The sequence below is a fragment of the Salvelinus namaycush genome, chromosome 41, assembly GCF_016432855.1.
Source record: "Salvelinus namaycush isolate Seneca chromosome 41, SaNama_1.0, whole genome shotgun sequence".
Classification (NCBI taxonomy): Eukaryota; Metazoa; Chordata; class Actinopteri; order Salmoniformes; family Salmonidae; genus Salvelinus; species Salvelinus namaycush.
This window is the reverse complement of record NC_052347.1, coordinates 19,237,825-19,307,470: the sequence shown is the minus strand read 5'-3', so window position 1 is coordinate 19,307,470 and position 69,646 is coordinate 19,237,825. Positions and strand designations below refer to the sequence as shown.

The following is a 69,646-nucleotide window of genomic DNA, read 5'->3' as shown; positions in this document are numbered from 1 at the left end:
ATTGATTTTCTTTATTGTGTACAATATACACTACTGCTAAAAAGTTTGCGGTCACTTAGAAATGTCCTTGTTGTTGAAAGAAAAGCAATTGTTTTGTCCATTAAAACAACATCAAATTGATCAGAAATACAGTGTAGACATTGTTAATGTTGTAAATGACTATTGTAGCTGGAAACGGATGATTTTTAATGGAATAACTACATAGGCGTACAGAGGCACATTATCAGCAACCATCACTCCTGTGTTCCAATGGCACGTTGTGTTAGCTAATCCAAGTTTATCATTTTAAAAGACTAATTGATCATCAGAAAAACCTTTTGCAATTATGTTAGCACAGCTGAAAACTGTTGTTTTTATTAAAGAAGCAATAAAACTGGCCTTCTTTAGACTAGTTGAGTATCTGGAGCATCAGAGGGTTCAATTACAGGTTCAAAATGGCCAGAAACAAAGATCTTTCTTCTGAAACTCATCAGTCTATTCATCGACTCTGTATTGGTACCTCCCTGTATATAGTCTCGCTATTGTTATTTTACTGCTGCTCTTTAATTACTTGTTACTTTTATCTCTTATTATTTTCCGTATTATTTTTTTAAACTGCATTTTTGGTTAGGGGCTCGTAAGTAAGCATTTCACTGTAAGGTCTACCTACACTTGTTGTATAGGCGCATGTGACTAATAAGATTTGATTTGATTTTGATTTGCACATTCTTGGCAGTCTCTCAACCAGCGTCATGAGGTAGTCACCTGGAATGCATTTCAATTGACAGGTGTGCCTTGTTAAAAGTTATTTTGTCGAATAATTTTGTCGAATTCGTTTGAGCCAATCAGTTGTGTTGTCACAACATAGAGGTGGTATACAGAAGATAGCCCTATTTGGTAAAAGACCAAGTCCATATTGTGGCAAGAACAGCTCAAATAAGCATAGAGAAACGAAAGTCCATCATTACTTTAAGGCAAGAAGAGTCACGTTGTGTGAAGGATCGGGCGACAGGCGCAGGAATGTGTAATAGTTTTTTTTAGTTCTTTACCCAAATTACAGCGTGCCATGTAAAGGCACGAGGACAAAGACCAAACAAACACGTATACAAAATCAGGCTTTCATGGTCGAATTGCTGCAACAACAAAAAACACTACTAGAGGACTCGAATAAGAAGAAGAGACTTGCTTGGACCAAGAAAAAAATCTGTCATATGGTCTGTTGAGTCCAAATTTGAGATTTTTGGTTCTGTGTCTTTGTGAGATGCAGAATAGGTGAACGGATGATCTCTGCATGTGTGGTTCCCACCATGAAGCATGGAGGAGGAGGTGTGATGGTGGTTTGCTGGTGACACTGTCAGTGATTGATTTATTTTGAATTCAAGGCACACTTAACCAGCATGGCTACCACAACATTCTGCAGTGATACGCCATCCCATCTGGCATGCGCTTAGTGGGACTATCATTTGTTTTTCAACAGGACATTGACCCAACACACCTCCAGGCTGTGTAAGGGCTATTTGACCAAGAAGGAGAGTGATGGAGTGCTGCATCAGATGACCTGGCCTCCACAATCATCCAACCTTAACCCAATTGAGATGGTTTGGGATGACTTGGACCTCAGAGTGAAGGAAAAGCAGCCAACAAGTGCTCAACATGTCATACTGGAGTTGCCTGGAGGCCATGCAGTTATACTGGAGCTGCCTGGAGGCCATACAGTAATACTGGAGGTGCCTGGAGGCCATGCAGTCATACTGGAGCTGCCTGGAGGCCATACATACTGGAGTTGCCTGGAGGCCATGCAGTTATACTGGAGCTGCCTGGAGGCCATACAGTCATACTGGAGCTGCCTGGAGGCTATACAGTCATACTGGAGCTGCCTGGAGGCTATACAGTCATCCTGGAGCTGCCTGGAGGCCATACAGTCATACTGGAGCTGCTCGGAGGCTATATAGTCCTCTTGGAGCTGTCTGGAGGCCATACAGTCATCCTGGAGCTGCCTGGAGGCCATACAGTCATACTGGAGCTGTCTGGAGGCCATACAGTCATACCGGAGCTGCTTGGAGGCCATACAGTCATCCTGGAGCTGCTTGGAGGCCATACAGTCCTCCTGGAGCTGCTTGGAGGCCATACAGTCATCCTGGAGCTGCTTGGAGGCCATACAGTCATCCTGGAGCTGCTTGGAGGCCATACAGTCATACTGGAGCTGCCTGGAGGCCATACAGTCATCCTGGAGCTGCTTGGAGGCCATACAGTCATCCTGGAGCTGCTTGAAGGCTATACAGTCATCCTGGAGCTGCCTGGAGGCCATACAGACATACTGGAGCTGCCTGGAGGCCATACAGTCCTCCTGGAGCTGCTTGGAGGTCATACAGTCATCCTGGAGCTGCTTGGAGGCCATACAGTCATACTGGAGCTGCCTGGAGACTATACAGTCATACTGGAGCTGCCTGGAGGCTATACAGTCATCCTGGAGCTGCCTGGAGGCCATACAGTCATACTGGAGCTGCCTGGAGGCCATACAGTCATACTGGAGCTGTCTGCAGGCCATACAGTCATACCGGAGCTGCTTGGAGGCCATACAGTCATACTGGAGTTGTCTGGAGGCCATACAGTCATACCGGAGCTGCTTGGAGGCCATACAGTCATCCTGGAGCTGCTTGGAGGCTATACAGTCATACTGGAGCTGCCTGGAGGCCATACAGTCATACTGGAGCTGCCTGGAGGCCATACAGTCATACTGGAGCTGTCTGCAGGCCATACAGTCATACCGGAGCTGCTTGGAGGCCATACAGTCATACTGAAGCTGTCTGGAGGCTATACAGTCATACTGGAGCTGCCTGGAGGCCATGCAGTCATACTGGAGCTGTCTGGAGGCCATGCAGTCATACTGGAGCTGTCTGGAGGCCATACAGTCATACTGGAGCTGTCTGGAGGCCAAATAGACAATCAATCAATCCAATTATATAAAAATAGCAGCACAAGAGGAATAAAATACAAAGAATTAAGCTATATTCAAGGAGTACCAGCACCATATCACTGTGTAGAGGAACGAGGTATTTGAGGTAGATATGTACATGAAGGCAGGGTAAAGTGACTAGGTATCAGGATAGATAATAATAAGAATAAGAAAAAGAACAGAGTAGCAGCAGCATGTGAGTGTGGAAGTGTGTGTGTGTGTGTGTGTGTGTGTGTGTGTGTGTGTGTGTGTGTGTGTGTGTGTGTGTGTGTGTGTGTGTGTGTGTGTGTGTGTGTGTGTGTGTGTGTGTGTGTGTGTGTGTGTGTACTGTATGTTTGTGTGGCATCGGTATGCTTATGTTTGTTATGTGTTTGTGTGCGTATGAAGTGTATGTGAATGTGTGGGGGGGGGGGTTTGTAAGAGTGACAGTGTTGTGTGTTTGAGTGAGTGTGTATATAGTGTATATATACTGGAGCTGCCTGGAGGAAAAAACATGTCTCCTCCTCTTTCTGTCATCTCTAATCGCCCTCTTTCTCCTCTCTCCTTCTTATCTCATTTGAGGGAGACTCTCCCTTTCTTTATCTACCCTTTTTATGTCAACTTCTAATCTCAATTTCACTTTATCTCTATCTGTTTTATAGGGCTGTACTGTAAAAATGACTCTTCACTTAAACTCCATGGATGAATTATGAGTAACCATCACACAAAAAAGTAATCACATGAAAAAACAGGTGTTGCATTGATGTCCTTACCCAGCCTTTTTTTGTGTGAAAATACTGTGAAATCATGACATTTCATAAAATACAACATGAGAATTCTCAGGTTATACATTTTAGGGTGTTTATTGAAAAGTAAATCTCACCTCTTTGACAAAATCAAAATTTTTATACAGGTAATAACTAATCCCTTCAGACAGGCAGACAGACTGATAGATCCAGACAGCAGACATGAAGGATGTTTCATCAGGGGGAAATTAGGTCAGGCTTGGCCACAGTTGTCATTCATCATCGGGCGAGTCAAAGCATTGAAACCCACCGACAGCGATGAATGTGAACCGGGACCCTGCTCTGTGAGAGTTGGTGAAGAGATAGCGTCTTTTCCTTATGACATCATAGTGGGTGAAGAGATAGGGCCTTTTCCTTATGACATCATAGTGGGTGAAGAGATAAGGCCTTTTCATAGCAACATCACTGCTCACTGAAGGACCTCGTTGGCAGCCATCTTGGTAAGGGCTACAGTATGTACTCTAATCCAGATGAGGTGAGTGTTTTAGTGCGAATGTGTGTGCAAAGATGTGAACTCAAGAGGCAGTGTACACTCAACACTCGATGGTTTCTCTAAGTCACAAACTCACCGACAGCGTTGAATGTTCACTGGGACTTGAATGCTAGAGACAGATTGACTTCCAGACCTGCCTACAGCCTACTGTGGCATTACCTGTTTTACTATGTTTTACTGTGTTTAATAGGTGCAAACTAGTAACCTGGTGCTTCTTAGTAAAAAATGGAAAAAATAAATGGGTTAAAAAAGACTCCAATATAGAATGTAACATAACACACATCATAACACACAATCCGGATTACATACACCTGTACACATAAAACCCCAATATAGAATGTAACATAACACACAATCCGGATTACATACACCTGTACACATAAGCAGTGATCAAAAACATTGCTTGCTCTTTGGGGATTTAGGATGGGTATCTGTATTGCACTTTGTGACAACTGCGGATGTAAAAATGGCTTTATAAAATACATTTGACTGAACAAAGTACAGTGGGAAATCCCACATCTAACTTGCATATAGAATGACATGTATAGATGACAACTCATAAATTGCCATCTATTTCACACACACGCTCCCGAGTGGCGCAGCAGTCTAAGGCACTGTATCTCAGTGCTTGAGGCGTCACTACAGACACCCTGGTTCGAATCCAGGCTGTATCACAACCGGCCCGTTATTGGGAGTCCCATAGGGCGGTGCACAATTGTCCGGGTTTGGCCGGTGTAGGCCGTCATTGTAAATAAGAATTTGTTCTTAACTGACTTGCCTGGTTAGATAAAGGTAAAAATAAATAAACACTAGACTTGCCTCCTCTTATGTTTTGGGTATATAGCAGGGTCCTGTGCAGTGTTTGGTCAGAGGTTCAGACCCAGCAAGAGGAGGAGAGGGAGCGGTAGGTCTTGTTCAGTGTTTGGTCAGAGGTTCAGACCCAGCAAGAGGAGGAGAGGGAGCGGTAGGTCTTGTTCAGTGTTTGGTCAGAGTCAGTGTTTGGAGGTTGCTGTGCTGCTGAGTGAGGTATAGCATAGCCACTGTTGGGTTGATCATCTGATTGTGGGGGAGGGGAGAGCGAGTTAAGGGTGAGGGGGGTCACCGGGTAGAGAGAAAGTGGGGGGGAAGGAGAGGAGGAATGGTTGGAAGGAGTAGAGGTGGAGGAAGGGAGGGAGGGAAAAAGCGGGAGGGAGGCTGTCTGGGCAGGGGGGTGTTGATCGATTCCAGGCTTGGCGTTTCCAGACAGGCTGAATGGTCAGAGGTCACCTGGTCTCATTTCCTATGAAAGAGAGGTTGTGTGTGTCTGTCTGGTTCGGCCATGCGTGTGTTTGTCTGTCTGCTCCCGCACTCCTCCTGCATGGGGCTGGGCTGGCTGCTCACATAACAAGATCACATGGATATACTGCCAGCAACTAACATCTAAATAGATACTAACACCCATGCACACCCCCCCTTACACACACAGCTGTATCCTATACACTTATTAAAACCCACGTCATACATGTATAATTACCCACGGACATAAACATATACATATATCCAAAACATGTAGGCTATTTATATATTTGCACACATAAACAAACACACATGCATATATTAGTAGGCTACAGGGCTTGACGTAAAATGTTTTAGCCACTTGTCTAACACACACATGTATTTTACTATCCTTGTGGGGACCAAACAATTGATTCCCATTCAAAATCCTATTTTCCCTAATCCCTAACTCTAAACCTAACCCCTAACCCTATTGCTAGCCCTAATCTTAACCTTAACCCTAAACCTAACCCCTAACCCTATTTCTAGCCCTAATCTTAACCTTAACCCTAAACTTAACCCCTAAGCCTAAAAAATACTTTTTCTTGTGGGGACTGGCCAAATGTCTGAATTGTACTTGTTTAACTATCCTTGAGAGGGCTTCTGGTCCCAGACTTCTGGTCCCCACAAGGATAGGAAAAACAAACCACACAAATTGCAGACAGGGAGAGCATGCTAATTGCACCCACACAGACAGTGATGGAGTGGGGACACTTAACACTCCACTGTTAGCACAACTCTATGCTAACAACAACCAAAATAAACATTTAGCATTGACCCGCACACACCCTCACACGCAAACACACATGCAAACACACATGCACTTACGTACGCACAAGTCCACACACACACAGAGCGAAGGGGTAGCGAGGGTTTTACTCTGTCTCTGTCTAACATTGCTGAACTGCTATGTCAGGGTCAGTGAATTAGTGTGTGTGTGTGTGTGTGTGTGTGTGTATGTGTGTGTGTGTGTGTGTGTGTGTGTGTGTGTGTGTGTGTGTGTGTGTGTGTGTGTGTGTGTGTGTGTGTGTGATGTGTGTGATGTGTGTGTGTGTGTGTGTGTGTGTGTGTGTGTGTGATGTGTGTGTGTGTGTGTGTGTGTATATGTGAATGAGAAGACAGATTACAGCCCTTGATGATGGTCTAGGTCTCAGCATTGTGGTGGCTGGAGTGTGAAGTGAGGAAGAGTGGGGGAGGGTCTGAGAGGAAGGATAGGGTCATGACCAACCCCCGTCCCCACTTCTCCTCCCACCTGGGACTTGAACCCATGACCCTATGGTGAATGAGTTCAAGGGAGCCACCGCCATTACTGTGAACTGTGTGTGGGTGTGTGTCTGTGTTTCACATGAAGGTTCTGTGTGTTACATACTTGCATAGTCATTTTCAACACAGTCACTAAGACTGTGTTTACTTTTGTTAGTGTGTGTGTGTGTGTGTGTGTGTGTGTGTGTGTGTGTGTGTGTGTGTGTGTGTGTGTGTGTGTGTGTGTGTGTGTGTGTGTGTGTGTGTGTGTGTGTGTGTGTGTGTGTGTGTGTGTGTGTGTGTGTGTGTGTGTGTGCGCACCAGTCCCAATTGAAGTGAATGGCAATTGCATTAAAGTATTGATCCAGTCTGGGGCAGGTAGACACAGACTCAGTCACCCAGACGAGGGGGAAGGTCCATCACCATTCCCATTACCTCTGACATCTTCATCAATAACCCTCACAAAGACACACACGTTAATGTATTATGCCTAACGCTCTAAAACAGACACACATTCAGTGGCATGGATTCAATTAGTACTATCAAACCGACATGGGTAAGACGACAACATGCACTGTCACTACTATCATACTATCATATAACACTCTGAGGTGTGAATGGAAATCACTCACCACAAATAAATTCACTCGCTGGAACTCATACTATTGTGTAAATGTTCTCCATGCATGCATGACAACATAGATGCAAATTAAAACACTAGCCATGCAAGCCTCCATTAAATAGCCCCCAGTAGCTGCATCATGCATTAATGTCCAAGCACACAAACAGCCCTTGACACATTTGTCACATCATATTTATGTCTGGTTGTAAGAAACTCTTCCATAGGATGACAATGCACTCAGATGTTATACCCAGATCTATGAAAGTGCTATGTCCTTCCTTACAACATGGAGATATACTTTATATACAACATTACAAGCAGGATATAAAAATAGTAAATGACTGTAATGATTTGAGATAGATTGCAGGTAGAATGCACTTACCCTCTGTCCTCCTGTCCAGCCCCGACACATGCAGCCAGACACTCTGTCTCTCTCTCCTCCTCTCTGCCCCCTCCATACACCAAGCCCCGTTTCTCTCTCTCCCTCGCCCCGCATTCCTCTATCTCTGTCTATCCCTTCCTTTACCCCCTCTCCTTTACATCCTCTATTCTCCCCGTTTGCAAACTCTGCCCTCCGTCTCCTTCACCCCCCCCCCCCCCCCCCCCAGTGCCTCTCCCTGTTTTGTATTTTCTTCATTCCCCTCCCCGGTCTATCACTCTCTTTCTCTCTCTCCTTCTTCACCTCTCTAATGTCTTCTTCCTGCTGCTGTGAACTTAACTGCAGACTGTCTGGTGTTTCTGTGCCTGTGTGTGTGTGTGTCTGTGAGAGAGAGAGAGAGAGAGAGAGAGAGAGAGAGAGAGAGAGAGAGAGAGAGAGAGGAGAGAGAGAGAGAGAGAGAGAGAGAGAGAGAGAGAGAGAGAAGTGCAAACCAGGACATGCAGCCTGTGTCACTTTGAATGAATATTGTGCACGCTCTGCTTCTCCCTATTCCCCCTCTCCCCCTCTCTGCCCCTCCTCCACCCTGTCTCTCTCTCCCTCTCGTGTGTGCTTGCATACTCTCTCTCCCACCTTCAAAAATGTTCACACTCCATTTATATTTATACACATGCTACCCTTAATCCCTGTCATTCCACTATCTTTATTCTTTCTTTCTTTCTCTTGCACGCACGCACACACACACACACACACACACACACACTGTATTTATTAACCCCCGTTGTATAATACTATCATGTAAACGCTGCTCTATTCGAAGTCTTTTGTAACTATTTGGAGATATTTGGAGCTATGATGTTTCCTTTTGTAGTCGTACTACTTTGATAAAGAAACTAAAACAAATCTAAATTTAGCCATGTGCCAAAAAAATGGCAAGTGAAACAAAAATACTGTTACTTGTGTTTTGTATCTTCCATAGAGTTTGGATGAATGCATTGGTTCAAATTTTATGAATGTAATTTGCATGAAATAAAACTAACCAAAGCCGAACACAAATAAAAAGTAAGCGTGCTATTGTGGGATAAACCTAAAAACAGAACAATTCCCCCGCGTTATTGATAAACCTCTCCTCCAATATCATTGTTCCTCTACTCCTCCTCCTGCTCTCTACCACTCTCTCCATCATCCGCACTCCTTCCTTAGTTACATATTGATTAGTTAGTGTGTATGGGGCTGGTGCTGCTGTGGTCATTGAGGTCAACATGGTGGCCAGACAACCCCCTCCCTCTCTCTTCATGCAGAAGACAGGCATGCAAATTGCAATCAGCTATAGAATTATGTGAAAAAGATATGGGACAACAATGCCAACATTCCACAGACTATTCCTGTACTGGTGAGTGGAACTGGATAAGAGCTTTTCCTTGTTTCAGTGTCTCTCAACCTTGGGCCATGCGGGACCGGACATGATATTGCTATTCCTTCTTTGTGGATCACTTACATTGAAACAAACACTTGAGAGTTCACTAAATCTGTATAAGATAACAATTTGGCAAACCAAAAGACCAGCAGAGGAACATCGCTTTAGTCTATGACATCATGGTCGTCCTCTCCCGATCCATGTATAGAATATGAGGCTGAATATCCTGTATGTCTGGTCCTGTCCTAATCCTATTGACCTGCAACTTGGACTGAGGGGTAGACATAACATAGTAAATGAAAATCCGGGACACTGAAATTAGTATGATATGTTATGTTTGGTATTGTCACGGATCCCTCCGGAACTTTCATTACGCACACCTGTCCCCTATTCCCACTGATTAGTACTTGTATAAGTGTGTCCTTTGGTTCCCATTGGGCTGTTGATTATTGTTACAATGTCCATTGGTGCGTGTGAGTACCTGTGCTGTGTGTTTTGGCTTTCGTGCCCTTGTGGATTGAGCAGATGATAACGGGTCTCGTCCCGTGTGTTAATCATTGTGCGCGTGTGTTATTTATTCAAGGTACTCCTCGCTCTTTTGTTTGGGTTTCTACCCTGTGTTTTTGTTACGTGTTTGTTTTGTCTTCGTCACCGTGCCTTTACACGGCACGCCATAATTTGGGCTTAATAAAAAATAACTATTACGCATTCCTGCGCCTGTCTCCCGAATCATTTATGCCAACGTGACAGGTATGGTATGTATTTATTTGTGAATGTCCATCATCCATTTTGTATGATATGTTACAAATTACAATTCGTATGATATGTTATGAATTTAAATTAGTATGACAAACCCAAAATGGTTTTCCAGTAGATTATTAAGAAAGGCTCATCCTTTGTTCAAAAATTGCCTTTTTGCCTTTATACAGATTACAACTTCTCATTTCCGACTAATTGAAAATGAAATTTTGTTTAAAGTATCGCCCTTTCTTAAACAAGCCATACAATTTCAGTTTTCTCCTCCAGAAAAGATAGAACAAATATTACAACAAATGTTATGGTTAAATTCAAATATACTGATTAATAAAAAAACATTCTTTATGGATTTTTTTTTAAATATGGCATTATATTTGTTAATATTATGAATAGAAACGGAGGAGTTGTCACATATCCCCATATATTTTCGATAACTGCATATCTGCTCAATCCAAACTTACAACCAATTGATTGCAGCACTACCACAAAACTGGAGGAGGCAAGTGGAAAAGGGAGAAGGTAGGGAACTTGTTTGCCTGCCATATATTAAAAATACAAATTGGCTGAAAGGAACTGGCATAAATAGAATAATATACCAGTTTCATCTGAGGACAGAAATGTTGACAGCTGCGCCATACAGGGTGCAACATAAATAGGAGGAACTTTTGTACCAATTCCATGGCATAGGGTTTATGAACTGGTACAAAAAACTACACTTGATTCAACACTTAGAGTTTTTCAATTTAAATTATTATATAAAATTCTTGCCACCAATAGATTGCTATATATATATGGGGCATACAACAATCTCAGCTCTGTAGATTTTGTTGCGAAGAGACAGAATCAATAGATCATTTATTCTGGTATTGACCCGATGTAGCTTGTTTCTGGTCACAGGTTCGGGAATGGTTAAAAAAATCACAACATGCAATTAAAATTAACCTCACAAATAGAAACATTGGGCGATTTGGAGAGCCATAGTCAGTCAATTAATAATATAATAATACTCATAGGAAAGGTTTTCATCTTTAGCTCACAACCTGTGGATAAAATATGATTAGAATGGTTCAAACATTTTGTAAAACATCACAGCACAATTGAAAAATATATGGCATATGGAAACCAAATGAGGGTGGTCTATGGTGATAGGTGGGATGGGCTGAGAGTGGCTGAGGGTTGGGATTAAAAAGCTGAGGTCTATGGTGATAGGAGGGATGGGCTGAGAGTGGCTGAGGGTTGGGATTAAAAAGCTTATGTTTGGTAATGTATTATTGTTATGTGATTGCTTTATATAAAAGTACCATGTATGTAAAATGTGTATGTAACATGTATGTATATATAGCAAAAAACCTGTAAAAAAAACAAAGATATTTGTCCTCAGAAGAAGGGGGGGGTGGTAGAGGAGTTAAAACAATTATAAACTCAGCAACTTCTATGCTAGCTTCGAGGCAAGCAACATTGAGGCATGCATGAGAGCATCAGCTGTTCCAGGCGACTGTGTGATCACGCTCTCCGTAGCCGATGTGAGTAACACCTTTAAACAGGTCAACATACACAAGACTGCGGGGCCAGATGGATTACCAGGACGTGTGCTCCGGGCATGTGCTGACCAACTGGCAGGTGTCTTCACTGACATTTTCAACATGTCCCTGATTAAGTCTGTAATACCAACATGTTTCAAGCAGACCACCATAGTCCCTGTGCCCAAGAACACAAAGGCAACCTGCCTAAATGACTACAGACCCGCAGCACTCACATCCGTAGCGTTGAAGTGCTTTGAAAGGTTGGTAATGTCTCACATCAACATATTATCCCAGAAACCCTAGACCCACTCCAATTTGCATACCGCCCAAACAGATCCACAGATGATGCAATCTCTATTGCACTCCACACTGCCCTTTCCCACCTGGACAAAACGAACACTTACGTGAGAATGCTATTCATTGACTACAGCTCAGCGTTCAACACCATAGTACCCTCAAAGCTCACAACTAAGCTAAGGATCCTGTTACTAAACACCTCCCTCAGCAACTGGATCCTGGACTTCCTGACAGGCCACCCCCAGGTGGCGAGGGTAGGTAGCAACACATCTGCCACGCTGATCCTCAACACTGGAGCTCCCCAGGGGTGCGTGCTCAGTCCCCCCCTGTACTCCCTGTTCACCCATGACTGCATGGCCAGGCACGATTCCAACACCATCATTAAGTTTGCAGACGACACAACAGTGGTAGGCCTGATCACCGACAACGATGAGACAGCCTATAGGGAGGAAGTCAGAGACCTGGCCGGGTGGTGCCAGAATAACAACCTATCCCTTAACGTAACCAAGACTAAGGAGATTATTGTGGACAACAGGAAAAGGAGGATTGAGCATGCCCCCATTCTCATCGACGGGGCTGTAGTGGAGCAGGTTGAGAGCTTCAAGTTCCTTGGTGTCTACATCAACAACAAACTAGAATGGTCCAAACACACCAAGACAGACAAAGCCTATTCACCCTCAGGAAACTAAAAAGATTTGGCATGGGTCCTGAGATCCTCAAAAGGTTCTACAGCTGGAACATCGAGATCATCCTGACTGGTTGCATCACTGCCTGGTATGGCAACTGCTCGGCCTCTGACCGCAAGGCACTACAGAGGGTAGTGCGTACGGCCCAGTACATCACTGGGGCTAAGCTGCCTGCCATCCAGGACTTCTACACCAGGCGGTGTCAGAGGAAGGCCCTACAAATTGTCAAAGACCCCAGCCACCCCAGTCATAGACTGTTCTCTCTACTACAGCATGGCAAGCGGTACCGGAGTGCCAAGTCTAGGACAAAAAGGCTTCTCAACAGTTTTTACCCCCAAGCCATAAGACTCCTGATCAGGTAATCAAATGGCTACCCGGACTATTTTTATTGTGTGCCCCCCCCACCCCCTCTTTTTACGCTGCTGCTACTCTCTGTTTATCATATATGCATAGTCACTTTAACTATACATTCATGTACATACTACCTCAATTGGTCCAACCAACCAGTGCTCCGAGACAGTGGATAACCGGGCTATCTGCATTGTGTCCCGCCACCCACCGCCCGTCAAACCCCTCTTTTACGCTACTGCTACTCTCTGTTCATCATATATGCATAGTCACTTTAACCATATCTACATGTACATACTACCTCAATCAGCCTGACTAACCCGGTGTCTATGTAGCCTCGCTACTGTATATAGCCTCGCTACTGTATATAGCCTGTATTTTTACTGTTGTTTTATTTATTTACCTACCTATTGTTCACCTAATACCTTTTTTTCACTATTGGTTAGAGCCTGTAAGTAAGACAAATAAACTTTGATTTGATTTGAAGAAATGTCCTCTAACTGTCAACTGCCTTTATTTTCAGCAAACTTAACATGTGTAAATATTTGTATGAACATAACAAGATTCAACAACTGAGACATAAACTGAACAAGTTCCACAGACATGTGACTAACAAAAATAAACCAAACGTAACATATCATACTAATTTGAGTGTCCCAGATGTTCCTTTGCTATGTTATGTCCAGTCTATGAGACCAGCCTGATTGACCAGCAGTGGTCATCTGCTGATAGACCACACAAACTGACAATGACCACACTGACCCCTCTGGTAGAGAGAATGAGCATCAGCAGTCAATGGAGGAGAGGGGGATGGGGTTGGGAGTCATGGTCGAAAGGGGGCATAGGGGAAGGATGAGAGGAGGGGAAAGGGGATTGAGAGGCGGCTGGGTGGAAGGATGTAAGATAAGAGTGGTGATGGATGACAGGAATTCCATGCTGATTAAAACAGTTTTAATACATTTCATGTTCTTACCCGTTTATGTCTTAGAGATTGTAGACTGGTATTATCACTGCCTATACTGACTTGACCATATAAATAGTATCTCATTCTAGTTCTGTGGACTTGACACACATAAACAGAGTGTATGAGTACCTGCATCCATCCCAAAACAAGACTGTTTGGTTTGAATAATTTGTATTATTCATGAGCATTAGATTTGACAAGGGGTTTTGAACCATAAAATATTAATCCTTCAACTAAGGCAGTTCTGATCCAGAACACTTGTCTCTCATTGGTGACATTCGACCGTCCTCACCAGTGGTTTGTAAATGACAATTGTTTCACCATTTGACCCCTTTGGGCTCCGGAGTGGCGCAGCGGTCTAAGGCACTGCATCTCAGTGCTAGAGGCGTCACTGCAGTCCCTGGTTTGAATCCAGGCTGGATCATATCCGGACATGATTTGGAGTCCCATAGGGCGGCGCACAATTGGCACAGCATCATCTGGGTTTGGTCGGGGTAGGCCGTCATTGTAAATAAGAATTTGTTCTTAACTGACTTGCCTATTTAAATAAATAAAAAATAAGGTCCGTTTCAGGTTAGTCTTTGGTTCCATCCTGGAGTTGGGTTACAATGAATCTGAACCTCAGGGGCGGAGCTCCAAAAGGGGGCCAGCTCAGTCACCTTTTGAAACTCTTACTCTGATAACTGCTGCCATTGTTAGTGTGTATGCTTTGAGTATTTTTACATTTTTTTTTTTTTACATTTAAGTCATTTAGCAGACGCTCTTATCCAGAGCGACTTACAAATTGGTGCATTCACCTTATGATATCCACACATGGTATTGCATTTTTTTATTTTTTATTTAACTAGGCAAGTCAGTTAAGAACAAATTCTTATTTTTCAATGACGGCCTAGGAACAGTGGGTTAACTGCCTGTTCAGGGGCAGAACGACAGATTTGTACCTTGTCAGCTCGGGGATTTGAACTTGCAACCTTTCGGTTACTAGTCCAACGCTCTAACCACTAGGCTACCCTGCCGCCCCAAGTAGCCATCATCCAGATACAATAATGTTGCTGAGCTGTTCAGAGATATCATGCACATCTGGGATGCACTGAGTGAGATGTAGGCTGTGTATATGTCTAGACATGTTTGAGTATGTTTGAGAGTCTAGTTCTGTTTGAGCATGTTTGAGAGTCTAGCTCTGTTTGAGCATATTTGAGAGTCTAGTTCTGTTTGAGAGTCTAGTTCTGTTTGAGCATGTTTGAGAGTCTAGTTCTGTTTGAGAGTCTAGTTCTGTTTGAGAGTCTAGTTCTGTTTGAGCATGTTTGAGAGTCTAGTTCTGTTTGAGAGTCTAGTTCTGTTTGAGAGTCTAGTTCTGTTTGAGTATGTTTGAGAGTCTAGTTCTGTTTGAGCATGTTTGAGAGTCTAGTTCTGTTTGAGAGTCTAGTTCTGTTTGAGCATGTTTGAGAGTCTAGTTCTGTTTGAGAGTCTAGTTCTGTTTGAGCATGTTTGAGAGTCTAGTTCTGTTTGAGCATGTTTGAGAGTCTAGTTCTGTTTGAGAGTCTAGTTCTGTTTGAGAGTCTAGTTCTGTTTGAGAGTCTAGTTCTGTTTGAGTATGTTTGAGAGTCTAGTTCTGTTTGAGCATGTTTGAGAGTCTAGTTCTGTTTGAGCATGTTTGAGAGTCTAGTTCTGTTTGAGTATGTTTGAGAGTCTAGTTCTGTTTGAGAGTCTAGTTCTGTTTGAGCATGTTTGAGAGTCTAGTTCTGTTTGAGCATGTTTGAGAGTCTAGTTCTGTTTGAGAGTCTAGTTCTGTTTGAGAGTCTAGTTCTGTTTGAGAGTCTAGTTCTGTTTGAGTATGTTTGAGAGTCTAGTTCTGTTTGAGCATGTTTGAGAGTCTAGTTCTGTTTGAGCATGTTTGAGAGTCTAGTTCTGTTTGAGAGTCTAGTTCTGTTTGAGAGTCTAGTTCTGTTTGAGAGTCTAGTTCTGTTTGAGCATGTTTGAGAGTCTAGTTCTGTTTGAGTATGTTTGAGAGTCTAGTTCTGTTTGAGCATGTTTGAGAGTCTAGTTCTGTTTGAGCATGTTTGAGAGTCTAGTTCTATTTGAGCATGTTTGAGAGTCTAGTTCTGTTTGAGCATGTTTGAGAGTCTAGTTCTGTTTGAGCATGTTTGAGAGTCTAGTTCTGTTTGAGCATGTTTGAGAGTCTAGTTCTGTTTGAGCATGTTTGAGAGTCTAGTTCTGTTTGAGTATGTTTGAGAGTCTAGTTCTGTTTGAGCATGTTTGAGAGTCTAGTTCTGTTTGAGCATGTTTGAGAGTCTAGTTCTGTTTGAGTATGTTTGAGAGTCTAGTTCTGTTTGAGCATGTTTGAGAGTCTAGTTCTGTTTGAGTATGTTTGAGAGTCTAGTTCTGTTTGAGAGTCTAGTTCTGTTTGAGCATGTTTGAGAGTCTAGTTCTGTTTGAGTATGTTTGAGAGTCTAGTTCTGTTTGAGCATGTTTGAGAGTCTAGTTCTGTTTGAGTATGTTTGAGAGTCTAGTTTTGTTTGAGCATGTTTGAGAGTCTAGTTCTGTTTGAGTATGTTTGAGAGTCTAGTTCTGTTTGAGCATGTTTGAGAGTCTAGTTCTGTTTGAGAGTCTAGTTCTGTTTGAGCATGTTTGAGAGTCTAGTTCTGTTTGAGCATGTTTGAGAGTCTAGTTCTGTTTGAGCATGTTTGAGAGTCTAGTTCTGTTTGAGCATGTTTGAGAGTCTAGTTCTGTTTGAGCATGTTTGAGAGTCTAGTTCTGTTTGAGCATGTTTGAGAGTCTAGTTCTGTTTGAGAGTCTAGTTCTGTTTGAGCATGTTTGAGAGTCTAGTTCTGTTTGAGTATGTTTGAGAGTCTAGTTCTGTTTGAGCATGTTTGAGAGTCTAGTTCTGTTTGAGCATGTTTGAGTCTAGTTGTTTGTGTGAGAGACTATTAGTCCACCTTGACTCGTGTTGCAGACCTCAATAGCTCCCTGTCCTTGTGTGAATGGCCCCTGATCAGGATGAATGATCCTGTCCTAAAGATCAGATGGCGATCAGTAACTGGAGCCAAAGCAGGATCGGTGTCAAGACAACAGCAGGATCAATAACAGACATGAACAGGGAGAGAAGAGAGATGGAGTGAAAGAGAGATAGAAGGGTATGAGAGAGATTCATCTGGAGAGGATTTTTCCACAAAATGAGTTAAGCTCCACAATGATAAGGGAGGTTGGTCAAAGGCAATACGATTAACGGAATAATTACTCTCAAACGTTAGGAAGAAAGGATGCCCATTCTATCTGCCTGAAGGGCATCACAGCAATACACAGCTTCTGTAATCCCAGGAAGAGGCGGCGGCAAAAACACTGATTGACTTACCTCATGGAGACAAACACTCACTTCTTATGGAAGAAGTCACACATTGAGAATTAATGCTACTGTGACAATAGTCCTGAGGAGGAAAGTATTGAAAAACAGTCTGGACTGGAGGAATCAAAAATGGCTACCAGTTCCACTTAAATGTAATATCTTGGTATATTCTTCCCTGGATAGTGCCTCTGCTTTGTCTGAGATCAAATCATGGGGAGGTATTCAGAGTAAATGATCATCACAAAACTCAAAATCATTACAATAGTACTTTAATTTGACAATAATTCATAAATGATAAATCCAAACCATTTAGAGGAGGCTTATTGTATTGTTAAAGACATGCACCGGAACTTTGGCGACTTTAAGTATTTTTTAAACCTACCGCTTTGGGCTGGATGTGTCAATGTGTAGTTCATACATGCATAATCTATGAGCAGAATTACTGTTTCACCTCAATTAACCACGAAATCCCTAGTTTGAAAGCAACTGTTTTTCTGGAAGCTGTGCTTCGCCATTCTCCTAAATTTTCCCCCACATGGGCCAGCCCCTAAACAATTCTAGTTCTAGCTAATGAGCTTCAGCCCCTCACCATTTGAGTGACAGCTAACAAGATGCACACAGCAGAGCAATGACATGGTGCACATGTGACGTAGTACGCAATTTCCGGGGACTCAGTGAGTACTTTCAGAACTACTAGCTAAAACTAATTCAAAAGTGCCAGAGAATATCAAGTTAGTTGAAGTTTGTAGTGGCTGTTTAGAGAATCTCTTTAACAGGTTGCTGACCATGGCATCAATTATCATATCTCAGTATAGAGCACTATATACCAAATAAGTATCATTAGTAAACTGTTAACAGTAATTTATTTTATAAAGGAGACCCTTTATCATCATGTCATGTGTAGCTATAGTCCAGAGTGTTAATAGGCTTGGGCACTATATAACACATTACACAGTGCAGAAGGTACTCACACACTTTACACATCTCTCATACCATCTTGTCATCCAATAAATATGTCCATTCAGAGATTCTTGTTCAGCCATCTCATTATGTGTCCAGCAGTCATTGTCCTGCTAGTGTGAGTCCATTGGTCCATGACACATTAGTCCTTTGCTTGAGCTTGTGTCTGCTACTCCTGTGTCTCCGTCTCTGTCAGTGTCCGCTCCTGTGGTTCTGGGTCAGGTAGCTCCTGTGGTTGAGCTACAATGCCTGTCTTTATTTTCATTGTTTCTACAAGATCTAAACTGTCCATCTTTATTTGTTCTACAATGCCTCCCTCCTCCTCAGCTGCCGATGCCTTTTCCTTCTCCTCATTCTCCTCAGTCTTCAGAGGCATCCATGACTCTTTGTGCAGCCTCTCGTTATTCTCCACCCCCTGGACACCAGGGGGCACTGTGGCGGCCATAGCAGGCGGCAGGTGCTTGAACTCTTCGTCGTTCACATCATAGTCCTTCATCTTATGGTCCAGGATCCACCAGCGACCCGCGAAGCCAACGTCCAGTACCCGCGTGTGGAGCTCCCTCCAGGGGATAGAGAGGTTGGAGCACTGGGCCTCGTAAAGACTGGCGTCCGGGTTGTAATCGGCGAAGTAGGTGAGTGAGACCATTCCCAGGCTGAGGTGACGTAACCTTCCCTCGTTACGAAGCTTCGCCAGCTTCTGCACGTGCCCATCCGATGTTCCACTGCGTATCCACGGCGTCAGGAGCCCGAGCTGATTGGCTGTATCCAGGACGGTGGTCTCGAAGGAGGCGTCGTCGGGGTTTGTGTAGATGCAGGTGCCGGCTCCACCCAGAAGGCTCAGGTAGATGGAAGCTTTGATTGGCCTCTCCCACGCGCCCACCACAATCTCACGACACGCCTCCTTGTAGTCTCTGGACATGCCGCTAAACCACACACCTGATGGAGAGGGAAGAGAATTGTGAGAAAAAGACAGACAGCATTCACACGAGATAAGATAGGTGGTTTACTAAAACAAAGGCAAAACAGACTGACACAATATCCCTAGACATGGTAGTGAGGCATGCACACAATTATAATGTTTTGTGTGTCAACACTGTATTCTATTGCATTGCATCTCCAAGCTGACAGGAACTGTCTCAGAGAGGTCACCGCAATAACCTCAGTCACGTGCCTTCCTCCACCCTGTGATTGCAAGTAGGGGCAACTGTGAAGGATCAAAAGCTAACAATACCTTTACATAGACGTGTATGAAGTACATTTTCAAATCTAACTAGTGTAAAAACCACAATGTGATACAGTTTGTTTGAAGCTAATGTCACATAATCTGATAACCTCATGAATGACTTTGGCAAGACGGTTAAGCAAGAAAGATCATAGGTTCGTAAAGGCGTGGTGGGCTAACACGACAACCAAGAGATAGATCGGTTTCTTACCCAATTTGCTATTTTTCAACCTCTCCCATCGGGTGCCATTGATGGGTGCTGCTCCTGCTTCTGCTACAGAGGTGGAGCACCATCTCCTGAGCACCCACGAGGCAGCCATGTTCGTCAGACAGAAGCCGATCGTTCCGGAAGTTCACATTCGGACTGGCTCAGACCGGAAAAACACAGCGGTCTTCTTGATACATTAATTTCCAATGTGAAAAAATGTAATTTATTGAGACAAAATGGCATGTCAGTAAAAAGTTATTTAAAAAGTTATTTTTTCCCGTAAAAAAACCAAATATCCAATATCCAGTTCTGCTTAAAAAGAATGTCATCAAATCCCTGTAATATCACTATAAACTAATAAATATCAAGTACAAATGTTTTTTTTTTTTTTTTTTACATTCGGATAACACCCATATTACAAAGAAAACACTCACATTTGGCGCACCGCATTATCTTCCGTCTGTACCTGGTCACGTGAACATGATGATCCGTCTTGAGCCAACACAGAATCCGTTATGTACATAAGGTGACGTGGAACAGGCGAGTGATAATGTGAATTTAGTGCACCATAGTTGAAATTAACACCATTAGCTAGCTAGTTTATTCAGACATCCAACGCAGTACACATTTTTTTTAAAATATTTAACTATGTGCTGCTGTTGTTAGGTGAGTTGATATTGAGATATAAAGCGAGAAAACAGTGCTAGCTCGACAGCTGTCAGGCTAGCGAGGCGGTCGTGTCAGCACTGCTAACATAGCTGACTGGCTCGCATTGCGGATACAACACAACAGAACCTCCTGTGACAAACAGGTAAGTCTCGGATCACGACGGCCAACGTATGACTATAAATCTGAAGCTAGCTAGCTAGAGTTACAGTAAACTATAGGCATAAACATGACACACAGACTGCTAGCCTGCCAAACAGGTCAACACAAACTGTCATTTGTCAGATTAAAAAATTGCACCTGTATATTCGATGTCGCAAGCCTACACATGATGCTGTACGTATGCTTTAGAAGGCAGCCAACAAAGAGAACATCTTGTTCATATGTAGCAAAAGCTAGTTGGCTACCCTATCCGGGAGAAGAACACAGACTGTTGCCATACGTCAGCCTCAACAGTTAAGAGTACATTTTCTCATCTCCTTCCAGGTCTTGCATGAGGTGGTCATCTTTCCAGAGTTACCATGGCGAGTCCAGATGATCTGAAGTTCCAAGGTGAGGCTCATGGAGTGGCTCCCATCCTCCTCTGTTTATCCCCTTTCACCTCCTCTTCACTCTTCCCCTCTCTCCTTGTCTCTACATCTCTCACTGCCACTGTCCCGCACCACCTCTGTCCTGCACCACCTCTCTCGGTCCCCCCCTCATTCCCTCACTCCAACCACCTCTGTCTTCTTCTCCTCTAGAGTTTGATGAGGCCACTGACCTGCTGTTAGCAGACCCTGGGGCCTCCACCCTCAGTATGTCTGGCTCCAGCAGAACGGCCCCGGCCGGTGCCACTGGGGACATCAAACTGGACATGTCCGATGATGAGGGACAGGAGGAGAGTTCAGAGGTCAGGATGATGAATGAGTCCAATCATATCGCTACATTGATAATCTGAAATTTTGCCTTTGTAATGACGTTTGCACAAACAGCCAAAAACCAAGCAATATGGGGATAACTGATTGACATTACTGTTTACAGCTCCTAAGAGGGGAGAAACAAACTAGCGGCTTCTGGACCTTTGAGTACTACCAGTCATTCTTCAATGTGGATACAATGCAGGTACAATATGCTTGAAATAACATAGAATAATCTGCACTCATGAGACTGGCCTATATGTTGCTGTTTAACATCTGCCATATAGAAACTGTAAATGTAGTGGTGTTAGTTGCTGTACAATGTCCATTGGTTGACTGACTTCCTGTCATGGGATGCAGGTGCTGGACAGGGTCAAGGGGTCGGTGATGCCTTTACCAGGGCGGAACTTCATCAAACATACCCTCCAGTCGAGTCCGGATTTATATGGTAATGGGACACATCACCACTATAGCTTAGATACAATTGTTCCTAGATAGTTAGATCTGAATTAGAATGGACCTTAGAATGTTAACTTTTATAGCCGTAAAACTGGAAGACAGTTTGCCAAACTCTGCATATCTTAGGTTGTAATGTGAACCACCTCTACCCAGACTAACCTTACCTCCTGGTCTCCCGTATGTCCAGGTCCCTTCTGGATCTGTGTGACGCTGGTGTTCTCTCTGGCCATCAGTGGAAACCTGTCCACCTTCCTGAACTCTCTGGGGAGCCCCCAATACCACTACAGACCCCAGTTCCACAGAGGTATGGTACCTGGGGGTTACAGCTTGGCTCCTTCTCAATGGTTTCATGTGAGATTTGCTATATAAAAAAAAAAATAGCAGTGTTGATGTTGCTTGCTTTTTCTCACTCCCTCAGTGACGATAGCTGCAGTAGTGATCTTCCTGTATGCCTGGCTGGTGCCCCTGGGTGTATGGGGTTTCCTGACCTGGAGGCAGAGGGAGGAGAGGCAGCAGAGTGGTTACTCCTTCCTGGAGACGGTGTGTGTCTACGGCTACTCCCTCTTCATCTACATCCCCACCTCAGTGAGTCAGCAGACACACACTAGTGAATGTCTGGGTCGTATTCAGCTAGCAAAACATATTCATCCCCCTAGCTAAATGTTTTTCAATGGAAAATGAAGTTCAGATGGTACCTACTTTACAGTTTCATAGTTTTCTTCTGTTTTTGTGCCTATTGAATGACCCTGTTCTTGATAGTATCTTTCTATCTGATTGGGACCCAATCCGAACCAATTAATGCAGAACATCTTATTCTCAAGTAACAAACCAATCACCTCCCTCAGGTGTTGTGGATCTTACCATTCGAATGGCTCCGATGGCTCCTCATCCTGGTCGCCATGGTAATCTCTGGGTCGGTCCTGGTGCTCACCTTCTGGCCCGTCGTCCGCGATGACACCAAGGTGACTGCTTTTGCCACCGTGGCAACAATCGTCATTCTCCATGCGCTGCTATCAATTGGCTGCAAGGTAAGAGCCCACTATAAGAGTGCTATGGGTAAAAGTTACCTAGCCCATCCTCCTAGGCCCTGTTCAAGTACTTTGAAGAAGAATGTCAGTGATCATGGTCTGACATGAATATAGAAAGTAGAGTCCTCATTTCACTTATCCAGGGAAGGATGGACTTAAAATGTTTGAACCAGGCCCTAATCATAATCTAAATGGGAACGTCTCAGCTGTATGCGCCTCAGGGGAAATGTTAAATGTCTCATCTCCAACACCCTACTTAAGTCTATGGCTAGCTATAAACCTCATAGTTCTTTAAGTTTCTAACCCTTTATACCCGTCCCCTCTGTCCCTCTATGCTATCTTTCAGATGTATTTTTTCCAGACAGCGACTCGCACACCAGTTCCTACACTCGCACCCAACCACACAGCAGCAATATTTACCAACAAGACCCACTGACCAAGAGGAACCGGAGGGAGGGAGATGTCCCAACACTTAATGACCTCTTCTCATAGTCACAATGTTTGAGACCACTGGGGAATCTGAAAGGACTAGATAAAAGGTTTAGGCTTTTGTTACCTACTCTGTGAGCATTGGAAGAGTAGCTAGCTGGCTAACCGCCAAACAGATGATGGCGATCTCGCCATTGACTAACTACATTGTTGTTGTGTGAGGACGATATGAGTCGAGAGGGAAAAGTTGGATGAAATCAGAGTTTACGACACCTGCGTGGACGTTGTTTTGAGTTTACAGCTCAGTGGGTCACACATTATCCAGTCCTTTCAGATCAGAGAAGGGGACGTAGCGAAGTAGGGCCTGCATACTCCGATGCTCGAACCAATAATGATACAGAGGACCGACAAGTGGTCAGAAAGGTACCCATAACATTGTTGGAGGTTCTGGGTGTGTGAGCCCTACTCTAGTACATTATGGACTTAACTGGACCAGCAGCCCATTAAAAGTGCTGTGCAATTGACTACATATGTTATTACAAAGAGAAGGGACAAGGATAGAGGCCTATGAGTATAAGCAAATTATGGGTTATGAGGATTGCATTGGGGGAAACTGTCTTGCTTATGCTGCAGAAATGATTCCACTGTAAATTCTGCACTTGTATATTGTAATAAATCAATATTTATCATGGAGAAGTTGGGTGCACCTCAATAGTCGGAGACTTCCTCATCTCTACTTTTATCTGCACTAAAAACATAGGAAAGGCAGAAGCATATGAGATCTGCTTTAACCAGCTCAGTTCTGTCATGACAAGGAAAGGAATTCTTTATAGACTTGAACTCCTCAGCTGCAGTCTGATCTTGAGATGCACCTATTGAAGGGAAATGCTGTATGAATGTTTAATGATGTACTAATACAGGGGTGGCCAACCTTATCCATAAAGGTGCATGCTTTTGTTCCAGCCAAGCAAAAACACCTGATTCAACAATCAGATGAGATGGATCAACAGGTATGTTACAGCTTGGCTGGAACCAAGGCCCACGCCAGCCCTCTGCGGGTGAGATTGTACACCTCTGAACTGTGAGATTGAAAAGGGTTGTTTTAGAACTCAAACCACTCTTATGACCTGGAACACGTGTAGTACTGTGCTGACTAATGTATCCACACAACTTTTTCTCTTTGTAGATAGACTTGTAAATTAAGGAAAGGGTTTGTCAGTGTATTTATTTTTTCCTCTTTGTTCAGACTTCTGGGTTTGTGCGAATAAACTGTAGTTTCAGTCTGAATTGCGTCGTCTTCTTGGTGTTGACTAAAGCCCGAGGGCAGGGGTCTCTAACTCCGGTCCTGGAGTGCTATGTCTTGGCAGGCTTTTGTTCCAGCCCAGCACTACCACATCTGATTCAATTAAGATTAGTTGGTAGGTGCTGGGACAAAGGCCTGCACAACTAGGGGCTGGCGATGAAGGCTGCGAAATATCCACCATCTTGATTTCAACCGAGGAAGTCAAGAGAACCCAGGTATGCAGCATTGGTTCCAGCCCTCAAGCTGTCAGTGCTCTGCTTACTGTACGTAGAAAACATCGATTCTTGCTAGGCCCAGCAATGATCCCTGAGATTTATGGGACAGCCGAGCACTCAAGGTAGTTGCTTTGTGTGTGTGCTTGGAGGACATACATTTACAGCTATATTCATTGGGCACGTCAATGTCTGCTGACCATGTAGGCTCATAGTGTAAGGCACAAGATTTGACGTTATAAAATCAGATTTCATAAGTCGTCCCTAACTGCTGGTTTTGGTTAGGAAAATCTGATCCTAGATCTGTGGCAATTTCTTACAACGAACAGGAAACGGCACAATAGTCTTCCTGATGCACTTTCCATCAATTGAGGTCCCAGAGAAAAGTAGTGTTTGAATGCTAAGCTAGCAACTATCACAACATTGGTGTTAAAAATCTAACCGTAATATCTAAAGTTAATTATAAGACCTGATCCAAATATTTTTGGGGGGACTTCTCCACCAACATTTAATTGACTCCTTTTATACTTGTTTTTTGTTTGTTGCTTTTCTGTGAAAGAAAGAAAACAAATAAAGACAACTGAAAAGTTAACCCTACAAACTAGCAAGACATTTTCTCTTCATAAAACTTGCTAAATCAAAAAAATGTAATTAAACTCAGTCCACAAATTGTGACTGGAAGCAATGCATACATGTCCATTAAGTCTTTGTCTGAAGGTTGGGCAATCAACTTGCCCGGGAAAGGAGGGAGGAGAGGTTTAGATATGTTAGAGTCTGGATATCATAGGGAAAGAGGTGACTCCCTCTATCCCGAACTCCCCACCTCAGTCTGAACGGCAGTCTCAAAATGAAGGAAAGGAAACCGGGGAAGAATGTAAACTAGGATACAGCTGCTCCAACGGCCGACATCAGTGTCCTTGGTCCATACTGTCAGTCTGTCTTTCTGTGGGTTCATCCTGCTTCCACCAATACCATCGGCTCACTGCAATCCCGATTGGCTATGAAGGGGAGTGGGGGGCCGGGTCTGCTGCTGTGTCCTCGAAGCTCATTGGCGAGGTTCTAACAGAGTTCCAGAGTTGGTGTTCTTCAAGATCCCGTTCTACAGGGTTCTCCTACACACTGACATCTAGGCTACATCTCAAATGACACCCTAGTCCCTATACAGTGCACTTCATTTGTCCATGTGGCTCTAGTCAAAAGTAGAGCACTCTATATGGAATAGGGTGTCTTTTGAGATAGCCCAGTAGACCTAGGCTAAAGACTACCACTATGGATGACCAGACAAACACCTTGGGGGGAGCTAGCTATCACTCTGGAATGGGGCCGTTTAAGGAGAGAGGCTCTACAGGCAGGTGGAGAAGTGCCTCGATATGAAAACAAAATGGCGTCAGTGAGGGGTGTTCATAGTGTTCTACTGTACAGGAAAGCCCCCTATCCTTTCAGTGCAGATCTGTAGTGGGGGACATCCAATCCAGCGATAAGGGGAGGGGGGATAGCGACTGGCTGTAGTGGATGGGGTTGGGAGTGTTTGGTGGAGGAGGGGGAAGGATGGGGCATCACACTGGCACTAGGGGAGGCGAAATGTCCAAAAGGGAGAAGAGGGAGGGAACCCGGAAAAAGGAGATGATACCTGCTGTACAGTCGTGCAATGAGTTATTCTTTGCAACAAAAGTCTCTGTGTTGAATGTGTATGTGTAGGTGTACATGTGTCTGTAAAGCATGAAAAGGTCCAGTCAAACAAAGTTCAGTTCAGCTCTCCATTCAAAAAAACTACCAATTCTTTGTGCTGATCAGTCTGTCAGTTGAACGTAGAGGTGCTGCCACCCTCTGGCTGGACTGGTGATATCATAGCAGCTGCTGCACGATGATGAGAGGGAGGGAGGGAGACGGGGAACAGCTCTCAAAACGGAGAGAGCAGCGGGGAGGGACGGATATGAGAGAATAACTCCAGTGATAGAGAGATGGACAGTAAAGGAGAAAGGAAGGTGCTGAAGGGACAACACGACAGCACTGGTTTTGGTATTCTGGTTCTGGCCGGTCGGGGGGAGGGGCTAGTAGAGGTCATGCAGGGGTTCGGAGGTGAAGGGTGACGAGGTCTTAACTCCCATAATGCATGGTGTTGCTAGGGATGGCCATGGGAGAGGCCATGGAGATGGCGGGTCCCCCCATGGTGAACTGGTTGGTGACGGGATAATGCTGCTGCTGCTGGTTAGAGCTGCTGCTGCTGCTAGGACCTGATTGGCCAGTAGAAGCTCCTGGAGAGATGGGGGTGAGGGGGAGAAAATGGGAGGGAGAGAGGGAAAGAATGTTATCACCTTCCCCTGATTGGTTGTGGGCCAACTATGTCACATACTTCAGAATCCATCCCCTCCATTTACACAAATGATAGGCGTTTAAGAAACTTGACTTGATGTAGTTTAGTACAGGGTTTACCAAACTCGGTCCTGGGCCCCCCCCAGGTGCACGTTTTGGTTTTTGCCCTAGCACTACACAGCTGATTCAAATAACCAAAGCTTGATGAGGAGTTCAATATTTAAATCAGCTGTGTAGTGCTAGGGCAAAAAACAAAATGTGCAGGACCGAGTTTAGGAAGGACCGAGTTTAGGAAACCCTTGTATAGTGTATAAGGAGACGTACCCTGGACGATTCCGGTGCTCATGATGGAGCCCATCCTGGAGTGGGTGTGATTCACTATCCCTGTGTTCACTGAGGGCGGGAACAGAGGAAATAGTGAGACTGTATTAACGCACACACAAACGTGCAAACACACACAGTCAGTCACACTGTCTGTGCTTGTCTGTCAGTCAGTCCATCAGTCCGTAGTATCCTACCGAGGGGGATGAGGTTGTTGTGGGACACCGTCGAGCCGCTGCCCATGACCGTACTGAGGTCATAGGCTGTAGGCATCCCTGAGAGAGAGAGAGAGATGAAAGGATGAGACGGGGAAGAGAGTGAGATGGGGAGGAGAGAACGAGAGAGATGGGAAGAGAAAGGGAGCGAAATGGGAGAAAAGCACAGAAGCATAAGCATCCTTTCTCTCTCACACACCGTTTCCCCCTCAGAGAGAGCATGCATCCCCTGTCTATCAGCTGCTCTGTTAGCCTGATCTATTCTGTGATATCCCTACAGTTTAGTAAGACATTTGGTCATGATGTTGTATGGATGCTTTTGCCTGATGATGCTATCATGGGTCAGATTGTGTGTGTATCGTCTGTGTGTTTACCTGACACAGCATTGTTCTGCCTCATGCAGTGTGTGTGTGGGTTCTGCCCTGTGCAGTGTGTGTGGGTATGTCCTCTGTGTGTGTCTCCTCTACCGGTGTCCTCTATGTGTGTGTATTTACCTGACACAGCCATGCCCTGGCTCATGCTGTAGGCCCCCCCAGTGTTCCACATGGTCTCAGAGGGGGAGGTGTAGTGCGACCCAGGAGGGGGGGTGGGTGTGCTGCCTGTGTACCTACAAAAACACACACATACACAACAACATACACGCCATGAGAGGGAGCTCCCCTTCCCCCCCTCGTTATCCTGAATGGCACAGGCCGAGGGCAGCGGAACAGACCAACTCACCTGAAAAAGGGGTTCTTCAAGTCCAGGAGGTTGCTGGACTTGGAGCCTGTCTGGTCCACTTGGGCGACAATACTGATGTCGTAGCTTTGTCTGTGAGGAGGGAAGAGAGCCGGGGATTGGTATGGGAGGAGAGCCGGGGGGTGGTATTGGAGGAGAGCCGGGGGTTGTTATGGGAGGAGGTGAGAAGGGAGGTGGATAGATTAACACAGACCAACACAGACAGACAGAGCAGCACAGATTCAGCAAGCACACATCTGTAATACACATATATAGAGTGCTTTCGGGAGGTATTCAGACCCCTTGACGTTTTCCACATTGTTACATAGATTTTTCTTTTTTAATCCCTCAATCTAAACACAATATCTCATAATGACAAAGCAAAAACAAGTTTGTAGACATTTTTCCTGATTTATATTATTTAAAAAACTGAAATATGACATTTACACAAGTATTCAAATCCTTTACTAAGTACTTTGTTGAAGCACCTTTGGCAGCAATTATAGCCTAAAGTCTTCTTGGGTAGGACGCTACAAGCTTGGCTACAAGGACCCTGGGACTAAACACTTCTCTCTGCAACTGGATCCCGGACTTCCTTACGGGCCGCCCCAAGTGGTAAGGGCAGGTAACAACACATCTGCCACGCTGATCCTCAACATGGGGGCCCCTCAGGGGTGCATGCTCAGTCCCCTCCTGTACTCCCTGTTTACTCATGATTGCACGGCCAGGCACGACTCCAACACCATATTTAAGTTTGCCGATGACAACAGCGGTAGGCCTGATCACCGACAACGTTGAGACAGCATATAAGGTCAGAGACCTGACCGTGCGGTGCAAGGAGAACAACCTCTCCCTCAATGTGATCAAGACAAAGGAGATGATTGTGGGCTACAGGAAAAGGAGGACTGAGCATGCCCCCATTCTCATCAACGGGGCTGTAGTGGAGCAGGTTGAGAGCTTCAAGTTCCTTGGCATCCACATCACCAACAAACTAACATGGTCCAAAAGCACACCAAGGAAGTCGTGAAGAGGGCATGACAAAACCTATTCCCCCTCAGGAAGCTGAAAAGATTTGTCATGGGTCCTCAGATCCTCAAAAGGTTCTACAAGCTGCCCGCTGCACCATCGAGAGCATCCTGACTGGTTGCATCACTGCCTGGTATGGCAACTGCTTGGCCTCCGACCGCAAGACACTACAGAGGGTAGTGCGTACGGCCCGGTACATCACTGGTGCCAAGCTTTATGCCATCCAGGATCTCTATACCAGGCGGTGTCAGAGGAAGGCCCTAAAAATTGTCAAAGACTCCAGCCACCCTAGTCATAGACTGTTCTCTCTGCTACCGCACGGCAATCGGAACCGAAGCGCCAAGTCTAGGTCCAAGAGGCTTCTAAACAGCTTCTACCCCGAAGCCATAAGACTCCTGAACAGCTAATCAAATGGCTACCTAGAGTATTTGCATTGCCCCCCTCCCCTCTACACTGCTGCTACTCTGTTATTATCTATGCATAGTCACTTTAATAACTCTACTACATGTACATATTACCTCAATACCGGTGCCCCCACACATTGACTCTGTACCGGTACCCCCTGTATATAGCCATGGTTAATGTTATTTACTGCTGCTCTTTAATTATTAGTTATTCTTATGGCATACTTTTTTTATTGGGATTTTCTTTAAATGGCATTGTTGGTTAAGGGCTTGTAAGTATGCATTTCACAGTATGGTCTACACCTGTTGAATTCGGCGCATGTGACAAATACAATTTGATCTGATTTTCTGGTCTCTCCAGACATGTTTGATCGGGTTAAAGTCCGGACTCTGGCTGGGCCACTCAAGGACATTCAGAGACTTGTCCCGAAGCCACGCCTGCGTTGTCTTGGCTGTGTGCTTAGTTGTTGTCCGGTTGGAAGGTGAACCTTCACCGCAGTCTGAGTGCTCTAGAGCTGGTTTTCATCAAGGATCTCTCTGAATTTTGCTTTGTTCATCTTTCCCTCGATCCGGACTAGTCTCCCAGTCCCTGCAGCTGAAAAACATCCCCACAACATGATGCTGCCACCACCATGCTTCACCGTAGGGATGGTGCCAGGTTTCCTCCAGATGTGACACTTGGCATTCGGGCCAAAGAGTTCAATCTTGGTTTCATCAGACCAGAGAATTTTGTTTCTCATGGTCTGAGAGTCCTTTAGGTACCTTTTGGCAAACTCCAAGCAGGCTGTCATGTGCATTTTAATGAGTGGCTTCCATCTGGCCACAACCATTAAGGCCTGATTGGTGGAGTGCTGCAGAGATGGTTGTTTTTCTGGAAGATTCTCCCATCTCTACAGATGAACTCTGGAGCTCTGTCAGAGTGACCTTCAGGTTCTTGGTCACCTCCCTGACCAAGGCCCTTCTCCCCCGACTGCTCAGCTCGGCCGGGAGGCCAGCTCCAGTAAGAGTCTTGGTGGTTCCAAACTTCTTCCATTTAAGAATGATGGTGGCCACTGTGTTCTTGGGGACCTTCAATGGTGCAGAAATGTTTTGGTACCCTTCCCCAGATCTGTGCCTCGGCACAATCCTGTCTCGGAGCTTCCCGGACATTTCCTTCAACCTCATGGCTTGGTTTTTGCTTTGACATGCACTGTCAACTGTGGGACTTATATAGACAGGTGAGCCATTCCAAATCATGTCCAATCAATTGAATTTACCACAGGTGGACTCCAATCAAGTTGTAGTAACAGCTCAAGGATGATCAATGGAAACAGGATAAATCTGAGCTCAATTTCGAGTCTCATAGCAAAGGGTCTGAATACTTACGTAAATAAGGTAAGTTTGTTTGTATTTTTTTTTAAATAAATTTGCAAACATTTCTACAAACTTGTTTTCGCTTTGTCATTATGGGCTGGTGTGTGTAAATTGCTGAGGATTTTTTTTATTTAATACATTTTAGAGTAAGGCTATAACCTAACAAAATGTAGGAAAAGTCAAGGGATTTGAATACTTTCCAAAGGCACTGGGTAGCTCCAAAGGCACTGGGTAGCTCCAAAAGTATTGAGGCAGTGAGCTCCAAATGTATTGAGGCAGTGAGACATTTTGTTGTATTGATACATGAGGTTGCAGACGCACAAATATCATCCACGAGCCCCCACCCCACCAAATGCTAACCTCCCCAGTTATTGTGGTGGTGAGAGGTTAGCATGAGGTTACACTAACCTCCTCACTCATCATTATTTACGATTCATTCAGGATTATATGTAATCATGGTAGCATCCACAGTATTTAGAAACATTCTATTGTTATTTACAATACAAGTGACTCAAATATGACAATTCATTATTTACCATTAATTTCAATTGGGCACAAAATAATTGGAAACAATTTCTAAATGGTTCACCCGATACGGATGAAAATACCCTCAAATTAAAGCTGACAGTCTGCACTTTATCCCCATATTCATTGTATGAGGCAATGTTCTTTATAATTGTCGCTGTCCCAATACTTTTGTAGCTCACTGTATATCGCCTACACACACATTCATTCAGAACTGTCATAATATAACACAGGCCTGGGCCTAGATGTGAATGGCAACACACTAACACCAAAGCCTCCCATCCCCAACAGACCCCCAGTAGATCCCTCTACAGTCGCTCACCTCTTGTTGGCGATGAGCAGTGCTGTGCCGGAAAGTGTGTCTCCTGCCTTGGTGAACAGGGGTGACTGGAGCAGACAGCGGACCTGGTACCAGTGGGTCAGGGGCTCTGTGGGGGCTGTAGAGAGCCACACTGTCACCCTGCAGAGAGAGGGAGAGGGGTTAGAGGTCAGGATACTTTAAGGTTCAGTCAGCATTATCCTACTACAGTACAAGCATGGTCAGATATTCAGTAGGAACAGCCATTTACAACTTATTGTGAAATGTTTCTATAGTGAATGTATTGTACTATATTGTTTTGCTTTTAAGTTGCATCCGCTTTCTGTCTTTGTGTTTATTACAATGTCTGTGAGAAAAAAGAAAAGAAAAAAAAAGTGATGAAAGAAAAAGGAAAGTGACGGTGTAGCTGTAGTCAGGATCCATATAGGTCAGGTTACTCCTGACCACACACACTTCAGCCCAACTTACATTGATCCCATGAACGCTACGTCGAACCAGAAAGCCAGGCCGTGCACCAGCCCTGAGTGCATCATATGGAACTTAAAGGGAATCTCTATCCTGAAAGAGAGAGCGAGAGAGAAGGGAAGAGAGAGGGAAAGAGAGAAAAGAGTGGGATAAATGTTATTCTAGTTAACGGAGCAATCAGCTGTTGCTACATCCATTTTTTAAACTTTTGAATTAATCATATATACCCATTAAGTTTTGAAAAATATAACTTATAAATGCCTCATGAGCTTAGTTCAACTGTCGTACCCCATCAGAACCCAAAATATAAGTTCGTTTTACTCCAATGTTTGTAAACAAAGTAAATGTAAACAATATATATATCATCAAAACATGGTTAAAACTATAATTTGATATCATGGATGGTCAGTCCTTGCATCCATAGCTCAGTCTATGAATTTGAGAGTGGTTACATTTCTCCAGCCCCACCCCTCCGCTTTTTACATAAAGAAGGGTGGGGAATTCGCTCTGTTATCGTTTCTACTGCTGATTGACGCTTTAAGGTTATTTTTTACACACTAGAAGGAATTATGTAGTATTTTTGCTGATGTAGGAAATTCAAAATCGGAAGTAGCCTCATATTAGAGAAGTAGGACATCCCCACATTCAGTAACATGTATCTACGCATCTCAATTCTCAACTCAATCTATGAATAACAATTCAATAATAAATATATGAGGGAATAACAGACAGACAGACAGCACACAGACCTGTACAAATCCTCCTCTTTGGCCTCCAGGAAGTTGACTGTGTATTTGACAGACTTGGCCATCAAGATACGGATATCAAATGTGTCCTGAGAGGGGGAGGGAAAGAAAAAGGAGGAAGGAGAGAGACGGGGAAGAGGGAAGCAAGAGTATCCAGGTAAGTCCCAGTGAGGTAGAAATGTTTTACGGCAGCATTGGCTAGAGTGGGTACGGAGACAGTCTAGGCCTTAATTTAATGACCTAGAACAGAGGCTGTACCCAGAACCAGGCACTCCGGCCCGGGCCCGGCTCTCCCAGCAGAGTAACAGAGGAGCAGGCATGGTGCAAAGGCCTACCCAGCTGACTACCGCTGGAAAATGATGTGTGTGTTGTTGTGTGTCGCTGTGTGTGATAAAAGGGATGAGATTAATTCAATGAATACCCATTATGAGCAGTGATAGTACTGTTGAAACCTCACTGTTGGTTCTGTGGTGTTAGACTGGGGAAGTTGGACTGGGCGAAAACATTGGGATCCTAAACTCAGACCGCATCTAACTTATTTATCCCAGCCGTCATAACACACACAGTGTGACGGTGGTATCTTCTACCACAAACACACACTCCCATATAGTCAATCTCCTATCCTGCATCAGCATTTGCCCATAAACACACATCTTATGTACCACCCTTAGACATAAACAAACACACAGGCCAGTCCGTACTACGCAACCCAATTTTACACAAACAGCTCTTGTCCCCACATACCCCCTGACTATTTCAGGCCTTAAACACCCTTCCCATATACATTTCCTAGTTAACCGTCCCCTGCACCCCAATCATCTTAGGGGGGGGGGGGGGGGGTATCGCTTTAACCGACATGGTGGGCGGGGCAGGCAATGTCAGAAGATAGGTGTTCAAGAGTCTGACATACAACTGAGAATTCTACGTACCACAATGGGCTGGCGAAAGTACTCATCCACTGCTGCTCCTCGCAGGGCTGAGAGGTCCACACCATGGAAGGAAGGCTGGTACCTGAATGAGGGAGTGAGAGAGAATCATTATCATCATCTCAATCCCATCAACTACAGCAGCCCAATGAAAAGTGACTGAAATCTCCGTACATTCACTGCTTCTACTCCCAGAGCTTCTTCTCTTGCCATTTCCCCCTCCGTCCCTCCAACCCCATCCTTCCTACTACTCTCCCCGTTTCTTTCCTCCCTCCCCTCATACTCACCAGAAGTTGGCCTTGGTGAACTGCTCCATGTAGAGCTGTTCGTCTGTGAAGGGGGCCAGGTGCACGTCACCGATGGTGGGGAACATTTTACCTGTGACACACATGAAGTCAGTTAATGATGGTACAATCACCAGTGGCTAGTCATGATGAATATGTCTCTCAGTTTTAAAATGTAGACTTTAATATTATTTACTGCTTGGGCTTCAGAATAATCTTCAGACATTTTCCCCCTTTCTCCTTCCCTCCCACTCTACCCCTTTCTATGCTCTCCCTCCAACCTTCCCTCCATCTCACCACTAGGCTTGAGGAACTTCTTGGCGTGGAGGTAGCTCTCCAGCATCCTCTCGTTGAAGAGCATGTAGCCCATGGGCTCTGAGATGATGATGTCCACCTGCTCAGGCAGCGTAACCTCCTCTACTTTACCAGGGATCACCACCACACGGTCCCCCAGACGGTTAGTGTTCACCAGGACCTAGTGGAGGGGACACCAGAGGATTAGTGTTCACCAGGACCTAGTGGAGGGGACACCAGAGGATTAGTGTTCACCAGGACCTAGTGGAGGGGACACCAGAGGGCTAGAGTTCACCCGAACCTAGCGGAGGGCACCAAGTGGAGGGTTAGTGTTTGTTAGAGTGAGACTGATACATATGCCAGACTTATGGCTACATAGCATGTCAAGAAGAGGATAGGGTTAGAGCAGGGGTGGCAAACTTTTCAGCTCGAGGGCTATGATTAGTTTGTCAAAACCAATTTGCGGGCCAGAAAAAGTGCAGTTAATTGAAAATATATAGGTCACTTAATTTCGACATAGTTTAGTGTGTCTGTTACCTCTGCGTGCTGGGCCATGGTGCTGGCCTCCACAGCGTAGACCTTCCTGGCCCCAGCCTGAGCAGCAAAGAACGACAGAATCCCTGAACCACAGCCCACATCCAACACCACCTAGAGAGAGGGGAATGGATTCTAATTCTTCCCTGATAAAGACATCAATAAAATCCAGCAGTGTCTACTGCCCAAACCAATTAAACAACAGTTTAGTTTCAAATACAGCAAAGGACTCAATTCAGAACTAGCTACATTTAAGTCCCAGGACAGTGCATCAGTACCTTGTCCTTGAAGTCAGTGTGGTTCTGGAGGATGGCCCTCTGATAGGTTCCTGTCCTGACGTAGTCCTGCATCATGTTCTGCTGCTGGGAGAGGTAGCCATAGAACTGGAGGAGTGAAGGAGAGAGAGAGAACAAAGGAGAGAGAGGAAAATAAAGTGACAGAACAGCTTATTTTTCATGAGGTGTTTTAATATTGTCACTGAGCTAATAAAGGTTGGAATAAATGATTTATTGCAATGCATGGCAGATTCTGCGTGTGCACCTGGAAGTACTGTACTGCGGATGATTCCTCTGTCCTGTCGCTGAAGACCGACTGCTCTCCACTGTGGCCGCGGCAGTTCTTCAGGAGGTTATAGAACGATGAGAACTCTGAGGAGATCGTCATAACACGTTATAAGCAGGACAAATCAGACATAAGTTATAAATGGTCTTAAGCCAGTCATAATGGGGAGAAATCAAACGAACGGTAATAACCAATTATAACAGTTCACAAGGATGACAGAGGCAAGACAAGCATGAGAAACAATAAGAATCTCTTCATAAGGACAGGAACATGTGCACTAGGACAGGGAGTCAAAGACACAGACACACAGGAGACAGAGGGTCAATGACAAAGATAGATATAGCCTACTGGCAGGCAGTCAAAGACAGATGGAAAAAACAGACACAGACAGACAATGACAGCATTCTCTGAGACAGAGCGGCGATGGTTGCCGGGGGTTAGCTACCTGCAGGTGAGGTGAACTGTAGCAGGACGCTGTTGCAGCCCAGCGTGATGATGAACGACTGTTTCCCCACGCGACTGCACTCTGTGTCCCGGGAGACCGAACACTTGAACACGCATGTCTCCTCTGCTGTGAGAGGAGTCATACATTAGTTAGGGCCCGGCAACACGCCTACAACAAGTCATTCATGGAATAAGCGTGGCACAGGAGTAGGTGGCTTACCGTAGGTCACACAACATGAAGAACAACATGCTAACAGAACTGGCCTGATCACACACAGCACTTTATTGACTCAATTAGCATTAAAGCATCTCAACCATAGCAGCAAGCAAAGAGCTATTTTTAACCTCCTTTAGCCGAGGGAAAGTGAGTAATTTCTTCTGTTGAAGCTATTTCACACACACTCCTGGATGATTAAGATGACATAGTTTTAAAGACTGGATATGTGAAAGCAATATATTGGCAAGGTAGGTCTAGTGCTGTGCCCGCATGGCAGTGAGAATCTGTGGTTTAATCCAGCAGTTGTGATGGGATTAAGACTATCGCTGTTACATAGATTAGCCAGATGCAGCATATTTTATTAACAGACCAAACTAGCTACTGACACCGGGTTAACCTGGGATGAATATGAGAGCGGGAGTGTGTGTGTTGCTTAACAAGTGTGTGTTCGATGCAAGGGCTGAGATAGAGTGCATGCTTTAAAATATGTAGGCTACAACCATCTCCCTCCACTCGACCTGGCCTGTCTCCAAGGCCTACAGCTGAACATTATGGTAAATGACAATGACAGATGGGGGACAAGGACTGTCACTATAGACATGTTACAGATATGTAACAACCAGATGATAGCCATGTCAATGTTCTAACAGGGTAATGTCAGGTCATAATAGACACTTGTCAAAGTGAAGAGCAAAACTGTGATATTTTTGCTGGGCCAAGGCATTGCCCCTCATGGACAAGATGTAAATACACCCATTCCAGCAGGATAGACAGACATTACTAGTGTGCTGTGTTTGGGAATGTTGGAAGAGGAAACGGCTGTTGGGCCTATGGACCGGACCAGGCAATCACACACATCATAAAACTTTGATAGGACACCTTGAAAAACACCGTGCCACACACACATTTCCACTTTCCCCACAGCCCAAGCTTGACTGTATCAAAACTAGGGACATCACGGCTTCTTGAAAGGGACATCCCATCTGTGCCCCACAGTGTAACAAAAGCTGCATGCGCTCAGCGCGAGCACACAAGTGAACGTCAGGGGAGAAGGGAGGTGGGGGACTAGCTGGCTATTGTTCAGGGGAGAACAAAGATGAATAACTAATACGAACCTGGTTTAGCTCATCGAAACACAAGGACTCATATTTAGCCTGTTTTTAAAAACGATTTCGTTTATCGATATGTATTCACTCAGCTAGGCATCTACAGTAGATTAGATAACCATAAAGTAGTACGCGCGAGTCACCGGGGTTAGCTTGCTTGTTTACACCGCTACTAGCATGATCTGTGCGCAGACGACGACGACGTTCCAAAACAAAACACACTTTTAAGATACCCATCTCAAAAGGGTCAAATGTTATCTTGCTTTATCATAACTATCTAACTAGTTAATAAAGAGGGCAATGCTCATATGACGCAGTTGGTTTTAACTGTTAGAACTATGTGGCATTAAGGGCAAACCATTGCGTAGTATGGCTGATAGCTTATTGGGGCAAAACTGAAAGAGCACGTTAACATGTCAATTAGCGTTTGGCTATCTGCATCAATGTGTAGCGAGTTGGCTAGCGTGCTCAGCTGCGGGACAGGATACTGCATCATTGAAATGCAATCTGGCGCTAAATTGTTAGCAAGTTGATATTAGTAAACCAGGGTAGATAGGTATCTAATGTGCTTGGTCACACTTAGCTTGCGGTCCAGGAAACGTCTCGTGTGAGCTAAAACTGACTACTTCGCATTAAATTAATACTTTAAAGAATATTCCTCAAGACAAATAGATAGGTAAGAAAGAACGTGGTCCACAAGCCACGAAATGAGCGCAGTAAGCTTGCTAAAGCTAACCACCTATAGTTAGCTAAGCTACCAACAGTGTGCGCTGTCGTGGTGCTGGAGAAGTAACATTAGTTAACTAAGTTATGTTACCTAGCTAGCTAATAGCGATAAGCGAAAACAACAGTCCCCATTACGTTGGATTCTATAGGTGGAACCAGTCGGTTTTGAAGTGGAATCCCCACCCGCACACATGTGCAAGACCACTCGCATTGGTTAGCTAGCTAGCTTTTTAGCATTTAGCTCTGGCTAATTAGCCAGGGTAACGCCAGTTAACAAGGAGCCCAGGCCGAACCGGGGTATGGAAGAGCTGTCTCAAGTCCACTCACCGTTGGAGAGGTTGATCAGGGCCGCGTCCTGTGTGGCTTTCACCTCCAGTCGTAGAGGCTGCTGCTCGGAGTGACGCTGTATTTCTCCGTTTGCGTCTCCGATAGAGAGGAGCCGCACGCCGGGAAACACCGACACCGCCATCTTCGATCTGTGGGAAGAGACAGCTCACTGTGGCGCTCACATCCAGCGTCGGACGCGCACTCACGACAGGAAACGGGATACACGCAGCTTTACCGCCACTCTGTGGCCGAGAGGCAAACTGCTTAGTGCAAATACAGTAGACTTTGCTCTGACTTCTGTTGTCACTGCTGTACACTGTTTCAGCATAGACAGTATAGTTAGTTGGACAAAGAGAGAAATAGGGGATATTGAATAATCGTTTGAATTAAATAAAAATGTCAGACTGTCAGCCTGGCTGCGTTTCGTATCCTGGTCTGTTAAATCTGTGAATAATATTGGTTCTGCTGTGTAACATGTCATGCAGCAAGTACCAAAACCTACAACTTAGGTCAGTGGCTAAATACAGTTTATCTGGCAGACTATTGGCAAATATGCACTGGTATTTCTTGAGCAGCATTCTATGTGACAGGGATGAGCAAGTCTGGTCCACGGGGGCCTGAGTGCATGTCTGCTGTCTTTTGTTCTCTCCAAATCAGCATCTGATTTATAAACCAGGTATGGCATCAGTGGATTAATTAAGTGCCAGGCGAAAGAGAAAAGTAGCAGACACTCAGGTCCCTGCAGGACAGGAGTTGCCTACCCCTGATACTCTTGTGTGTTCTGGCCAGTCAGCTTAAGGGGGCCACTCTTAACAAACTCCTTGATAAAACAAGAGACCCAAGGAGATGTTGAAGGTGAAATTATACATTTTATTAAATTATTCAGTCAATACATGTCACGGTACCATTCTAAGACAAATACACACAAAAAAAACGTTAAGGCACAAGAGGATGACAGTGTTTCCCACATGTATGAATCCTTCCACCAGAGCATTTCAGGGATGAGCAAGTCTGACTAATATTTGTAAATTGAGGTGCTCTGCTTTCCCCATGCATTATGGACACTGTAGTCCTCAAAAGTTCTCTCTTCACTTGATTATAATGTCAGAGGAATTCAGAGCTCAGTCTCTGTCACCATAGTGAAAAGAGCTTGCATTCCTCCATCTCCTTTCCTGCATGGCCACTGAGTTGAAAGGACTTGGTAGGCAAGACTAATAGTACTGTGAAAATCTATGTAGGCCTAGTCCTTTCACCTATCAGTGGTCAAGTCAGAGGACATTATTGAAGACATGTTTCTGGGTATTGGAACATGTTGAAGGGCTGTTCTCCAGTTTTTAGCAACACTTCATGTTGTAATAAGAACACAGTATGGTTCCTAAACATTACTCATTCTCTGGGGTTGTTTTTCAACTCCTTCAGGTCCTCTTTAAGTGTTTCTGAGTAATCAAGTGGGAAAGTAAATGCAGATTTAGGCCTCAACAGGTCTCGTGTTAAAATCGAGGCATTTAAATTACCAGAAGTTTGGCACATACTAAGGCACATTAGTTTGAAGCAGTACGCAAAGAGTAAAAGGTAAAAGAGGTGGGGAACCCTAAAAATGACTTTAAACCATTTAGAATGTGTCCTTACTTTAACTTAGATGCACCAATGGAGTAGCAGTCTCTTTCCACTGAGTGTCCTGAGATCAGGCTTATTTATAATGATGATACACAGCAATTATACTTATCTTTAGTGTCAGTACAGTAATCCTAATATTCTTGTTATGATCCTTCATATCATTATTCTGATGTTGACTGAGCAACACCACAAAACCAGCATTGAAACAGATATTTTGCATGACCTGAGTTTGAGATCTCTATATGCCAACACCCATAAGAAACCTCTAACATCCTCTCTGAGTCACTCTTTTCAAGACAGTAACACCATTTTCTTTTGAATAAAATTTTGCATCACAGTGGTTTAACTGTCAACTGAGGATCTTAACAGTGTAGTCGAGTGTTTAACACATGAGAATGCGCACAAAATTTCTGTCAAAAGACTAAATTCTCTTGAGAGGCTCATGGAGTCACCACACTTTTAGCAGAGAATCATAAATTAAACTTATCGAAATGCTTCACAATTTCACCTGACAAAAATCACAGTGACAGTGTTAAGGCGAGTTTGTGTGGAACCTTGCATTGTGTTTGCAACCAACTGAGCACCATTTTGAAAAACAAGCTCTGAGATCAAACTCGGGTGTAATATCTTGTAGTCTGTTGAACATAGCTTCACAACAATGATACGGTAGGCTATACTCATGTAATGGCACTGGGTCAACCACTTTTAAAGACTCACCAACAACAATGTATAAAACCTAATACAGTTCAATTTCACTTTGAGTAAAAGAAAAGTAACAAAAGGTAGAGACTACAGGGAGAGTTGGGGTTGAGACTGACATATTTATACTTTGAGGAGTGCTTTCATTCTAATGATCTCAACACACAAAGGACTGCAAATGTTATCCTTATTGAGCTGTAGAAATCCAGAACAGAACACATGTCAAAACTCACTCAGCATAGGGTTAATGCTTGTGATTGTGTTCTGGCCTTGATGTCTTCAGTGACTGGACGTGGTGGGGAAGGGTGTAGGAGACGCCAAGGGGCTTGGAATTGAAAGGCATCCTTGGGGAATGTTCAGACGTGTTTTACGAGCCTCCATCATCACCATCGCCTGCAGTGAGAAAGCATAGAGTCCGATCAGATCACTGGCACAGCAGTTAGATGAGATATTGCTGCTGTTGGTTACGTTCTCTTTGTAACAATCAAAGCCAGAAGGGTCAAAGGTTAGCAAACAGAGAGAGAAAAGGAGAGTGGGGAACAGGTAGAGGGAAGGTAGAGAAAGAAAGCAGGACAGAAAGAGACAGAGAGAGTGTGTGTGTGTGTCCATGCACGTGTGTGTGTGTGAGAAAGAGACAGAAGAGAGAAAAGAGAGAGATAGAGAGGGAGTTAGTTGAAGCCTACTCTACCACATCAGACTGTCATCTCACCTCAGAAGAGGGCGCAGGACTTGGGGGGTCTGAAGGGGTTGTCGCTGGAGGGCACCCCCATGAGGAGAGGGTCTTTATGGGCGTTCTGCAGGCAGAAGGTCTTCAGGTCCGCTGCTGCCTGGGACACCTGAGAGTGGAAACAGAGAGACACTGTCAGTTCCATTATACTTTAATTCTGTGTCATAAAGGCTACATAAGACTGCTGTAAAGATGACATATCAATGTCATAGGCATTCATGAGAATGAGTCATCATTGACAGTGACAGCATTTTCTATAAAGAAGTTCCAAGTAAATTGAGCTCAATCCTGCTCTACTTAACTTCTACTTGTTTTAACTCAGCTTTTCAAGAGAGACCTGGTCCACGCATCAATAAATAGAGGGGCCAACACTTTCACTCTGCCACAATACTCCTACTGATACTCAGTTTAATGAACCTACAGTAATATGCTCCAAGCTCACACTGCGAGAGAAACTGAGCAATGATCAGCTATTTTCCTAAAATCCCTACCTAGGACTTGACTCAGCAATAGCATAATGATCTGGTACTTTACTAGAGGGTTGTTTCATGGGTGAAGTCTATAATAGTTGTCATAACAGTTGTCATAACATTGTCCCCATTAACACAAGATGGCACTTTAGGACCAAGTCACAAATGAGCTATGCATTGAGTTTATTATTTATCTAGTTAGTTGATAATATGGTATAAACGTATTTCATAGGCTATAGATAAAAGCCTATATTTTTCCTGCATTCTCATATGCCCTTCAAAGCACAGCATGCCTGAGTGCTCCAGGGTGGTTTAAGGTCTGCGGACTAATCTGGCTTTCTCCTCTAAAAGGAGTAATTTGGCCAACAATCGCACTACTGTCACAGGCACAATCAACAAAGGCCACCACTGTGCTGCACCATTCGCGGAAACTAGCCTACGAGCTGTTTATTTTCTCCGGACAACACAGCCTACAGCAGGAAATCTTCATATTTCACATGATTAACTTAGAGCATAATTAACAGCAAATCGTTAACTTCTAAATATATCATAAATACATCCATTCAAAACGGCGTTAAACTAAGTGGAGAGCTGAGGAGTAGCCTAGACTTGCCATAACACCTATGCATACAGCAAAACTAGAACCGCATTATAATCTTACATTTTCCTTTCGGTAACATGACAGGTGAAAGGCGGCGCTCGATTGAGCACGTCAATTTACAGGCTACTCCTTTAGTCTACTGGACAGCGCTGCAGTTAGTTGCAAACAGATGGCATGGTTCCAATGGAACAGCATTTTGTAACAAATGGCCTGGAAGTAACAAAATAACGCGATGCTTCTCATAAAATAGTCAAACTTTACATAATATATAGCTTTTCAATAGTTACCAAAGGGCCATGTTGACAAGTCAGCCAGTCACACCCAATGCAGAACAGTTTTTGATCAGTCTTTCTGAATGTAATTTCTTTACCTTGATCCTGCGAACACTCGCCTCTAGCCGAAGTTGTTTTACCACCTTCTGAGCGATAACCAAGTTGCTGCTGTTTGCGCTGTTATTCGACATGTCTGCGAGGTCTGTTCAACGGCCAAGTGAAAGTGTCCGGCTATCACTTGAAAGAACGAGATTTTCTGATGAGGCTGCTGCGACTCAAGTGCTCCCCCCTCTGAAAAAACGCACCGCTTTTTTGCGCAATGTTCTCCCCACTGCTTTCAGAATTGCCCATAATTAAAGATTGTTATCAGTAAAGAGAGGCACTTATGTGTACATGTAAGAAAAACAACAACATAATAATAATAATAGATCAGTCAGTTAAACAAATGAATGGGCTATTTTCGGAAAATGAAATGTTCCTTTGGGTTTTATATTGTGTCGCCAATAATACAATGGTTTCTAGGCCTACAGTAGGCTATGGTGAAGTAAATCAAAGGAAAGTATTTTATTAGAATGGTCTTGGCTCTCTATTATATAAAGATACTTTTTCTAAACAACCCCAGAACCACGAGGATATCATTAGCGAAATACAGTCTCGTCATGTGCTCCTTTTTTAAAATGTTTATTTATAGAGACCCCATCTACAATGTCACGAGTTTTGGCTCTTCAACACACATGTCTGTCTTTTAATCACATTTCATTTTAAGCTTTATTCATCACATTATTATTCAATAGTATATTTATTTATATAACAAGTAGGCTTTTGTATTTAAAAAATTGTTGGTATCTGAAAATTATCAAGGCAACGATAAGCAATACTGTAGTATTATGTTAGTGGCTTTTTCTTGTGCACCATTGCCATCTAGCGCCCACATATTCGAGGCTGTAAACACAAACTCGTCACATGACAGAGAAATATTGCTCAGCGACTTCAGGAACAGTTCGACGCTCAAATTAGAATTGTTTCCGGTTAAATTGGGGTCAAACAGAGGGGATTGTACATTACAAGACATCACAATGCTTATACGAGTAAGTATTGGAGATAAAGAGTGAAACATATTTTGGAAATGCATCGTTTGTGTTGTAAACTATATAGATTACAATGTGAAAATGTTAATTCGCTGTCTCAGCGGTGCATTCTCGACTCAGATGAATAGTATGCATCATGCACCTGCGACGATTAAATAGCCAGTGAGCTAGCTGGCTAGCCACACTTGTGTAACTTGACCAAAACTCATTCCCATCTCGCTAAATTGAATGACTATTTATTTTAAAGGAAAACCACTGTCAACATTTCCCTAACTGTTAATGTGAAATCACGAGTAACAGTAGCATTTTCTAGTGTGTGTAATGTTCAGAGTTGATGTAAGATCATAATACATTTGAAAGCTTTGTCTTGAACACACTTCAAGGGGCCAGAGTGGAAAAAAATAACCATGCTATCTCTGAATGTAACTTATACATATAATTATTTAAATAACCTGCCCAACACTTAGGTTAAGATCTTAGAGACAAATGTTAACTCTTTCTCTCTATCCCCTTCTCTTAGAGGGTGTTACAATGTGGAGTGACAGCTTTAAAGTCATGCAGGACCATTCACCACAGTGCTCAATGGAGGAGTCCTCTCATACCTATTGTTGTGGAGCAGACGGTAAGAATTGGAACCCCAACAGAGTTCTATTTAGGACTGCAACATTTCTATGCAACTTGATTCACTCTTGGTTTGGAACGGTTTAGTTAGTAGTTTTCACCTGTCAGTTCCTGGTCCTAGCTAGTCTAGCTGCTTTCCAATGTTCAAAGATCTTCCTCTTTCTTTCCCTCATTCTTTTTCCTTGTCTTTCTCTTCATTCTCAGGGTCGAGGAGAGCGGGCGTATGACATCTACTCTCGTCTTCTGAGGGAGAGGATCATCTGTGTAATGGGGCCGGTGAGTCTCACTGTGTATCACTGTCTGTGTAATGGGGCCGGTAATTCTAGCTGTGTGTCACCGTTTGTGTAATAGGGCCGGTAAGTCTAGTTGTGTGTCATTGTCTAATGTGGCCGGTAATTCTTGCTGTGAGTCACTGTCGGTGTAATGGGGCCAGTAAGTCTCGCTGTGTGTCACAGGCTTACCGGCCCCATTACACAGACAGTGACACACAAATAGACTTACTGGCCCTATTACAGACAGTGACACACAGATAGGCTTACCAGCCCCATTACACAGATAATCTGTGTGTCACTCTCTGTAATAGGGCCGGTAAGTCTATTTGTGTGTCACTGTCTGTGTAATAGGGCCGTTAAGTCTGTGTATGTAATAGGGCTGGTAAGTCTGTAATAGGGCTGATAAGTCTGTGTGTGTAATAGTTTGGGATTCAAAACCTACACAAGGAGACATTGGGTATGTTTACATGCACACTAATAATTCGATATGAAACTGATTATGGCAGTAAAGGTTGCTAGATCGAATCCCCGAGCTGACAAGGTAAAAATCTGTTGTTCTACCCCTGAACAAGGCAGTTAACCCATTGTTCCTAGGCCGTCATTGTAAATAAGAATTTGTTCTTAAGACTTGCCCAGTTAAATAAAAGGTAAAAAAATAAATATAATGTATACAAATTACTCTGCTTATCGGCGCAAGGTCATAATGGGAGTAAGTCCACACCGATTAAAACATCTGGATTTCTGAGTCTGCTGTTGCAGTTAAGATTCATTTGTTAATCTCTCTCCTCTCCCCCTGCCTTTTTTCAGATTGATGACTCTGTGGCCAGTCTGGTTATTGCTCAACTACTCTTTCTGCAGTCAGAGAGCAACAACAAACCCATCCACATGTACATCAACAGTCCTGGTAAGAGAATAGAGGGGGACCTCCCACAAAAATGGTGGAAGAACAGATGGTGGTGGCAGGGGATGGTTGGCGAAATAGGGATGGTTACTTGATTAAAAAGCACGTTTCTTGGAGGGGAAAGAGATGGAGAGAACACAAGTGACAGATGGATCAGATGACAGTAATAGGAGATAAAGGGTGCAGTCAAAGTATTTTTTACCTTGACTTCAAATTAACTTCATTAGGTTAACGTTAAAGCTGAGACCCATGATAGGCACAACAGCCCCAGGCGCATTTGTTATTGTTTTGAGGAAATGAGCATCCAGCATTGTGGTTAAAAAAATAAAAATCGTACATACTTGGTTCTATCGTGCGTGCAATGATGTCAGATGGAAAAAAGTGTTTGTTTGAAGTAACGTCTTTGTTGTAATATCGCAAATGGAAATGGCAGTTTCACCACTGGATTCCAGCTTTAAGGAGAGATAGAAAAGTCTGGGAGAAGAACATTGATGAACTAAATCCAGCAAACCATTAATCCTGGTTCACCATGATGTTCCTCTCCTATCCTCTTTCCCCCCCCCCCAGGCGGTGTTGTGACGGCAGGCCTAGCCATCTACGACACCATGCAGTACATCCTCAACCCAATCTCCACGTGGTGTGTGGGCCAGGCGGCCAGCATGGGCAGTCTTCTCCTGGCTTCGGGCACGGCCGGCATGAGGCACTCCCTGCCCAACGCTCGCATCATGGTGCACCAGCCCTCCGGAGGAGCCAGGGTAAGGATGGAAAGGGGTAATGGGACCAGGGAGGCAGCAGGAATAGGAGCTGGTGGGGGGGGGGGGGGGGGGTAGAGAACCTGGTACAACTGTTGGTTCGTTTAGCTTGTGTTGCCATCAAAAGCCAGACCTGTGATTGTCTATAGGCTATTGGGCATGTAAATTTGAGTTAAGTATTTTGACACCTCACCTCAGTTGCCTTTACATAACATGTGTCTTCTCTCTCCTGTGTGTTATTAGGGTCAGGCTACAGACATCGCCATTCAGGCTGAGGAGATCATGAAACTAAAGAAACAGATCAATCAACTCTATGCTAAACACACTGGCCAGCTGTTGACACATATAGGTAAGTAGCTAAGGCATCCAGTTCAGTAGAGTCTGGCTCAGAGGGAAAAGCCTTGAGTAAGCATACAAAAGTTCAAACAATGAAGACAGACCTGGGTTCAAATACATGCGTCATTATTTATTCGTTATTAATATACTTTTGTGTATTTTCAAATAATGTGGCCAAATCAGCTACTTCTATTTGAAGTATTTGAAAGTATTTTCTTATGACTTCCTATAAATAGCCAAAACAAATTTCAAATACTTATATCAACGGAGTGGCTGCGTGGCCGAATTCTCTGGACGCCTCTTTTCAATAGCTAAACAACCGAACCTTCTGGGAATGTGTGAGATTCTCTACTTTAAAAACAAGCCCATTGTCAAACTCTGTTTACTGTCTACATGTGCAGAACCTTCAGCTGTACAGAGGTGGAACAGGCAACTCTGTTTACTGTCTACATGTGCAGAACCTTCAGCTGTACAGAGGTGGAACAGGCAACTCTGTTTACTGTCTACATGTGCAGAACCTTCAGCTGCACAGAGGTGGAACAGGCAACTCTGGCTAATTTCAATCACGTGCTGTATCAAATCGTGCGGCGTTGCATGCTCATTGAGAAGCTAACGTTGTTTTGCCCCACAATGCAATGTGTAGACTGCGTCCTGCTTCAAAATCAAATTGTTTGTCACATGCGCCAAATACAACCGTAACACTTTTTCTTCTTAACCAACAATGCTTTAAGAAGTTAAGTACATTTAAAAAAATTAAAAAATAAACAGCAGCAGTGAAATAACAATAGCGAGGCTATATACATTGTACCGGTACAATGTGCTTATGTTTGTACCATTTCAATATCCTTAGTTACAACAGACAGAGAAAGTTATAGCCTACATCCTAAATTAGCCAACAATATATATATATATACTGTTTGGGGGGGGTGTTTGTTTAAGTCTCTGCAGGGTTTTTATTTCAGCTGCTCATAAAGATGAGGCAGAGACTAACACAACATGCGCAGAACATGATCCGGTTGTTTAGCTCTGGGGAAAAGGTGTCCAGGGGGGCAGAACATGATCCGGTTGTTTAGCTCTGGGGAAAAGGTGTCCAGGGGGGCAGAACATGATCCGGTTGTTTAGCTCTGGGGAAAAGGTGTCCAGGGGGGCAGAACATGATCCGGTTGTTTAGCTCTGGGGAAAAGGTGTCCAGGGGGGCAGAACATGATCCGGTTGTTTAGCTCTGGGGAAAAGGTGTCCAGGGGGGCAGAACATGATCCGGTTGTTTAGCTCTGGGGAAAAGGTGTCCAGGGGGGCAGAACATGATCCGGTTGTTTAGCTCTGGGGAAAAGGTGTCCAGGGGGGCAGAACATGATCCGGTTGTTTAGCTCTGGGGAAAAGGTGTCCAGGGGGGCAGAACATGATCCGGTTGTTTAGCTCTGGGGAAAAGGTGTCCAGGGGGGCAGAACATGATCCGGTTGTTTAGCTCTGGGGAAAAGGTGTCCAGGGGGGCAGAACATGATCCGGTTGTTTAGCTCTGGGGAAAAGGTGTCCAGGGGGGCAGAACATGATCCGGTTGTTTAGCTCTGGGGAAAAGGTGTCCAGGGGGGCAGAACATGATCCGGTTGTTTAGCTCTGGGGAAAAGGTGTCCAGGGGGGCAGAACATGATCCGGTTGTTTAGCTCTGGGGAAAAGGTGTCCAGGGGGGCGGGACGGTTTGATTCAATCGTTTAGTCTTATTTCAAATACCCGTAGGACCACACAGACCTGGGTTCAAATGCATGAAATTATACTTGTCTTTTCTAATACGTGCCAGTACTTAAGTGTATTTCCAAACAGTTCCCAATATGCAACATTAATATTCCAATAAAAAATACTTCAAAATGTCTTAAGTAATATTGTCTGATGGAAAATGTACCATAGCCTCTGAGTCCCATATGACTTAGTGACTCCTAACTAAATTCAAGCACTATTTCAAGGTTAAGTGATTTGATAATTGAGTCCTTCCTCACTCAAAGCACTTTAAGAGTGAACTCACCTCAGCCACCACCAATGTGTCGCACATTTTTACCAAAACTTGTAACCATATAATTATTCCCTTCCGTTTTCTTTCTCTCAGAGGGTGTGATTGAGAGAGATTGTTACATGAGCCCCATTGAGGCGCAGGACTTTGGGATCATCGACCGAGTGTTGGTGCATCCTCCCCAGGCGGGCCAGGACGACCCAGAGCTGGTCCAGAAGGAGCCCCCTACCGCCATCTGCCCCTCGCCAGCCTCCCAAACCTCTGCCACCGAGCAGAGCCCCCCCGGGACCATCCCCCCCTCCTCATACAAACCCGAACCCTGACCTCAGACTACCAGGAAGCAGTCCCACACCCAATCACAAGCCATCCTCTATCTTCTACCCACCTATAGGCACTTCTGTAGATCGGATTGGACAGGTGCAAGCAATATGCTGATGTCCTGTAAATCCAAATGTATTGGAGTGGATACTAATATGCGAGAAGTTGCAGCGTAGCCTACCAGAGGGCAAAGTGGAGCTATTACTATATTGCTTATACCTGTCCAATCCTTTGATCTACACAAGTGCTCTGGGTGGATAGGGGCCGGTTTGGAACAGAGGACCTGCATTGAATACCTCTTTGCTGGAGAAACCTCTGGGAGAGGAGGCAAAATGCAGCAGTATTAGAATATTTACATTTAAGAATGATCATTTTTGACCAATCTCAGATTTGTACTGTCCCCCATAATATGCACACTGTATTTACCACAAACAAAGACTGCAGATCTCTACAGTGAAGGAAACAATATAGCCCCCATTTGTACAAGCCATGACACAATTATGATGTTGATTTTCATGAACTGGAATAAAATAAATTTTCTTTGAGTCACACACCCAATCTGGGCTTGTACTCATAAAGCATCTAACAGTAGGAGTGTTGATCTAGGATCAGTTCCTCCTGTCCATGCAATCTTATTCATTATGACAGACAAGGCAAAACTGATTCTAGATCAGCACTCCTACTCTTAATGCTTTATGAATACAGGCTCTGATGTAAAAACTGATTATAATTGTATCAACGCTTGATTCAAGTCTGTAACAAGTAAAGTGTTTTGATTGCCTCAGTGATAAGATCAACTGAGCCGTTTTCCTTTGCAATATACAGAAGTCGGAAGTTTACATAGACCATAGCCAAATACATTTAAAAACTCAGTTTCACAATTCCTGGCATTTAATCCTTGTAAAAATTCCCTGTTTTAGGTCAGTTAGCATCACCACTTTATTTTAAGAATGTGAAATATCAGAATAATAGTGGAGTGATATTTCAGCTTTTATTTCTTTCATTACATTCCCAGTGGGTCAGAAGTTTACATACTCAATTAGTATTTGGTAGCATTGCCTTTAAATTGTTTAACTTGGGTCAAACATTTAGGGTAGCCTTCCACACGCTTCCCACAATAAGTTGGGTGAATTTTGGCCCATTCCTCCTGACAGCTGGTGTAACTGAGTCAGGTTTGTAGGCCTCCTTGCTCGCACACGCTTCTTCAGTTCTGCCCACACATTTTCTATAGGATTGATGTCAGGGCTTTGTGATGGCCACTCCAATACCTTGACTTTGTTGTCCTTAAGCCATTTTGCCACAACTTTAGAAGTATGCTTGGGGTCATTGTCCATTTGGAAGACACATTTGCGACCAAGCTTTAACTTCCTGACTGATGTCTTGAGATGTTGCTTCAATATATCCACATACTTTCCCTTCCTCATGATGCCATCAATTTTGTGAAGTCCCTCCTGCAGCAAAGCACCCACACAACATGATGCTGCAACCCCCATGCTTCACGGTTGGGATGGTGTTCTTCAGCTTGCAAGCGTCCCCCTTTTTCCTCCAAACATAACGATGGTCATTATGGCCAAACAGTTCTATTTTTGTTTCATCAGGCCCGAGGACATTTCTCCAAAAAGTACAATCTTTGTCCCCATGTGCAGTTGCAAACCGTAATCTGGCTTTTTTTAATGGTGGTTTTGGAGCAGTGGCTTCTTTCTTTCTGAGCAGCCTTTCAGGTTATGTGGATATACTTTTATACTGGTTTGCTCCAGCATCTTCACAAGGTCCTTTGCGGTTGTTCTGGGATTGATTTTTACTTTTCGCACCAAAGTATGTTCATCTCTAGGAGACAGAACGCATCTCCTTCCTGAGTGGTATGACAGCTGCGTGGTCCCATGCTGTTTATACTTGCGTATTATTGTTTGTACAGATGAACGTGGTACCTTCAGCCATTTGGAAATTGCTCCCAAGGATGAACCAGACTTGTGGAAGTCTACAATTGTTTGAGGTCTTGGCTGATTTATTTTGATTTTCCCATGCTGTCAAACAAAGAGGCACTGAGTTTGAAGGTAGGCCTTAAAATACATCCACAGGTACATCTCCAATTGACTCAAAATTGTCAATTAGCCTATCAGAAGCTTCTAAAGCCATGACATTTTCTGGAATTTTCCAAGCTGTTCAAAGGCACAGTCAACTTAGTGTATGTAAACCTCTGACCCACTGGAATTGTGATACAAATTATTTCACTTATAATTTACTGTAAACTTTTTGGAAAAATGACTTTTTGGAAAAATGACTTGTCATGCACAAAGTAGATGTCCTAACTGACTTGCCAAAACTATAGTTTGTTAACAAGGAATTTGTGGAGTGGTTGAAAAACAAGTTAATGACTCCAACCAAAGTGTGTAAACTTCTGACTTCAACTGTACATGCGACTTGTAAGCCTAGAGTGCCTCGCTCTGTCAGTTCAGATTCTATGATGTGACTTGGGGGATTTTGGAGATAAAGCCTGTCTTGTAAGAGTTTCTATGAGTGTTAATCAAGTCATGATGGAATTTGAAAATGTTTAAAGAGTGGGATTTTGTCTCAATGATATTGAAAAGTTTATCAGTCACCTTACATTCAAAAAGTAATTGTGTAAAGCACTAATGATGCAATGACTTGCATAGAAAAGCAACATGCTGAGATGAGGGAGAATGGGGCAATAACAGTACAATTGACGCTTAAAGTATAAGCCAACAAATATATTAATGTAAAGTAAGGTTTTATTAGTTCATGTCTTTTGAACAAGACTTATAAAATCAAAAAACATCCATCCACCACCTAATATGTCACAGCATCTAACAAAACCCAGTAAAATTGTTACACAAGACCGTTCTGTGAAGAACTATACTAACCCCATGGTAAACAATGGTGTGCAACAATGCTAAAAACCCTTTAGCTCTCCAGACCCTGGTTTCCCCAGATTTTTAAATGCGGTGGCTACATTTCAATATAGTGGCTTCCACTCATCTATTCTGATGGGATGGGTCAAAGCAAGACGAGTGGAAGAAGCAGGTTTAGACCATTGTGATGCAATGGTGAACACACAGAACTGAAACCACACCCTGGGTGGATTGCAATAGTGGCCCTCCTTCCCTTCAGCTGCAAAGATTTGAAAGAACAGGACAGGTGAAAGCCATTGGTATCTACCACATTACTTTCACCTTTCTTCAGTTTTCCAGTTCATGGTAAAGGAGGAGATAAGGTAAGGAAGCCAATCAAGACGCAGCCTGTGTCCCTCCCTTGAATAACCTGGTTAAACAAGAACCACAGGTAGCACCTCTTTCCCCTTTTCTCACAGCTATTTTCTGCTGACTCAATGGCCCTATCCCAGTACAGCCTTCTTTTCAAGTACTCAAACCAAACAGGCCCACTGAAACTGACTTGTGACAAACAGTTAATGGAGAGGGCACACTGCAGCGCACAAGCCAAGCAATCCACAGGTTGTGTTAGCAAAAAGGAGTAAGCCTATACAACAACAACTATCTCAGTCACTTCCATTTCAAAATCTGGGGTTTGTAAGTTGGCCTGCTGGCTGTTTAGAAGCAGTAAGCTAACATGCTCTGCTGCCGCTACTTCCTCCTTGACATGGAGGGGGAAACGTGTTGTACACTAAAGATATGGTGGGCACGTTCAAACTATGCATTCCATACCTCAAGTGCAATTTCATGTTATTTTTTCAGGAGGGATGTTAGGCTAACATGCAGCTATCATGTTCGTACAAACTTTGTGGTCTGTTGTAACAGTACATCAAACACACCTAAGATATACAGGCAGTCAAAATAGCAATTATTTTCTCAATACAAACATTGGCTAGTTCTTTCAGCAACTCTTGCTACGATATGGCAGCATAACTATGAAAATGATAATCAAATAACAAAAATATAAAACGCAACATGTATAGTGTTGGTTCCATGTTTCATTACATGAAATAAATTATCCCCAAATATTTCCTTTCGCACAAAAAGCTTATTGCTCTCAAATTGTGCACAAATTTGTTTACATCCCTGTTAGTGAACATTTCTCCTTTGCCAAGATAATCCATCTAACAGGTGTGGCATATCAAGAACCTGATTAAATAGCATGATCATTACACAGGTGCACCTTGGGCTGGGGACAAAAGGCCACTAACTTTGCAGTTGTAATCACAACACATTGCCAAAGATGTCTCAAGTTGAGGGAGCGTGCAATTGACATGCTGACTGCAGGAATGTCCACCAGAGCGGTTGCCAGAAAATGTAATGTTAATTTATTTACCATAAGCCGCCTCCAACGTCATTTTAGAGAATTTGGCAGCACATCCAACCGGCCTCACAACCGGACGTGTAACCAGCCCAGGACCGGACAGCCGATACACTGCAGAGTATTTGTCAATAATAAAGCCCTTTTGTGGGGAAAAACTCATTCTGATGGGCTGGGCCTGGCTCCCAAGTGGTGAAATCTATTTATTAAGGTTTAAGGAATTTATTTCAATTGACTGATTTCCTTATATGAACTATAAATCAGTAAAATCGTTTAAATTGTTGCGTTGATATTTTTGTTTAGTATATTAGACAGTAGTTGACAAATGATAGAAGAGATAATAGCGCACAGAACGAACTCACCCATTGTCAGACTCAGGTTACTGGTCCGGATTCACATGATCGGGCTGCCTACAATGTTAGGCTGCCTAGAGGTGGAACCGCTAGGTAGCCTACTCATGCTGTACTTGCATGATCATTGAAAAGCAAAATAGCAATTAGTAGGGCCTGTGTGTGGAAAACACAGTGTTCCTATGCAAAACTCAAGTGGGGAGTTGCATAATTTTTTTCATGAACTTTACTAATGTACTTCTCCCACAGTACTACTACAATATGGTAGTAACTATGAAGATTAGCCTAATCAGGGGTACTCAAGTACTATTTGAGAAGGTCCAGTCACACACATTTCTGAGGTGGTCTGGATGGATAATGTAATTTATCGATGTAGTAACAAACCCCCACCTCACAACCCATGCGACCACAATCTGTTCACACCTATCTTGAGAATGTTGCAGTTTTATAGCAAATTTCCTGCAATTCTACACATTTTGCATGGGGCAAATATTATTTTTGCTGTTTTAAAGCAAATGTTCTGCAATTCTATGCATTCTTTCATGTTGTGTGTGTTTATATGATACCAGGGATTGAAGCCCGACCGATCCACTAGTTGAGTATGGGTGGGTTTACATCACACAAAAAGCTGATAGTTTAATGAGTCCTGCTTGTGCAACTAAAATATATTTTACAACCGATAAGGCTGTAAAGCCTTCAAAAAATATTTTGGGGAATGTTCGATCAAATTGCAGCAGTTTTTATTTTATTTCAGCTGTTCAGAAACATAAGGCAGAGATACGCACCATCATCATAGTTCAGAAGAGGGTGAGTAAAGAGAAACATAAAGGAAGGGGAGTGTGAGCAGCAGTTATGTAGTGTGCTTAAAATAACATGTGCAGAACGTGATCCGGATTCTTAGCGGACAGGGCAGGCAATGTATACACAGCCAAGGCCCCCCCAAAAAGAAGGCAAGTGTGCTAGCCACATGGAGTTGGTAGCCAATTTGAATATCCAAGTGTTTGTGCATCTCACTGAATTAGCTGGCATGTCAGCTTTTTTTTGTTTACCAGTATACACCCAACCACTGTTTCCAATCAGGCCACAGAGAAAAGCTGGTTTTTAACATCCTTATGTATTTTTTACATTTTAGGCAAATTATTTAATAGAAATCTGGACCACTGTACAGATACTTTAAAGGCCCAGTGCAGTCAAAAAAATAATTTTTGTTTTATACATTTCCACACTATGATGTAGGAATAATACTGTGAAAAATTATAATACCCTTTTAGTGTAAGAGCAGTTTTTTAAAAAACGCCTGAAATTTCAGCCCGTTTAGGTGGGAAGGGACTCTTGGAATGCCTGGTGACAACTCCAGGCGGTAAATTAGTTAATAGACCAATAAGAGATCCAAACCTCTCTGCCAACAACAGCTAGTTTTCCCCTCCCCACCCAGACCACTCCCAGGCAGTCCTAGCTAAATTCTTGCTTGAGAAATTGCTCTTTGCTAAGAAGATGTTACTTGTTGGCCATTTTAATTGAAAACAATCACAGTAAGGTACTTAATTGTTACCCCAAAATGATTTGACATTGAGATAAAAACGGCTGCATTGGACCTTTAAGAAAAGCCCATCGGCTTTGGAAGTACAGTCAGGCACGCACCGGGTGCCACTCTCACATGACTGAGCAGCCTCCCCAGCTGTTCTTCTTGAAGGTGGTGGCCCAGCGCAACCAGCCCAGGTTGTAGTCGCTGTAGGGCGGGTAGCGCAGGACGTTGACCCTCTCCAGCAACCAGCTCCGGTTCATACAGCCCCGCCTGTGGCTGAATGTCTCAAAGCCCCAGCGGCCGTGGTAGCTACCCATCCCACTGGCACCTGGAGGGTAGAGGAAGATGACAGGGCACCATGATCAGATCCATGTCTAGTGCTTTTCTTCTGATAATGACTACTTCATTTACGTTGTCAGACACACACTTACCTACTCCTCCAAAGGGCAGGCCTGGCAAGGCCATGTGTACTATACCATCATTGCCGCAGAAACCACCACTACTGGTGTTGTTCAACACTGTGGTCACCACCTGACAGTGAGAGGGGAGGAATGTGCATTTATTCCATAAGAGTGGAGCCACAGTGAAGGCAGAGGCAGCCATAGAACTACATAACTTTAAACTATAGCTCTGTGGAGGACACCACCGTGACTATAACATAAATAGATCTATGTGCTGTAATGTAGGTCATGGTCTTACCGAGGTCTCGTCAGAGAAGACGTAGAGGGCCAGGGGTTTCTCTTGGCGGTTGATGTAGTCTATGCCCTCCTCCAGAGACTCTATGGTTAGGATGGGCAAGATGGGGCCAAAGATCTCCTCCTGCATTAGAGCATCAGACTCCTGTACGTCTACCAGCACTGTGGGAGCTAGAAACACCACTTGATCAGCAAGAATTTGCTTCTATATGCCTGATTAGTTACTCATATTTGAAATTAAAGCCACTTTAACAGCAAGGCTACCACCTCAACCTAGTTCAACTTGCATTCACACCCACAAGGTGGCAGCAGTATACAAACCAAACTCAACACCACTGCCTGCATCTCATCGTCCTTTCCTGTACCCCCCCAAACTCACCAATATACCTGTCCTCCTCGCGGCTCTCCCCTCCGATCACCACCTTCCCCTTGGACTTCTCCAGCATGTCCATCAGGCGTCTCCAGTGGCGTGGGGTGACTATGCGCCCCATGTCCAGGCTCGCTCCGGGGTCCGGCCCGTAGAAGGTCCGCAGGGTCTCCCGGAGAGCGGGCAGCAGGGCATCCCGGGTCTGGGCTGTGCAGAGGACGTAGTCGGGTGCCACACAGCTCTGGCCAGTGTTGAAGAACTTGGACCAGCACAGGCGCTTGGCGGCCTTCTGGATGTCAATATGGCCATAGATGAAGCAGGGGCTCTTGCCACCCAGCTCCAGGGTGACGGGGGTCAGGTGAGGCGCCGCCGCTAGCAGGATGGAGCGGGCCACCACCTGGGAACCTGGGGAGGAGATGGGGAAGGGTGAAGGGAAAGGAAGAGGAGAAGGAAAGGGTATGCAAGAGTGTGCGATAGAGGTGATATGGCAAAGGTGAGATAAAAGGGGCACAAAACATACTAAAAAGAGGGATTGAGCTAATACATATTATTGGTCTAAGGAGTCCTCTCTGTTAGGCTTTACCTGTGTAGAAGATGTGGTCAAATTTATTCTTCAGCAATGACTTGGTGTCCTCTGCTCCACCACATAGTACTGCATAGCAGTCCTACAAAAGTCAGATGGCAAAACTCAAAACATTAAAAACAAACAATAAAAACAAACAATAAGTGGGCAGGTAGAGCAAATATGGCACTGTTGGCCTGCATTCCATTGATGATCCACAACAGGTAACAGAAGCAGGGGGAAATGAAAGCACATATAGGTGTGTGTGTACTACCTGAGACAGGTATTTGGGGATGAGTTCTGCCAGGAGTTGCTCGGTGGCCTGACAGATCTCTGACGGCTTCAGAATGGCACAGTTTCCTGGTTCACGACATCATGGAATAAATATTATGTCATCGTCACAAAATCAAACCTAATCAATAATGAAATGCTACCAGAGTCAGCATTCACTTTACACATACATTACTGGTGGATGTAAAATGCTTTGAGCTACTGTAAAAACACTATAAATCCAATCCATTACTATTCACAAAGCCTCTAGGTATACAAAGGCATGATAGATGTGTACCTGCAGCAATTGCAGCAACCAAAGGTAAGAGAATAAGATGGAGAGGGTAGTTCCACGCCCCGATGATTAAAACTACCCCCAAGGGTTCCCTGCGTATGAAACAGTCATCCATCCTAGTGGCCTAAAACAGGATGGAGGGGAAAGTATATGGTTGGACAATTATTACAGAAGTCAGTAAAAAAATATTCCAATTGTGTGTGTTTACATGTTGAGACATAGTAAAAGGTGGTAGAGTCAAACAGTTGACAGTGAATGTTGATGGAATAGGTACCAGATTCTTGCCAATGTTGTATTCCGGCTGCATCCAGGTCCTGAGGTTTTCCATGGCGAAGTACAGGTCATTCAGGGTTATCTGAATCTCTGACAGGACCGTCTCAAACTTGGGCTGAGAGAGGGGAGAAGGTGAAATGATTGAGGGAGAGAGGGAACAGGACAACGAGAGATCTAAGGTGAAGAAAAAGGGACAGGGAAAGAGGATGAGGTGAAAGAGAGCGATGACAGAGGAAATAATGAGAGGTGGAGAGAGGGAGGCAGAGGACATGCAGAGTGTACAGCAGTCTGCGCGTGTCCGAGTGTACAGCAGTCTGCGCGTGTCCGAGTGTACAGCAGTCTGCGCGTGTCCGAGTGTACAGCAGTCTGCGCGTGTCCGAGTGTACAGCAGTCTGCGCGTGTCCGAGTGTACAGCAGTCTGCGCGTGTCCGAGTGTACAGCAGTCTGCGCGTGTCCGAGTGTACAGCAGTCTGCGCGTGTCCGAGTGTACAGCAGTCTGCGCGTGTCCGAGTGTACAGCAGTCTGCGCGTGTCCGAGTGTACAGCAGTCTGCGCGTGTCCGAGTGTACAGCAGTCTGCGCGTGTCCGAGTGTACAGCAGTCTGCGCGTGTCCGAGTGTACAGCAGTCTGCGCGTGTCCGAGTGTACAGCAGTCTGCGCGTGTCCGAGTGTACAGCAGTCTGCGCGTGTCCGAGTGTACAGCAGTCTGCGCGTGTCCGAGTGTACAGCAGTCTGCGCGTGTCCGAGTGTACAGCAGTCTGCGCGTGTCCGAGTGTACAGCAGTCTGCGCGTGTCCGAGTGTACAGCAGTCTGCGCGTGTCCGAGTGTACAGCAGTCTGCGCGTGTCCGAGTGTACAGCAGTCTGCGCGTGTCCGAGTGTACAGCAGTCTGCGCGTGTCCGAGTGTACAGCAGTCTGCGCGTGTCCGAGTGTACAGCAGTCTGCGCGTGTCCGAGTGTACAGCAGTCTGCGCGTGTCCGAGTGTACAGCAGTCTGCGCGTGTCCGAGTGTACAGCAGTCTGCGCGTGTCCGAGTGTACAGCAGTCTGCGCGTGTCCGAGTGTACAGCAGTCTGCGCGTGTCCGAGTGTACAGCAGTCTGCGCGTGTCCGAGTGTACAGCAGTCTGCGCGTGTCCGAGTGTACAGCAGTCTGCGCGTGTCCGAGTGTACAGCAGTCTGCGCGTGTCCGAGTGTACAGCAGTCTGCGCCTGTCAGAGTGTACAGCAGTCTGCGCGTGTCAGAGTGTACAGCAGTCTGTGCGTGTCAGAGTGTATGCTAGTACCTTATGGAGGTCCTTGTGGAGAGCATCTTGTATCAGCTGCTCGTTTTCTTCGACCAGGGAGAGAAGGCTCTGGAGCTGGGTCATACGGAACTGCTCTGGAAAGGTCACGCCTGACCTGAACGTAGCTCTCAACCTGTCAATCACCTCGCTCTGGCTGGCCATCTCTGTCCACCCAACAGACAGACACACAAAGTGAGTTAGCAGATAATATCACCTGGTAAAATAGGATTGAGACAGCACACAACCAAAATAACCAGTGATGAGAGAAGAGCCTGGCTATTGGACATTCACTTTGCCAATAGTAATATAGAGTTGTAAATTCCAGACATCAATGGCTGCTGGTCTTGGCCATTGTCTGACTAAACTTCAGTGGTCTTTTAAAAACGCCCACATGAAGTAGCCTTGAGCACTGTTTTATATTTTCAGTCAAGATACGTTTGTTGCGCATTGAGAACACATGATGAATCCAGGGTGTATTCATTATATTTTAACAGAAACCTTTTACCATTTAAGAACGGAACGGGAGGGACCTAGAAAAATGTGTCCAATAGAAATTCTCGTTTTCGTTGCAAAATAGGTGTAATGAATAGGCCTACACCCAGGGCACGGTTTCATCGTTAGAACCACCTGGCTCAGGTCAAGTGTAGAAAATGCAAAAAGGCAGGCTAAGAAGGTAAGATGACAAAATAAAACGGCCCGTTATATGGGCTATAAAAAGGTGAAAATCAGGCCTTGCAAGTTATTCACGGTTGGTTGCTCACAGCTGTGTGTTACGGGTAATTTGAATGAACGCGGCAAAACCTTCAATAATTATGTGAAAGCGTGGCCGGGATGTCAATAGTGACAGGCATGGATGATGCAACTAACGATTTAAACTAGAGTATCAAATTGTTACACATTAAAAGTTAACACTTGCAAGTTATTCACAGTTTACGTAAATAGATGCTACTGATGATTAAAAATAAACTGAAACCTAACAAAAACTTAGTCGGAATTTGAGGAAATGAAAACGTTAAAACGCACCTGATTCTGCCCAAAGGTAGCCTAAATGGTCGTATGTTGCCCTGTCGAGCCACTCTTACACCGGTCTCTGAACTGATAAGTCACATTCCAACTTGCCGGTGGCTTTGACTTGTTATGGGAACCCGAAGAAAGTGGCGCATTTCCGGGTGCTAGTGGTTTTCCTACCAACGCGGCTAGTTTATCTGGAACGCAGAATAGACTTTTGGTAGAACTTGAAAAACAAGCCTGTAAACCTGTCTGAGGGCTGAAGAGAAACATGGGTATCCATAGACTAAAGGCCCTTCAAATTAAACCCTGGACCTAAAGCCAGTTCTGCTGCTTTGTTTCTCATTCTATCCCCTCTAATCAGGGAATGATTAAGATCTGGGACACCAGGTGGGATAAATTGATTATCAGGTAGAACAAAAAACAGCATTAGGCTAATCCAGACCTCATTGGGTAATATTTGAATATCCCTGGTATCAAATCCCTGGAATCAAATTCAGGTTCAAGTGGGCAGACTGTCTTTAGTTGCCATCGACTAGCCTACTGAATATAATGCATTACGTATATTTATGTATAGACCATTATCTTGCAGGCAGCATTATTTAATTGTATGAATAGGAGATGTATACTCAAGAAAATATATAAATCTAACATGTAACAATTTCAAAGATTTTACTGAGGTACAGTTCATAGAAGGAAATAATTTAATTGAAATGAATTCAATAGACCCTAATCTAATGTGTGTAGTCTGGGAGGGCATAAGCCGACCCACTGGGGAGCCAGGCCCAGCCAATCAGAATGAGTTTTTCCCCACAAAAGGGCTTTATTACAGACAGTTATACTCCTCAGCACCCCTTCTACCCCTCCTCAGATGATCCCGCAGGTGAAGAAGCCGGATGTGGAGCTCATGGGCTGGCGTGGTTACACAAAGTCTGCTGTTGTCAGGCCGGTTGGATGTTCTGATAAGTTCTCAAAAATGACGTTGGAGGCGTCGTATGGTAGAGAAATTAACATCCAATTCTCTGGCAACAGTTATGTTGGACATTCCTGCACTGCATGCCAATTGCACACTCCCTCAACTTGAGATCTGTGACATTGTGTTGTGTGACAAAACTGTACATTTTAGAGTGGTCTTTTATTGTCCCCAGCACAAGGTCCACCTGTGTAATGATGATGCTGTTCAATCAGCTTCTTGATATGCCACACCTGTCAGGTTGATGGATTATCTTGGCAAAGGAGAAATGCTCACTAACAGGGATGGAAACAAACATTTTTGAGAAATAAGCTTGTTGTGTGTATCAAACATTTTTGGAATCTTTTATTTCAGCTCATGAAACACGGGACCAACATTTGACATGTTGAGTTTATATTTTTGTTCAGTAGTAGATATCTTGAAGTTAACACACACACTGGTCCTACTCTCCTTTTCTCAGTTGTGTCTGTTTCTCTCACACACCTCACCCCTCTCTCTTCCCCTCTGTGACACTCACAGCTGTGTGGCACCACGCTTGGTGAACTCCAGTCTGTCACCTGGGTGTTTCAGGGTCCCAGTTTAGCATCTCTGATGATTCAGATAGACAGTTAAAGCAGTTAAATTGCCCAGGGACTGCAGGGACTGTTCCTATACACTTTCATGATCTAATTCTCACTACCTTGTTTCAGCTGAGGAGAAACTGTGTTTTACATAAGCCAATGTTTCAACCACATGAACACACAATTTTAATTTGGTTTGCCTAAATGGTGAGAATGATCAAATAATCAGACAATTGAATCACTATTTAATTTATATTATAGACCTTGTTCATAGCAGTAGTACTTAAATGATTTAATATTGTCAGTCATTCACTGCCACTCATCACACATGATCATGGTTTGTGTTGGCAATATCGATAACAAACCTTTCAAGAATTGCATAAAACAATGAGTTTTTAACTAAAATAACAAATTGCTCTTTGTGGTTTCTTATAGCTGTTCTGGGCACCTCCCCCTAAATACTTTAGTATGTCTTGCTTACTGAACTTGTTTATAGGGGAGAGAGTTTAAGAATGTGTTTTTATCAGGCGTATCTATCAAAATGAACATTGGGCACAGTAGTTCAAAGCTACCCAAGCATGACTTCTGCCCCAGGATGCACCTGCACTCTGGTAAAGGCATTTCCCTGATATATTATCAATATATCATTGTGAAAGTGCAGTAACACGTTTAAAAACAACACACAACAGTGATGTATTGCAGATGTGGGAGAAAATGTCAAATTATGATTTAAAAAAGTCATTGAGTGACGTTTAGCCATGTATTGGTTTGGTGGCAGTTGCTGACCATTGGACATTGAAACAACGGGAACACATTCCAGGGTACAGTACTTCAGGATGTGAATTGTTCTTTTTTTTTATTAACTTGTTTTGTGTGTTGTTTAAAAAAAAGCTTTTTTAAGGTATTTTCTGACTTTATTGAACAGATAGAGAGAGAGGATGACAGTGACAGTTATGAAAGATAGTGGTTGTGTCAAAGGGCTGTAGGCCAGATTCAAAACTATGCCTAAAACGTACAAGACAACATACCACCATTTCTTATTGTTGTGAGAAATATCAAAATGTAATATGATTTAATATCAATTATTTAATGACTCTTCTTAATACATGAAGAAACGTTTGAATGAGAGACGTGAAAAAACACAGTCATGGCTGGAGCAGCAACTCACTTTACTGTATAAATATTACACAAAATGTTTGCTGATTGACAGTGATCGTTGATGTCTGGCTTTGTCTTAGAATTGATTGCCTTGAAAACCCTTTTATATGCATGTGACAGGCTATCACCCAACCATGATTGTCATGTAATTTCTGTCTCCCAAGTCCTTCTGTGATGTTTCCTACCATGTGTGAATTGTCTTCCATCCTGAAAAGATGAGAGGCAAACTACACCTCCTCCTGGTCTTGCTGGGCCTCTGTAGTATGCACTCAATAATCTAGCAATTCATTGGAACAAGGTATTTTACATATAGAGATAATTCTAACATCCATTGAGTTAATATATTTGTGATCTATTGCCTTAATTCTCTTTTCTCTATTAGGGGTGTATGGTCAGAGTCTGGAGGACATTCCCTCCAGTCCAGTCCTGAAAAAGCCTGCAGAACCTCTCAGCCTCTCCAGTAAGGGATCTGCCTTTACCTTTAGTAGCTACAACATGGCCTGGATACGTCAATCTGCAGGAAGATCACTTGAATGGATAGGCATTAATGCTAGTTGAACTACATATGCAAAAAGAGTTGAAGGACGGATAGAAGTCACCAGAGATAATTCTAACAGCATGGTGTATCTGAAGCTGTCTGGTCTGAGAACAGATGACTCTGCTGTGTATTACTGTGCACAAGAGACACAGTGGTGTGAGTGAGTGAAGGATCTGTACAAAAACCCCTCAGAGAATCTAACTGGCAGCAGAGTCAACAGAGGGCAGAAGAGCATCAGTACAGCACAGTCAACAGAGGGCAGTAGAGCATCAGTTCAGCACAGTCAACAGAGGGCAGTAGAGCATCAGTACAGTACAGTCAACAGAGGGCAGAAGAGCATCAGTACAGCACAGTCAACAGAGGGCAGTAGAGCATCAGTACAGCACAGTCAACAGAGGGCAGTAGAGCATCAGTACAGCACAGTCAACAGAGGGCAGTAGAGCATCAGTTCAGCACAGTCAACAGAGGGCAGTAGAGCATCAGTACAGTACAGTCAACAGAGGGCAGAAGAGCATCAGTACAGCACAGTCAACAGAGGGCAGTAGAGCATCAGTACAGCACAGTCAACAGAGGGCAGTAGAGCATCAGTACAGCACAGTCAACAGAGGGCAGTAGAGCATCAGTACAGCACAGTCAACAGAGGGCAGTAGAGCATCAGTACAGCACAGTCAACAGAGGGCAGTAGAGCATCAGTACAGCACAGTCAACAGAGGGCAGAAGAGCATCAGTACAGTACAGTCAACAGAGGGCAGTAGAGCATCAGTACAGCACATAACACGGCCTCTTGTACCTTACTGCTTAATTACATCATCTATACACATGTATGCAGAAACAAAACCAAGTACAGGCTATGTGAGGTGTTAAATCTCATTAAGCTGTGTTCATTCATGACAGAAAGTAAAAATGTAAAAGGACCTCTTTTTGTTTATTATTGATTTTTATGAACTGCCTCATTGGAAACATGTCCTTTGAAAACTACTATACTGTTTTTGTCACCCATGACCTTAATGGAAACACTTTCCAATACATTCTTTCCTTGACAAATGGAATTCTCTACAGTATATACCATTTAAATTAACCCACCATTAAATGAAATCATGAAGGTTATCAATATTTAGAAAATCATCATGTTCCCCACAGTTCCTCCAGTCCTTGCCTGTAAGGGATCTGGGTAAACCTTTAGTATCTACAACACACGTTGGATAAGACAACCTGCAGGGAAAGCATTGGACTGGAATTGTTACTCTGGATTAGGCCTAGGGATTAGGCCTAGGTAACCATTAACTTTTAGCATGGTTACCTAGGCCTGGAAATGCCTAAAGATAATTCCAACAGCATTATGACTCTGAAGCTGTCTGGTCTGAGAACAGAGGACTCTGCTGTGTATTACTGTGCAAGAGAGACAGTGGTGTGAGTGAGTGGAGGATCTGTACGAAAACGTCTCAGACAATCTAACTGGCAGCAGAGGGCAGTAGAGCATCAGTACAACAGAGTAACATCTACTGAAGCATAATATTCCCCTAAGAGCCAAAACAACAGTACTACATGTACATCAACACAAGGTACATATTTCCCTGAGGAGAGACATAGAAAATAAAGAGGAATCATATAAAGGCCTACATACTGTAGCTGTGTTCATTCCTGTTAAACAAGGTGACTGTCCTTGATAGATTGTTCCCTAATCTGACATTTACAGTAAATGAACCACAATTGTGAAGGATTTCTATAAATACTCAGAAAACCATCCTCCAAGATTCCCTGCAGTTTTACCAAACACCTTGACCAGATCAGGAAAAACTCTAAACCCTGATTATGGCATGGGGACAGAGTTTGTCCGTGTCACTTGACATGTCATGTTATCAACAAAAACTCCTGGCCCTACCAATGAGTCATAGCTTGACCCCTGACCCCAGAGTTATCAGTCCCTCCCCCATGACATCATGATGTAAATCCAGATCCCTCAGAGTTCATATATACTTATGTTCTGCTGCTGTCTTGTTGTCTTGTGTGGAGCAGCTGAGTTCTTATCTCCACCCTCAGTATGACGGGAAAACTCTACCTTCTGCTGCTATCTCTCTGTCTGCCCTGTGAGTTCTGCTTGGTTTTACTCCTTATCAACTGTTCTTATTCTGAGCAAAGACTGAAGACAATTTTCCATTGTTTTCACTCAATATTCCACCCTCTCTCCTTTCTCCTCTCCCCCTGTTTCCTCTCTCTCCTTCTCTCCTTCAGGTTTAAATGGTCAAACTATGGAATCCATTCCCTCCAGTCCACTCCAGAAAAAGCCAGGAGAAACTCTCAACCTCTCTTGCAGAGGAACTGGGTATACCTTTACAAGCTATAGTATGAACTGGATTCGCCAACCTACAGGGAAACCATTGGAATGGATGGGCTGGATCAACACCAATACTGGAGCAGTGGGCTATGCCAAATCCCTGGAGGGACGGATTGAACTGACCAAAGACAGCTCAGTGAGCATGACACATCTGAAACTGTCTGGTCTGAAGGTAGAGGACTCTGCTGTGTATTACTGTGCACGCTGGGCACAGTGATGCAGATGTGTGGTGGATCTGTACAAAAACCGCTCAGACATGGATAGAGACAGGCTGTGAAACATGTACACACTGTTGTACTCCCCTGACACACTTCACTAACCCTCCTCTGCAAACAGCTGGGGTAAACAACCGTATGCTTTAATATGAGATGTCCTTATATCAGAAACACTGTCTATGCTTCATGAATAGGGCCTTGAGTTTTTCTTGATATTCTTTTGAGGAGGGTTAGAAAAATACGACAATAAACATGCACAGGTCATCATGTGTAGGAGTCATCTTTCACAATGACCAGGATTTTGCTAACACACCTGATCTAACACACCTAAATTAAATACGCTGATGATAAGGACAGAGACGCCTTTTCCTATACGCAGACTGTGACCGCTAGGGGGCGCCCAACCAATTTAAAACTTTTTTGGTAGGGCATCAGCAGTTTTCCACTTGTTATGTCAGTAACTCAATAAGCCCATGTCAGTTACCATTATTTTGATTGCTAGGTAAGGTAATCTAACAGAACCAAATGACTGATTGTGTGCACAGGGCATGAGCACAGGGTCCCTGATCCCCAAGGTGACCCCATTGATTTTGTTAGTCACTATCATACTGATATCATATAAACATGTCATAAGTCATGGCAAGGGGGGGTGACCACCATATTTGGCTTAGAAGGCTAGAGGCGACACTGCATAAGGGCCTTGACTGTTAATGTCAGATGTGTTTGTGTAAAAGCCTGCACACCCAACATATTACATTACATGTTGAACTTGTTCACAACGCTTAAACAACAACCTCTGAATTGTAATAATGCATTTTATTTAATAACAAAGCAACATTTGACAACGTACACAAAGTGGGTTGTTCTTGCTTTTTTTTTAAGGCCAAAGGGAATCGAGGAGATGCGGCGAGGAGAAGGAACATGGACGGAAATGTGCTTGTATGAAATGAGACTCTCTCCGCTGGCACAAAATCTGTTCCAAATCTCTGTGGTGAATGACACATTGAGCTAACTAACTATCTGACCTAGAACATCTGACCATGACATCTATAGTAGTGCTGCTGTGGGTAGGTGGTGGTTTGATCTGCTATATTTTGACAAACTAGATGGGTACTTTATTAATACTCTCTCAGTCTGGTCCCTGTGGGAGAAAATGTCTAAATCCTCCATGATCACTGTAGCATAGGTGGTATTTGATGTTGATCACTTTAAAACTTCTTGTCAATACGGGGGCGCTGTTTTCACTTTGGAAAAAATCGTGCCCAAATGAAACGGCCTTGTACTCTTTTCTAGATCATACAATATGCATATTATTACTATTGGATAGAAAACACTCAGAAGTTTCTAAAACTGTTTGAATTATATCTGTGAGTAAAACAGAACTCATTTTGCAGCAAACTTCCATACAGGAAGTGAAAAATCTGAAAACGAGGCTCTGTTTCAGGGCCTGCCTATTCAACTGGCTTTTATTTATCGATATGCATGCACTTCATACGCCTTCCACTAGATGTCAACAGGCAGTGGAAGGTGGAATGGGGTGTCTAGCTTGATCTGAGGCCGAACAAGAGCTTTTGGAGTGGCAGGTCAGGAATTTATTTGTCTTCCAAGGCGCGCGGCGGAGCTCGACATTGGCTTCTGAAAAGCGTTCGGTTTACACGGCGAATATCTCCGGCTCTGATTTTATTTCATACATATGATAATAACATCATAAAGAAGGTTTTTTCAACCGAGTTTTATCAGTTTATTCAACGTTTATTGGGACTTTTGGAGTTTTCCGTTCTTTGCGTCAAGAGAGGATGGGAATGTTAGCAACCTTGGCTAGCATTGTGGCGCGAATTCGACAGAAGAAATGGACATTCTAAAACCAAACGACGATTTATTCTGGACCAAGGACTCCTTGTACAACATTCTGATGGAAGCTCAGCAAAAGTAAGAAAACATTTATGATGTTATTTCGTATTTCTGTGTAAAATGTTATTTCTATTGTCCGCCGTTTTGGTGAGCGCTGTCTCACAATAACGCAAGCTGTATGTTATGGTAAAGTTATAAAAAAAAATCTAACAGCGGTTGCATTAAGAACCAGTGTATCTTTCATTTGCCATACAACAAGTATTTTTATGTAAAGTTTATGATGAGTTCTTTGGTCAGATTAGGTGAGTGTCCAAAATATCTCCGGAGATTCTGGTGAATCGATGCTACGTATTCACAATGTATAACCAGGATTTGTAGCTATAAATATGCACATTTTCGAACAAAACATAATTGTATTGTATAACATGATGTTATAAGACTGTCATCTGATGAATTTGTTCAAGGTTAGTGATTAATTTTATATCTTTTGCTGGTTTTTGCGAAAGCTACCTTTGCGGTGAATAAATGCGTTTGTGTGTTTGGCTATTGTGGTAAGCTAATATAATTCTATATTGTGTTTTCGCTGTAAAACACTTAAAAAATCGGAAATATTGGCTGGATTCACAAGATGTTTATCTTTCATTTGCTGTATTGGACTTGTGATTTCATGAAAATTATATTATATGATATCCCTGTCCCGTTAGGCTAGGCTATGCTAGTCAGCTTTTTTGATGAGGAGGATCCCGGATCCGGGAGAGAGAAGCGGTAGAGGTTTTAAGGTAGTTTCCTACTGCAAGCATTGTAGAAGTAGTCATGTATGTGTGCATGGAAAGCTGTACAGCAAATGTACAGCATATTTTCTGGATCCTAGATCCTCAATATTGACTTTTGTCTAATATGCAAATAATCCCCTCTGCTATAAACTGTATATCAATGACCAGCTCTGAGGGGCAGCCACACACACAGACACAACTTTCATCACTGCAACCATCCTGTTTGCCAGTACCCAGACAGACACTGTCTGGCATTTGATTTGATTTGGATCTATTTTAGTCCCCAAACTTTTAGCATTTTGCCATTCTCAGTGCAGGTAGTACATAAAGCCCTGAAATCCTTAGATCAGAGAAAGCCTGCAGGTCCTGATCTTTTGGATCCCTGCTTTTTAAATCTGGCAGCTGACTTCATAGCTGAACCACTTACATATATGTTCAATCTAACCCTGGAATGTAATGAAATTCCAAAGATCTGGAAATCAGCATTTGTCCTATCACTTTTAAAAGGGGGAGATCCAGCTCTTTAAAATAATTATAGGCCAATTTCAAAGCTGTCACCCCTGGTGAAAATACTTGAAACCCTTGTAAGTGAACAGCTAAAATAGTTTTTATTTACTAACTCTGTTTTATCAATGTACCAATCGGGCTTCAGGAAGAAGCATAGCACAATTACAGCAGCCATGAAGGTTTTAAATGATATCACTGAAGCCCTTGACAAAAAACAGCACTGTGTCTCACTTTTTATTGATCTCTCTAAGGCTTTTGATACAGTTGATCATGCTATACTAAGGCAGAGATTGTCGAGTGTAGGTCTTTCGGAGCATTCACTTGCATGGTTTGCTAACTATCTGTCTGATAGAACTCAGTGCACTCAATTTGATGGGCTTATGTCTGTTAAATTGTCTGTCTTTAATGGTGTGCCCCAAGGCTATGTACTTGGTCCTCTCTTATTCACTATTTATATAAATGATTTAGACAAAAATGTCCAAAATGCACAACTTCATTTTTATGCTGATGATACTGTTATTTACTGTTGTGCCTCGTCTCTTACAAAAGCTTTCCAGAACTTGCAAACTGCTTTTTATACTGTTCAACATACCTTGTGTCAATTGAAGCTTATCCTCAATACTGACAAAACTTAACTAATGGTGTTTTCTAATGCAAGAAATAGACCTCTAAACCTTTCACCTATTACTACCTGTCAGGGCAAGGAGATTGAGGTTGTAACCTCATATAAATATCTTGGAATTTTAATTAATAACGGCCTCTCTTTTAAATTGCATAATCAACAACTTACAAAAAAATTGAAGCTGAAATTGGGATTTTCTTTTAGGAATAAGGCCTGTTTTTCTTTTGAAGCCAGAAGGA

The 69,646-nt window shown here is 43.7% G+C and overlaps 6 protein-coding genes and 1 gene segment (V, D, J or C); 3 read left to right on the top strand and 4 right to left on the bottom strand.

Moving 5' to 3' along the window:
• Window positions 1-17,354: 17,354 nt before the first annotated feature.
• LOC120034492 (mitochondrial import inner membrane translocase subunit Tim29-like) lies at window positions 17,355-19,812 on the bottom strand. The gene is made up of 2 exons (XM_038981081.1): window positions 19,495-19,812; window positions 17,355-18,997 (listed from the first exon to the last, which is right to left on the bottom strand). Exons 1-2 carry the CDS (start codon window positions 19,601-19,603, stop codon window positions 18,231-18,233), a joined length of 876 nt encoding a protein of 291 aa, XP_038837009.1. The 5' UTR covers window positions 19,604-19,812; the 3' UTR covers window positions 17,355-18,230.
• A 180-nt stretch (window positions 19,813-19,992) lies between these two features.
• LOC120034491 (protein YIPF1-like) lies at window positions 19,993-24,256 on the top strand. Of its 2 annotated transcripts, none has more exons than XM_038981080.1 (9): window positions 19,993-20,302; window positions 20,644-20,709; window positions 20,898-21,046; window positions 21,178-21,258; window positions 21,414-21,501; window positions 21,700-21,816; window positions 21,931-22,052; window positions 22,358-22,540; window positions 22,887-24,256. In XM_038981080.1, the coding sequence occupies exons 2-9, from the start codon at window positions 20,679-20,681 to the stop codon at window positions 22,974-22,976; spliced, it is 861 nt and encodes a 286-aa protein (XP_038837008.1). In that variant the 5' UTR covers window positions 19,993-20,302; window positions 20,644-20,678; the 3' UTR covers window positions 22,977-24,256. The 2 variants fall into 2 exon arrangements, with proteins under 2 accessions (XP_038837008.1, XP_038837007.1); XM_038981079.1 differs by having other exon boundaries at window positions 19,996-20,302; window positions 21,931-22,097.
• A 707-nt stretch (window positions 24,257-24,963) lies between these two features.
• Window positions 24,964-38,491, bottom strand: LOC120034490 (histone-arginine methyltransferase CARM1). Of its 2 annotated transcripts, none has more exons than XM_038981077.1 (16): window positions 38,308-38,491; window positions 35,933-36,058; window positions 35,467-35,573; window positions 35,205-35,309; window positions 34,930-35,040; window positions 34,396-34,573; window positions 34,102-34,192; window positions 33,818-33,899; window positions 32,892-32,977; window positions 32,146-32,235; window positions 31,681-31,818; window positions 28,054-28,143; window positions 27,828-27,940; window positions 27,316-27,393; window positions 27,122-27,190; window positions 24,964-26,739 (listed from the first exon to the last, which is right to left on the bottom strand). In XM_038981077.1, exons 1-16 carry the CDS (start codon window positions 38,447-38,449, stop codon window positions 26,582-26,584), a joined length of 1,764 nt encoding a protein of 587 aa, XP_038837005.1. In that variant the 5' UTR covers window positions 38,450-38,491; the 3' UTR covers window positions 24,964-26,581. The 2 variants fall into 2 exon arrangements, with proteins under 2 accessions (XP_038837005.1, XP_038837006.1); XM_038981078.1 differs by having other exon boundaries at window positions 35,933-36,055.
• A 665-nt stretch (window positions 38,492-39,156) lies between these two features.
• LOC120034227 (guanine nucleotide-binding protein G(I)/G(S)/G(O) subunit gamma-5-like) lies at window positions 39,157-42,936 on the bottom strand. Its single transcript, XM_038980706.1, has 3 exons — window positions 42,792-42,936; window positions 41,333-41,459; window positions 39,157-41,016 (listed from the first exon to the last, which is right to left on the bottom strand). The coding sequence occupies exons 1-2, from the start codon at window positions 42,882-42,884 to the stop codon at window positions 41,334-41,336; spliced, it is 219 nt and encodes a 72-aa protein (XP_038836634.1). The 5' UTR covers window positions 42,885-42,936; the 3' UTR covers window positions 39,157-41,016; window position 41,333.
• A 781-nt stretch (window positions 42,937-43,717) lies between these two features.
• LOC120034122 (ATP-dependent Clp protease proteolytic subunit, mitochondrial-like) lies at window positions 43,718-49,774 on the top strand. The gene is made up of 7 exons (XM_038980562.1): window positions 43,718-43,781; window positions 44,302-44,403; window positions 44,607-44,678; window positions 45,482-45,578; window positions 46,143-46,330; window positions 46,571-46,676; window positions 48,762-49,774. The coding sequence occupies exons 1-7, from the start codon at window positions 43,770-43,772 to the stop codon at window positions 48,986-48,988; spliced, it is 804 nt and encodes a 267-aa protein (XP_038836490.1). The 5' UTR covers window positions 43,718-43,769; the 3' UTR covers window positions 48,989-49,774.
• Window positions 49,775-55,255: 5,481 nt separating this feature from the next.
• LOC120034547 (aldehyde dehydrogenase family 3 member B1-like) lies at window positions 55,256-59,029 on the bottom strand. Its single transcript, XM_038981146.1, has 9 exons — window positions 58,868-59,029; window positions 57,591-57,704; window positions 57,320-57,440; window positions 57,026-57,111; window positions 56,773-56,854; window positions 56,202-56,594; window positions 55,827-55,993; window positions 55,559-55,658; window positions 55,256-55,455 (listed from the first exon to the last, which is right to left on the bottom strand). The coding sequence occupies exons 1-9, from the start codon at window positions 59,027-59,029 to the stop codon at window positions 55,256-55,258; spliced, it is 1,425 nt and encodes a 474-aa protein (XP_038837074.1).
• A 6,085-nt stretch (window positions 59,030-65,114) lies between these two features.
• Window positions 65,115-65,877, top strand: LOC120034554. The segment is given in 2 exon segments: window positions 65,115-65,191; window positions 65,337-65,877. Coding segments are annotated over 2 exon segments (366 nt in total).
• The last annotated feature ends 3,769 nt before the right edge of the window (window positions 65,878-69,646 follow it).

Coding starts and splice junctions, on each gene's coding strand:
- LOC120034492 (XM_038981081.1), bottom strand. CDS start 19,603: ATGGCTGCCTCGTGGGTGCTCAGGAGATGGTGCTCCACCTCTGTAGCA. Junction 18,998..19,494: donor GTTGAAAAATAGCAAATTGG/GTAAGAAACCGA, acceptor CCTCTCCATCAG/GTGTGTGGTTTAGCGGCATG.
- LOC120034491 (XM_038981079.1), top strand. CDS start 20,679: ATGGCGAGTCCAGATGATCTGAAGTTCCAAG. Junction 21,259..21,413: donor TCAATGTGGATACAATGCAG/GTACAATATGCT, acceptor CATGGGATGCAG/GTGCTGGACAGGGTCAAGGG. Junction 21,502..21,699: donor GTCGAGTCCGGATTTATATG/GTAATGGGACAC, acceptor CCGTATGTCCAG/GTCCCTTCTGGATCTGTGTG.
- LOC120034490 (XM_038981077.1), bottom strand. CDS start 38,449: ATGGCGGTGTCGGTGTTTCCCGGCGTGCGGCTCCTCTCTATCGGAGAC. Junction 35,310..35,466: donor CCGCAGTACAGTACTTCCAG/GTGCACACGCAG, acceptor TCACTCCTCCAG/TTCTATGGCTACCTCTCCCA. Junction 31,819..32,145: donor GTAGCGTTCATGGGATCAAT/GTAAGTTGGGCT, acceptor CTCTCTCTGCAG/GGTGACAGTGTGGCTCTCTA.
- LOC120034227 (XM_038980706.1), bottom strand. CDS start 42,884: ATGTCGAATAACAGCGCAAACAGCAGCAACTTGGTTATCGCTCAGAAG. Junction 41,460..42,791: donor CGAGTGTTCGCAGGATCAAG/GTAAAGAAATTA, acceptor TTCCACTCTCAG/GTGTCCCAGGCAGCAGCGGA.
- LOC120034122 (XM_038980562.1), top strand. Junction 46,331..46,570: donor AGCCCTCCGGAGGAGCCAGG/GTAAGGATGGAA, acceptor GTGTGTTATTAG/GGTCAGGCTACAGACATCGC. Junction 46,677..48,761: donor CCAGCTGTTGACACATATAG/GTAAGTAGCTAA, acceptor TCTTTCTCTCAG/AGGGTGTGATTGAGAGAGAT.
- LOC120034547 (XM_038981146.1), bottom strand. CDS start 59,029: ATGGCCAGCCAGAGCGAGGTGATTGACAGGTTGAGAGCTACGTTCAGG. Junction 57,112..57,319: donor GGTTGCTGCAATTGCTGCAG/GTACACATCTAT, acceptor GTCGTGAACCAG/GAAACTGTGCCATTCTGAAG. Junction 55,659..55,826: donor TCTTCTCTGACGAGACCTCG/GTAAGACCATGA, acceptor TCTCACTGTCAG/GTGGTGACCACAGTGTTGAA.